The sequence below is a fragment of the Engystomops pustulosus genome, chromosome 11, assembly GCF_040894005.1.
Source record: "Engystomops pustulosus chromosome 11, aEngPut4.maternal, whole genome shotgun sequence".
NCBI classification, from domain to species: Eukaryota; Metazoa; Chordata; class Amphibia; order Anura; family Leptodactylidae; genus Engystomops; species Engystomops pustulosus.
Window position 1 is genome coordinate 58,564,421 of NC_092421.1, and position 72,089 is coordinate 58,636,509.

A 72,089-nucleotide genomic window follows, 5' to 3' on the forward strand; every position below is an offset into this window, starting at 1 on the left:
GTCCATCTTCTGGGTACAGCCCTTGATGTGGGGAAAAGTGCCATAGAATATGCAAAGGGTCTCCTCTTTGTGTAGAGGGACAGAGTCCTTTGAAGGAATCTCTGCTGGGGCAGAGGAAGGGTGCTATCATAGCACATGACAGTGGGCAGTTCAAGGAGAGTCTCTTGACTGAAATAAATAAGGGTGAGAGTCCCAGGAAAGTTTCTGGCTCTTTAGGGATAGGCAGAAATAAATATTTACAATAGGCACAGTACCTGAAGAGGGCTACAGCCCATCAGGGGTTAATCAGATGCATCCTCACTGGGTTCAGCAGGGACAGGATCCAAAGTCAGCAGGGAATCCTGTGCATCCGCAGCGGTGGTAGGAGCCGGCTGGGGACACCCGGTGGCAGTAGCAGGTATTGCAGATTCAGCAGCATCCTCGGAGTTGCCAGCGGAGGGCCTCACCTCGGCCTCGAGGCTGCGGAGGTGCCGGTGCTGAAGTAGGTCTCTCCGGTGTAGGCTCTGGTCTCGCAGGTTGTCGGGCAGGTGCCGGAACTGGAGCAGGAGCAGCCGGAGGGTCAGGAACCACAACAGCAGGTATGGCAGGCTGGTCGGCAAGAGCAGTAGGCCTCGGTGCAGGTTGCAAGGTAGCAGTAGGCCCAGGCGCTGGCTCGACAGTAGTTGGGGCCTCCCTATGTGGCGCCTCCACGTGGGCCCGCGGTACCAGCATGGTAGCCGGGAGAGGCACTAGGAACCGCCCGGGTGGTACTTGGCACTCCGTCACCGTCTGGAGGTACGTCCTGGTGACGAAGGCTCGGGTCAGTCCACGATGCAGCCGGTGCCCAGCGAAGGACCTCCGGACCGGGTGAGCGGAGACCACAATCATGGTCTCCAGAACTTCCAAGAACTCCGGTTGTTCCACGGAAGGGAATGGCCGAGGACCCCACATGGTGTTGACCTCACTGTCCAAGATCCACACTCGTTCTGGCGTTTCGTTGAGGCGGGGCAGGAAGTCCGCTTCGTGCCAGAGGGAGGAGTCCAAGTCCTTCCCGCCAAGAGCTGTGGCGGGCTCTATTTTTTCCTGCGCCACAGGAGGCGGGGTTCGCGCCATTCGCGCGTGGGTGGAGCTTGATGTGTCATCTGGGTTTCCCGCCAGTGAAGGTTTTGGCGGGCTGGAATTACTTGCTGCGCCACAGTTTCGTGAGGTAAAATGCTTCAGGCGCGGCAGCGCCGGATGTAGCAGAGCTGACAACGTTCTTTGCAGGGGTTAACCTCTTGAGTGCTGGAGCGGTGCTCGACAGCACGTGGCAGCAGTAATACAGTTCAATGCAGAAACACACAATCACTTGGGGCCTAAACCCGAATGGCAGCAGGGTTAGGCAGCACAGTCTTTTCAATAGAAGATAGTCTTTAGTGCCAGAATAAGGCACAGAAGTATAAATCCTGTTCGTGACGCCACTTGCAACATCCCCCACCGGGGCCTAGCCTTTTCTCGGGGCCTGGAGTCAGCCGGGGCCCGCAGTACCTGAGTGGCTGGCGGTTGCGGCCTAGGCACGCTAGTGTCACGGTGCTTGGTATGGCGAACCGGAGGGCTGTCCTACAGCCTGGCAGGTCTCCAGCAGGGTGGTGTTGACAAGAAATGATGAGGGAGAGGCTGCTATAGCGGTTCTCCCTGGGCCAACCCTTTGGTGTCTAGAGTATGAGTCTCTGTGTAGTGGACAGGGTGCCTGTGATGATGGCAGCTGTAGTAGCAGGGACCAGACGGAGGCAGAGGTTGAACAAAAACAACTTACAGTTCTTTATTGGAACCGACAGGAACCGCAGCAACGTGCCTTTAACAGAATAGTGGAGTGCTGGAGATGTAGTTGGAGGGAGCCACAAGAGGTAGAGCGCCAGCCTGGATGCAGAGGGCAGGCTGGGAGGTAGCTGTGTCCTAATAGGATGCTTCAGCTTGTCCTGGAGTGCTTCAGGTATCACCCTTAAAGGTAGGATGAAACCCCTTTCCTCACTAACTCTTAGCTATTAGCTCCACTCTTCAGGCAGGGGCTAGGCTCTTCCTGCTCTGGTCTGGTATGCTAGCTGTATAGAGTTTAGACTGGAGTTACTCCAGTCTGCTTCTGCAGACTCCTAGGTCTGGCTAGAACTGGTCTCTAGAACATTCCTGGCCAGGGGTTTTGTTACTCCCACTGGTCAGGTGCTGGCTACTCTTCCAATTACATCTCAGCTTACAGAAGACAGAGTGTAATACATGTGATTGGATGACACATCTTACATCACACAAAACACTTAACTCCTGCCTTACCAGGCAGGATCAACCACGGCAATGTTCCCCTGTGTCCTATAAGGACTATGTAGTGTGATGTAGTGACATGCTGTGGGGCTGACTAGACCCTACACAGGCTGCAAGCTACATGGTGGGATGTATTCACAACCACTCTTCTGCCTTGCATCGGCGAGGGTGTTGCAGATGTAATGCTGTTTTTGAGGTTACGTTACTGGCAAAATTTATGTGAACCGTGGGGAATCTACTTCACCCTCTGAATTTAGAAGATAAGTAGCTTTCATAGTGACTTGAGTGGACCGTACCATCAACCAAGAATTAGCAGTGAGAGATTTGGGTCTTAATTTTTACCATCTGTTGTAACCCTGTTCAATAAGCTACAAGGCACTAGATAATGGTATGATGTGTATTGTTTAAGTAACTTTTTATATATGTTTGTATTCCGGTATGTATTTCATGTACAAAGTTACTCCTGTGGCAAAACCAATGTATCCTCCTTACATTGCCAGCCACGGCAATGTGATTGATTTTTTTTGGGGGGGGGGGGGATGTTGGTAAAGATTTCATTAAATAAGAAAGAACTGTCAAGATCATCACCAAAAAATTTACGATGTATTAACCTATTATATAAACACACATGACACAACAGATACATTACAGGTGAGATTTTGGGGGCTTTTAATGGTCCATTACTAAGATAGTGGTCATTGCATAGTTTAGTTAGAGAATACAAGACGTTGCAGATTTTACGTTTTTTAACAATATATATTTCTCCATTCATCTTCAAAGTCTGATGGCTTTCTTTTGACAGATCCAACTGTTTGGACTACAGCACTTCTCTGAGTAATAAATGGATGATCTCAGTACACAATGATCTGCTTCAGAAGTTTTTTTGAAACTGAACCTTTTAAAGAGAATATAAACATTTGTGTCAGCATCAAAGCCTTGAAAACAACGAAAATAAATGTTTCTTTGCATTTGTCCCACAGATTTTTTTTTCCAGAAAGCAGCACTCCAAGCATATATGTTTAGTTTATGTGTGGACAAGGAGATGGCTTATTTCATAGGGAATTTACCACATCCCCCAAGTGTTACACTATGCTAGCAGCTTGCAGTAAAGAAAGAAAATGAGATTTTTATTTATAATTTTATTTTTATAATTTTCACAATATTCCCAATGTAAACCATATGCTAATGAGGGAGTTGGTGCACCTGATATTCCTGCCTGGACCACTGCCCTCCTCTTCCAGTGTTGCCCAGTGCTTACCACAAGACATATCTCCTGCTTATCTGATAGAGAGAGTAGTTGCCCTAGGCAGGAGTAGCAGTGCTCCGTGGGCTGAGAACGTGACCTGGGTGCACTATCCGCCTTATTGGCTTACAGAACAAATTAGTAAACTCTAAGAATGGACAGAAATAATAAAAGGCATGTTGAAAATCATAGTGTATTTCTCCATGCCATGCTGCAAGGAGATTATAAAAAATAACATTTTCTCCATAGTTTCCTCTTCTTCCTCCAAAAAATTGTCAGCCTTCAGTTGAGTACATAGGAGAGTGGTGTTCAGGATGTGGAGTAGGTGTGTTTTCCCAAATCACCTTTCTTTTCAAGATTTGGGATGTGGTGAAAACTATCCCATCCATGTTGAGAACTGTTTAACCAAAAGTTGAGCAACTATTTATGTGACTTTGTGGTATAAATTAGACAGGAAGGGGGAACAGAAGGCAATATAAAACTTAACTTTTAATACATTATAGTTATAAAATTGTTTACAAACCAGGGCCGCAGTATACACCATTGTGTCTCTTTATGGACCACTGTCCTAGGCGTGTAAAGTGTGTTATCTTTCATGGACCCCCCTCCTTGGTGGGTTTGGAAACGCGTTGGGAAGACTTTTGTAGGCAGTCATAGGGTTGTCTCAGTTTATAGGGACTTCATGGTACTGTCCTTGTTAGAATGGGAGGTTTTTTTTATGGGGAACAGGGAAAGAATAGCTACAGGGAGATCTTAGATGCAGTGCTTCCATCTTCTCCTGGTCTGGGACCTCCTGTGGCAGCTACACCCTGTTTACCAGCCTACCATCCGAGCTGCTGCTCCTCTATATGGGTGAGATCATTCCTTTTTTCATTTGTATTACTTTTGATGTGATCCTCCATTTTGTATACTGTACAGTGTGGTCCTGGTTTGTAGTTATATAGCTATTATGTATAAAAAGTTAAGTTTTATATTGCCTTCCATTCACCCTTCCTGTTTAAGTTTTTGGCTGGTAATTGTTTTCATCTTATTTTGATGTGTGTGTTGTGAACTGGTTTTGGTCTTCTGTTTGGCATTCAAGATCGATTTCTTGTGTTGACTTTGTGGTATAGGTGCAATTGGAAAGTAACCCAATTAAAGATAGCTTCGCTCCCAAATAGAGACATCTTAATCTACACTTTTCAGTAAGCTTGCGGTTGTACATACTTTCCCCATAGACGGCAATGCCCACACGGTACCGCTCCGTAAACGAGAAAAAGATTGGACATGTCTTATGTTTCCCCATATGTACGTCCCATACGCAATGAATTTCTATGTAGAGGGGAGGGGTCACCCCTCCACCTCTCCACGGCACCGGATGTGAGCCCACCCGGCTATAGCCCATCAAGCATACGTTCATGTTAATTTATACGTTCCGAATTGTACCGCATTTTACTGGGGATTTTGGCACACGCAATCGAATTTTGGTGAATCGGCGCTGGCTTTCATGCGTCGGGGCAGGCTGTCGGACGAGCCGACTGATTTCGGACTATGCGCAGGACTTAACACTTAAATTGTGACGCAAGCCAAGCGCTTACATGCACCGGGAAGAAGAAGGTGAACTCCTGATAGGGGAAGCGACAGATGCAGGATATCGGGCGCACGCTAGTAGCGAATTGCAGCAGCTGTGCATCATCATCGGGAAACGCACCATGGGGATCGCCCAGGGACGGGTAAGTAAATGTACCCATTGTCATTTTAACCATGAGTTTATCACTAATTTTATGTCTATTTATTTCATATAGATATTCTCTTATCCTTTGCTTGGTTGGTTCATTTTAACTTTAAACAAATCCCTTAAAGAAATGACTAAGCAGTCTGCACCAGAATTCTGTCATGGACTACACATAAAAACATGTTCAAATTAGTCGCACAAGTATTTCTGAAGCGTTTCCGACAGTATCACAGCTGCAACACAGTACTGTGCACAGTTATGGTGCATATTCGCACTGGCCCCGACTCTTATGTTGGCAAATCCGACAGAAATGGGGTTATGCCTCTTGAACTGAGTGCACCATAAAAAAAATCTGGTGCACACAGTTCCTGCATATCAGGCGCATGCAGCTTTATGTAATAGTAAATCTGGGCCATTGTGAATGGATACTTACTGAAATTCTTTGCAGGATTCACAATTCACCCAAGTCCAGTTTCTAATGTTGTTATCAAAATGAAGTCCAATCCAATGTCTGGAGACTCTATCAATTATTTTATCTAAAAAAATCTTTTAGAAAACAAATAGTACAGCAATTATACATACAAAAAGATGCCATCTTTACTTCTCTGGAGAACATCTTAAAGGACATCTACCAGCAGTGCACCAAGCACACTGACATACTGGTGTGTGCCTCCTCTGGCAGGAGCTGCTATGCTTTTAGTTTCTTATGCTCTTGTTTTTAACCCATTAGCAATCTGTGACGTATCTGTATGTCACATGTTGGCTCCCGCTGTTTGGAGAGAGGGGTCTGAAAAATAAATTTAAAAAAGTTTTTAAAAAGTAAATAGAAAAAACTTAAATTCTAATCACCCCCCCTCTTTCCCTAGAACTGATGTAAATACAAACAGTACAAACACGGTATGGAATATTAAATACCATCACTATGAAGTGCAATTTGTGACGCAGACAAACACGTCCTCCCACAGGATTTTGCTTGGAAAAATAAAAAAGTTATAGATTTTTGAAGCTGGGGAAAGTGAAAATGGAAATGCAAAAACAAAAAAAGGGCTTGGTCATTAACTCCTTAACGCTCTGCGCCGTAGCTCTACGGCGCAGAGGTATAAGGGTTGTATGAAGAGGGCTCACGGGCTGAGTCCTCTTCATACAAAGGTGGGGGTTTTTGCATATTGCAGAAAACCCCCACCGCTAATAACCCCTCCGTTGCCGCCGGCAAAGTCGTCGGCGGCATTTAAAAGACGGCGCACGGGCGGTCAGTTGCCATGGTAGCCTCGGGTCTTCGTTTGACCCGAGGATACATGGCTTCTGCATATCCATTACAATGAGCCTGTGGCTCATTGTAATGTATAGTGTGCAAAAATGCCATATACTGCGATACAGAAGTATTGCAGTATATGGTAAGAGCGATCTGACCATCTAGGGTTAATGTACCCTAGATGGTCTAAAAAATAGTGAAAAAAAAAATAAAAAAAAAGTTTAAAAAATAAAAAAAAATAATAAAATATTAAAAGTTCAAATCACCCCCCTTTCCCTAGAACGGATATAAAACATAATAAACAGTAAAAATCACAAACATATTAGGTATCGTTGCGTCCCAAAATGCCCGATCTATCAAAATATAAAAACGGTTACAGGCGGCGGTGACCTCCGAGGCGGGAAATGGCGCCCAAATGTCCGAAATGCGACTTTTACACCTTTTTACATAACATAAAAAATAAAATAAAAAATGATCAAAATGTTTCACAGACTTCAAAATGAAAACAATGAAAACTTCGCCTCATTTTGCAAAAAATGACCCCTCACACATCTCCGTGCGCCAAAGTATGAAAAAGTTATTAGCGTCAGAAGATGGCAAAAACATTTTTTTCTTTTTTGTACACATTCGTTTAATTTTTGAAAATGTATTAAAACACAATAAAACCTGTATAAATTTGGTATCACTGCGATCGCACCGAACCAAAGAATAAAGTAGGTGTGTTATTTGGAGCGAATAGTGAAAGTCGTAAAAACTGAGCCCACAAGAACGTGACGTTTTTTTTTTTCAATTTTTCCACATTTGGAATTTTTTTCAGCTTCGCAGTACACGGCATGTTAAAATAAATAACATTATGGGAAAGTAAAATTTGTTACGCACAAAATAAGCCCTCACACAGGTCTGTACACATAAAAATGAAAAAGTTATGGATTTTTGAAGTTGGAGAGCGAGAAATGAGCCGAAAAACCCTGCGTCCTTAAGGGGTTAAGGGGTTTCGACATTATGAAAACGCCTGAGGGGTTCCAGGCTCCATTACCACCTATCATTTTTTTAATCATTTTAAAGGATTAAAAAAAAAAAAAAGGCCATAAGACGTTAAAAGAAGAGCAGATCCTGCTAGAAGGAACACTCACCAGTATGTCAGTGTGGTCGGTCCTTAAAGTCTGGATTTGTGCTGGTCAGATGTATCTTAGAGGTTAATACATTTTCATTTGAGCCCCAAGGAAAAGACCCTTTAAGAGGACTTCATGTCTATTACTTTCCAAACAATTACTTATCTATTGTTTGTTACTTTTTTTTGGCATCTAGGTAGCTTGTTTTTTTCCTTTGGTGAGTTTATAGAAACCCTGATGAACACTGAACTGTTTCAAAATAAATAAAAACTTGACTCATCGTATTATGGACAAATATTGAAAACAAAACTTATTTTTATCTGAACAAAAACAGATAGCATTCAGTGGGTCAGATTTCCCAAAAAAGCCTTTTGTGGCTTTTATAGCTCTGACTCTAGTGTCTCATGGGAATCTTTATTTAAAGGGCATCTACCATCAGGATCAATGATGTAAACCAAGTACACTGACATACTGGTGAGTGCCCCCTCTGGCAGGATCCACTCTTCTTTTAGCTTTATGGCCTGTTTTTTACATAAAAAAGCTTGTATACTTATGCTAATGAGCCTTAGGGGCTCCCGCCTCTATAGATGTTAACGGAGCCTGGAGCCCCTCAGGCTCATTTGCATAATTTGTAAAGCCTTTTTGTTCTTCTTGAAAACAAAGTTATAGGAAGTTTAAAGAAGAGCAGAAACAGCCAGAGGGAGCACACACCTGTGTACTTGGTTTACAATCTTTGATCCTGGTGGTAGTGGTAGTAATGATAACTAAGCCCAAGTATCAACAGTATCTTAGAGCCATAATGTAAAATCTGCACAGGGCCAGGAAAGATACGCCATATAGGGCCCTAAGGTTCCTGTGCCCAAGTGGTTCTGCACCCTCTCTATTTACGCCCCTACCAAGTATTATGTATGACAGGGCTTTATTAAACATTGCGCCAATGTCACATTTGTCTTACTCTGTGTTTATTATGAACATACATACCATCTGCTCCTGATTCTCTATTACCAGAAGATGAGATTTCATCCCTTCACAAAAGGCTTGGCTCTCATTCCAACTTTTATGCTGGTTATTACTAGGAATGTAGTAGCAGTTTTCCTGGAAGAGCTTCCAGTCAACAGGACAAATCCTACATTCTGCAAGGAGATGACAGGATCATGAAAGCGCAGGAAAAACATACTTGTCAGGCCATTGTGTGGGCTCCAGTTGTCCATACAAACATTGCAAATCTTTTAGATTTTGTTTTACACAATACATATGGTCACATGTTACACAAATGTCAACCGAATGTTATATGTATTGTTTTTTGATTAAACAGATGTTTCTTGAGGTCAGAAAATAAAAGTAATTTTGGGATCCACCATTACAGGTCTTGTAGAAACCAGATCAGAGCAGAGTTGATGGAAACTCTGGAATGGACTTCAGAAACTCCATTAATACAGGCAAGAAATCCAAGACTGGAGTAAGGCTTGGGAGAAAAATGGTCGACTGGTCAGCACTGCTTCCAGCACTGCAAAACAACTGCCAAGGCAGAGATGACCAGAAGGGCATTGCCCATCTGGACACAAGATTTGTAGCTGGAGCAGTGAGTAGGGGACCAATGGCACTCCCGCCATTACAGCTGCGCATGTACAAAACATACATGTGTACTTCTTTGTTAAGGTGCAGTGACATATGCCCAGAACAGATCCCCTTTGGTTTCAAACACCATAAGTAGTATGACTACCGTAGTCATAAAAATCATTACAAACATTTTTTTTATAAAAATAAAATCTTCCCTTTTCCCTAGAATGCTTTTACTAATAAACAAATGTCAACTTTTTTCATTCATGAAAATTTTGAAAAATAGTGATCGAAAGGTCATCTGCAAAAAAAAAAAACACCTTACAAAGCTATTATAGGGATTAAGACATAACAAAACTATATATATTATGTATCTCTGTGATTGTACTGACCAAAAGAATTAAGAGGATGTGTCATCTGGACTACAAGGTGAAAGGCAGCTAGAAGATAGTGTAACTACAACTGTTAAAGGGGTATTCCGGAAATATGAATGTCTGACACAAAAACCCATGATGATATAAATAAATGAATACAACGATGCTCAATGTCATTAGTCACAAAACGGAGCTTAAATAATTAGATTTTATGATTTACAAAATGTATGGCCTCTCTAAAGTAGGTGGAGTTATCACTAAGATGGCCGCCACTGGAAACTACAAGTTCCATGATCCTTTAGTTCTCAGTAACTCCTCCTACCACTTATGCTCTGCTCCCGGTGATGATCTAACAGGTTTTCTTTCTCTGTTACCATAGTAATGATGTGTAACTGCCATCACCACAACACTGGCCATACTGGATGCACTGCAACCAACCGACTACAGCCAAATGTAGTGCTGATCACATGACCCTGCCCAGGCAGGTACAGGACATGTGATGTAGACATGTGACCAGCGGCCATCTTCTGTCCTGCAACGGACCGCGCGGAGGAAATTAACGGACTGATTAAAGGGCCAGTAGCATTTTAGTTCTCCATTACAGTCTATGTCATCAGCATTTTCTGCTAACGGGAGCAAAATTTTAAATAACAACTAATTACACATTAGCTTATATTTTGAGTGCCCACTTGCATATGAATTATGCTGATTTCTGGAATACCCCTTTAAGCATTTTCACTGCACTTGAATGTTAAATGGTGCCACTAAATATTGACTCGTAGAAGCACATCTAACACCCCGCCACTCTTATATATCATTTGTCACTGAACGGCGTTCACACCGTCAATCAGTCACACAATTCGCCTATCCTCCCTGCCTGACGCATTTCTACATGGACTTATTTCTTTTTATTTTAGCCCATGCATCATCAGAGGCTCTAAGAGTACATTTTAAGCTTAAGAGTTAGTTCAAACACAGGCTGTTGGCTTCTAACATTGGTCTGCCAAACTGGCCGTGTCTGATATGCCGGCACTGTAGCGGCCGTAAACGCCGCGCATGCAGTGCCGGGTATTTAGAGATAAACTCCCTCCCTGCCAGGGCGGTGCTACAGCGCTCGCCTCCAATCCCGCTTAGGAACCCACGCATGACTTGCATTGGAGGCTCGCTTCTCGCAGTCAATAGAAACAGACGCCTATTGGTCAGAGTTTGAAGTAAGGATGCATCGCATCATCGGTACGTTGCTAGGGGATCTGATCGCGGTTCACCAAAACCGGGTAAGTATACAGAAGAGCCTATATCAGAGAAGCTAGAAATAGTCTCACGAGTAAAGAACAAAAGAACCATTTCACAGGTACAGATAAATGAACATATTCGCACAAGTAGAAACTAATAAAAATAAAGCAGAGGTCCTTCACTTTGCATATATAGAAACAAGCAGGATACAATAAGCTATAGGAAACAGGCAAAGTTTACAGAATCATTCAGACCATTAGGCTTTTCAGTATCCATCACATAAATCCATCTAGCCTCCCGCTGTGTGATGATTTTGTCAATGTCGCCACCTCTACAGGGGGGTTTAACCAACTCGATACCTTGGAAGTTGATGGACATATGGTCTCCTTGATGTACCTCCCATACATGGCGGGATATGGGAGTGTCATTGCCATTTTTTACGTCCCTGACATGTTTCCAAATTCTAACACAGAATTCTCTAATCGTTTTTCCAACATATTGGAGTCCACACTTACAAGTCAACAGATATACCAAACCAGTATATATATAGTATATTTACTATATATTCACCCTATCTAGTATTGTGTAAACCTGGCTATATGGGATCGTTTTGAGTTTTTATTACTTACACGTTTTGGTCAGGTTACACAATAAGCCTGATTTTTGAATTTTCTGGGTATTATGGGCCCCTGACTTTTTAAAAATGAATTAATAAAATGACTTTTTAAACGTTCTTTTCTTCAGGCAGTATGTTATAATTTTAGAACGTAACTAGAGATGAGCGAACATGCTCGTCCGAGCTTGATGCTCGGTCGAGCATTAGGGTACTCGAAACTGCTCGTTACTCGGACGAATACTTCGCCCGCTCGAGAAAATGGCAGCTCCCGCCGTTTTGCTTTTTGGCGGCCAGAAACAGAGCCAATCACAAGCCAGGAGACTCTGCACTCCACCCAGCATGACGTGGTACCCTTACACGTCGATAGCAGTGGTTGGCTGGCCAGATCAGGTGACCCTGGGATAGACTAGCCGCTGGCCGCGCTGCTCGGATCATTCTGTCTCTGGATGCCGCTAGGGAGAGAGCTGCTGCTGGTCAGGGAAAGCGTTAGGGTGTTCTATTAGCTTACTGTTAGGCAGGAGTGATTCTCAAAGAACCCAACAGCCCTTCTTAGGGCTACAATAACGTTCTACTTTTTTTATTTTAATTTGCATCTTTTACCATTTTGTGAGGAATTAGCAGGGGGACTTGCTACCGTTGTGTTTAGCTCTTAGTGGCACACATATCCATAGCAAAGACCGAAGTGGGAAAATTCAGTAGGGGTTGGATTTCTATTAGGCAATAACTCAGTGTCATCTCATCTGGCATAGTAGTGTGCTTCCTTTGATACTTGGCTAGAAAATAGCCATAGGAGAATACAAACAGCTTCTTGAAGCCTACAGTAGCGTTCTATATATTTGATTTCTGGTTGATCTGCTGGTGGCTGTAGTTTCTGCAGTGCATGTACTTGCCAATTCTGAGCAATTTGTAGTGAGACTTGCGACCGCTGTGTTCTGCGCTTAGTGGCGCACATATCCATAGCAAAGGCCGAAGTGGCAAAATTCAGTAGGGGTTGGATTTCTATTAGGCAATAACTCAGTGTCATCTCATCTGGCATAGTAGTGTGCTTCCTTTGATACTTGGCTAGAAAATAGCCATAGGAGAATACAAACAGCTTCTTGAAGCCTACAGTAGCGTTCTATATATTTGATTTCTGGTTGATCTGCTGGTGGCTGTAGTTTCTGCAGTGCATGTACTTGCCAATTCTGAGCAATTTGTAGTGAGACTTGCGACCGCTGTGTTCTGCGCTTAGTGGCGCACATATCCATAGCAAAGGCCGAAGTGGCAAAATTCAGTAGGGGTTGGATTTCTATTAGGCAATAACTCAGTGTCATCTCATCTGGCATAGTAGTGTGCTTCCTTTGATACTTGGCTAGAAAATAGCCAGAGGAGAATACAAACAGCTTCTTGAAGCCTACAGTAGCGTTCTATATATTTGATTTCTGGTTGATCTGCTGGTGGCTGTAGTTTCTGCAGTGCATGTACTTGCCAATTCTGAGCAATTTGTAGTGAGACTTGCGACCGCTGTGTTCTGCGCTTAGTGGCGCACATATCCATAGCAAAGGCCGAAGTGGCAAAATTCAGTAGGGGTTGGATTTCTATTAGGCAATAACTCAGTGTCATCTCATCTGGCATAGTAGTGTGCTTCCTTTGATACTTGGCTAGAAAATAGCCAGAGGAGAATACAAACAGCTTCTTGAAGCCTACAGTAGCGTTCTATATATTTGATTTCTGGTTGATCTGCTGGTGGCTGTAGTTTCTGCAGTGCATGTACTTGCCAATTCTGAGCAATTTGTAGTGAGACTTGCGACCGCTGTGTTCTGCGCTTAGTGGCGCACATATCCATAGCAAAGGCCGAAGTGGCAAAATTCAGTAGGGGTTGAATTTCTATTAGGCAATAACTCAGTGTCATCTCATCTGGCATAGTAGTGTGCTTCCTTTGATACTTGGCTAGAAAATAGCCAGAGGAGAATACAAACAGCTTCTTGAAGCCTACAGTAGCGTTCTATATATTTGATTTCTGGTTGATCTGCTGGTGGCTGTAGTTTCTGCAGTGCATGTACTTGCCAATTCTGAGCAATTTGTAGTGAGACTTGCGACCGCTGTGTTCTGCGCTTAGTGGCGCATATATCCAGAGCAAAGGCCGAAGTGGCAAAATTCAGTAGGGGTTGGATTTCTATTAGGCAATAACTCAGTGTCATCTCATCTGGCATAGTAGTGTGCTTCCTTTGATACTTGGCTAGAAAATAGCCATAGCAATAGGATAGGATTGTTTGGTTTTAAAAACTCAAAAAAAAACAAAAAACACAAAAAAAAAAAAAAAACACAAAAAAACACCAAAAAAAACAAAAAGAAGTAAAAAAAAAAAAAAAGTTATAACTCTCATTTTAAAAATGTTTAACCCGAGGGCTAGGGGTAGAGGACGAGGGCGGGGACGTGGGCGTCCAACTACTGCAGGGGTCAGAGGCCGTGGTCCTGGGCGGGGTGAGACACCACCTGCTGATGAGGGAGCAGGGGAACGCCGCAGAGCTACACTCCCTAGGTTCATGTCTGAAGTTACTGGGACTCGTGGTAGAGCACTGTTGAGGCCAGAACAGTGCGAACAGGTGATGTCGTGGATTGCCGACAATGCTTCGAGCAATTTGTCCACCAGTCAGTCTTCCACGCAGTCCACCCATGTCACCGAAATCGGCACTCCTCCAGCTCCTGCACCTCAGCCTCCTCCCCCCCAGTCTGCCCCCTCCCAGCAAAATTTGCCATTTGAACCGGCATACTCTGAGGAACTGTTTTCTGGACCCTTCCCACAGTCACAAACCACTTGTCCGGTTGCTGATGAGCAATTTTCCGATGCCCAGGTTTTCCACCAGTCACAGTCTGTGGGTGATGATGACCTTCTTGACGTAGTGGAAGTGTGTAAAGAGGTGTCCGACGATGAGGAGACACGGTTGTCAGACAGTGGGGAAGTTGTTGTCAGGGCAGGAAGTCCGAGGGGGGAGCAGACTGAGGGATCGGAGGATGATGAGGTGACAGACCCAAGCTGGGTTGAGAGGCCGGGTGAACACAGTGCTTCTGAGACGGAGGAGAGTCCTCGACCTGAACAGGTTGGAAGAGGCAGTGGTGGGGCCAGACGGAGAGGCAGGGCCAGAGCTGGTGCATCAGCGCCACTGTCAACTAGTGAAGCTCCCGTGGTGAGGGCTCTTGCGGCGAGGGCTAGATCTTCAGAAGTGTGGAGGTTCTTTAAGGAAACACCGGATGACCGACGGACTGTGGTGTGCAACATTTGCCAAACCAGGCTCAGCAGGGGTTCCACCACTACTAGCTTAACTACCACCAGTATGCACAGGCATATGAATGCTAAGCACCCCACTCAGTGGCAACAAGCCCGTTCACCTCCGGCCGTGCACACCACTGCTCCTTCCCCTGTGTCAGCTGCTAGTCAGCCCCCTGCCCAGGACCCTGGCACAAAAACCCCATCGTCGCCTCCACGATCCTCCACAGCATCCACCAGCGTTCAGCTCTCCATACCCCAGACGCTGGAGCGGAAACGCAAATATAGTGCAACCCACCCGCACGCCCAAGCCCTTAATGTGCACATCTCCAGATTGCTTAGCCTGGAGATGCTGCCCTATAGGCTAGTAGAGACCGAGGCCTTTCGCAACCTCATGGCGGCGGCCGCCCCTCGGTATTCGGTCCCCAGCCGCCACTACTTTTCCCGATGTGCCGTCCCAGCCCTGCACCAGCACGTATCAGACAACATCATCTGTGCCCTGACCAACGCCGTTTCTGACAAGGTCCACCTGACCACGGACACGTGGACGAGTGCTGCCGGGCAGGGCCACTATATATCGCTGACGGCACATTGGGTTAACTTGGTGGAGGCTGGGACCGAGTCTGACCCTGGGGCTGCTCATATACTGCCGACGCCGAGGATTGCGGGGCCTACCTCGGTCCAGGTGTTTCAGGCCTACTATGCCTCCTCCTCCTCCCACCCCTCCTCCACCTCCTCCTCCGAACTACCATCCGTGGGCACGGCGCCATCAGTCGGTAGCTCTAGGCACAGCAGCAGTGCCGTCGCTAAGCGACAGCAGGCGGTGCTCAAACTGCTGAGCCTAGGCGACAAAAGGCACACCGCCCAAGAGCTATTACAGGGCATCACGGCGCAGACTGATCTGTGGCTGGCACCGCTGAACCTCAAGCCGGGAATGGTTGTGTGTGACAACGGCCGTAACCTGGTGGCGGCTCTGCAACTCGGCAGACTGACACATGTGCCATGCCTGGCCCATGTGTTAAATCTGATAGTGCAGCGTTTCCTCAAGACATACCCCAATCTGTCTGATTTGCTCACGAAGGTGCGCCGCATCTGTGCGCATTTCAGGAAGTCCAGCCCAGATGCTGCCACTCTCAGGGCAGCGCAGCGCCGCCTCCAACTGCCCGCTCACCGACTGTTGTGCGACGTGCCCACGAGGTGGAATTCAACACTGACCATGTTATCCAGAGTTTACCAGCAGCGCAGAGCGATTGTAGACTGCCAGATGTCAACTTCCACCAGAACTGGTAGTCAGGTCAGTCAGCTTCCTCAAGTCTACAATGAGGAGTGGACGTGGATGTCTGATATCTGTCAGGTGCTGAGTAACTTTGAGGAGTCAACACAGATGGTCAGTGGCGATGCCGCCATCATCAGCCTCACCATCCCGCTGCTTGGCCTGTTGAAAAACTCTCTGGTCAGCATGAAGTCGGAAGCTTTGCGCTCGTCACAAGAGACGGGGGAAGAATATTCCCTTGTTGATAGCCAAAGCACCCTGAGGTCTGTTTCTCAGCGCATATCGGAGGAGGTGGAGGTGGAGGAGGATGAGGAGGAAGAGGAGGAGAATGTTGGCGAGACACAAGAGGGGACCATTGTTGAGTCCTTCACTGTTCAGCGTGTATGGGCAGGAGAAGAGGAGTTGGAGGAGTTGGAGGAGGAGGAAATGGACAGTCAGGCCAGTGAGGGGAGTGAATTCTTACGCGTTGGTACTCTGGCGCATATGGCAGATTTCATGCTAGGCTGCCTATCCCGTGACCCTCGCGTTCAAAGAATTTATTCCAGCACCGATTACTGGGTGTTCACTCTCCTGGACCCACGGTACAAGCAAAATCTTCCCACTCTCATCCCTGGAGAGGAAAGGAGTGTGAGAATGCATGAATACCAGCAGGCCCTGGTGCACAAGCTGAAACAGTATTTCCCTTCTGACAGCGCTAGCGGCAGAGTGCGTAGTTCTGCGGGACAAGTAGCGAGGGAGAGTAGGCGAGCAGGCAGCTTGTCCAGCACTGGCAAGGGTACGCTTTACAAGGCTTTTGCCAGCTTTATGTCACCCCAGCAAGACACTGTCACCTGTCCCCAGTCTCGGCAGAGTAGGGCTGATCTTTACAGAAAGATGGTGAGGGAGTACGTAGCTGACCATACCATCGTCCTAAATGATCACACAGCTCCCTACAACTACTGGGTTTCAAAGCTGGACATGTGGCACGAACTGGCGCTGTACGCCTTGGAGGTTCTTGCCTGCCCTGCCGCTAGCGTCTTGTCCGAGCGGGTTTTCAGTGCAGCTGGTGGCATCATCACCGATAAGCGTACACGCCTGTCGACTGACAGCGCTGACAGGCTGACGCTTATTAAAATGAATAAAGGCTGGATTTCTCAGAATTTCCAATCTCCACCAGGTGAAGGAAGCTCAACCTGAATAATTGATCCACTCCTCCTCCTCCTCCTCATTTTCCTCCTTCTCCTCCTCTTTGTACAGTAAAGCAGAGGAAAATGGCTATTTTTTGACAGGGCCCACTGGCTCTTGCTATAGTACTTCATGCATTTAATTTTTCTGGAGGGCCACCTACCCGGTCCTCTGTTTGAAACAATTTTTGTGAGTGCCACATACAGGCACTCAATCTATTCCATTTTTCTGGAGGGCCACCTACCCGGTCCTCTGTTTTAAAAAATTTTTGGGACTGCCACATACAGGCACTCAATCTATTCCATTTTACTGCAGGGCCACCTACCTGCTCCTCTGGTTTGAACAATTTTTGGGACTGCCACATACAGGCACTCAATCTATTCCATTTTACTGGAGGGCCACCTACCTGCTCCTCTGGTTTGAAACATTTTTGGGACTGCCACATACAGGCACTCAATCTATTCCATTTTACTGCAGGGCCACCTACCTGCTCCTCTGGTTTGAACAATTTTTGGGACTGCCACATACAGGCACTCAATCTATTCCATTTTACTGCAGGGCCACCTACCTGCTCCTCTGGTTTGAACAATTTTTGGGACTGCCACATACAGGCACTCAATCTATCCCATTTTACTGGAGGGCCACCTACCTGCTCCTCTGGTTTGAAAAATGTTTGGGACTGCCACATACAGGCACTATCCAAATTAAATTGTCTCCATAGCAGCCTCCACACGTTGTCTCCATTGCTACCTCCAAAAGTCGTCCATATAGCTGCCTCCATACATCGTCCCTTTATCAAACGAGGTGTGTCAGGCAGAAATTTGGGTTGTTTTCATGGATTCCACATCAAAGTTGTTAACTTTGTCGCCACCCTGCTGTGTTATCCACAAAATATACTGGCAAACTTTTACCATTTAGGGATATTATTTCAGCGCTTCTTGCGCATCTGTTTACATTCCCCTCACCCGGCATATCCTAAACTTATAAGAACGCTACTACACTTGATCTTATACAAAAGGTTCTTAGAAGTGCTGTTTGGGGAGTAGCCTAGAGACAGGGGCTTGGATTGGCGAAAGCTCGCCTGGCAGCGGAACGCCAGCTCCATGCGCATCATGCGCTTCTTGCGCATCTGTTTACATTCCCCTCACCCGCCATATCCCAAACTTATAAGAACGCTACTACACTTAACTTGGTGCAGGCTGGGACCGAGTCTGACCCTGGGGCTGGTCATATACTGCCGACGCAGAGAATTGCGGGGCCTACCTCGGTCCAGGTCTCAAAGGCCTACTATACCTCCTCCCACCCCTCCTCCACCTCCTCCTCCTCCGAATTACCATCCGTGGGCATGGCGCCATCAGTCGGTAGCTCTAGGCACAGCAGCAGTGCCGTCGCTAAGCGACAGCAGGCGGTGCTGAAACTGCTGAGCCTAGGCGATAAAAGGCACACCGCCCAAGAGCTATTACAGGGCATTCCACATCAAAGTTGTTAACTTTGTCGCCACCCTGCTGTGTAATCCCCAAAATATACTTGCAAACTTTTACCATTTAGGGATATTATTTCAGCGCTTCTTGCGCATCTGTTTACATTCCCCTCACCCGCCATATCCTAAACTTATAAGAACGCTACTACACTTGATCTTATACAAAAGGTTCTTAGAAGTGCTGTTTGGGGAGTAGCCTATAGACAGGGGCTTGGATTGGCGAAAGCTCGCCTGGCAGCGGAGCGCCAGCTCCATGCCAAGATCCAACTAACATAGTTTTAACTGCAGCACCTTTAATCTACTACTAGTTCACTGCCTCCATACATGGTCCCCTTATCAAACGAGCTGTGTCAGGCAGAATTTTGGGTTGTTTTCATGGCTTCCATGTTAACTTTGTCGCCACCCTGCTGTGTAATCCACAAAATATACTGGCAAACTTTTATCATGTACCGATATTATTTGAGCGCTTCTTGCTCACCTCCTTTGGTTCCTCTCTGCCACCCATTGGTTTGAAGCCTGAGTCCATTTAGGGTATGTCGCCATGACACTCTCTAGCCTGCTGCCGCTGCCTCTGCATGCCGTCCCCTATAGTGTCAGGGTCAATTATTGGATGTTTTAGATGCTATCTAGCTTCATTCTGTCACTCTGTCATGGCCATGCTGTTGCCCATAATTTTGGCATAATGGTGCGATTATGCAGCCTCAGAGGCATCCATGCATGCTGCCCCTGCTGTTTCCTGTCCATTTCCGTGGTGTTTCCATCCTTTTCTGAGGTTCCCAGGTGTTTGGCCAAGCTTCCCTGTGCAGAGCCTTGGTCCCCTTGAAAAATGCTCGAGTCTCCCATTGACTTCAATGGGGTTCGTTATTCGAGACGAGCACTCGAGCATCGGGAAAAGTTCGTCTCGAATAACGAGTACCCGAGCATTTTAGTGTTCGCTCATCTCTAAACGTAACCCTTTTATTGAGATTAACCCTTTGGATTTAAATGGTGCCACTAAGAAGTGCATTTTTACTGCAGATAATAAGCCCTCTAATGCTCTGTACATAAAAAAATAAAAAGTTATGGCTTTTGGAATTCAAAAAATTTAAAAATGAAGATACATAAAAGAGCATTGTCTTGAAAGAGTTAACTTTCTCTTCCAATCAGTTGTGTCACCATCTCTGTTATTGTTAAGTATAAGGGTTCCATGTGGTGCAATACCACACATAGCCATTGGATGACAGGGATACTACTTCTAAGAAATAATAATCTAGGGAAGTACAAAAAATGTGCTGAAAAACCTCGCCTCGGCTTATACACGAGTCAGTGATAAAAATAAATACATTAATACTCACCCTCCGGTGTCCCCGATGTTGCTCGCGGCTCCCGGCGGCTCCCGATCCCTGTCGCGGCTCCCGGCGGCTTCTTCACTCTTCACTGGCCGGGAGATCGCGCTGGCCGTCGGACACTGTGATGACGTCATCAGCGGCGACAGCGCGGCATCACAGTGTGCGACGGCCAGCGCGATCTCCCGGCCAGGGAAGAGTGAAGAAGCCGTCGGGAGCCGAGATGGGGATCGGGAGCCGCGACGAACATCGGGACAACGGAGGGTGAGTATTAAGTTTATTTCTTTATCTGTATAGGGGCTGCTGTATACTACTGTGGGCTGTGCTGTATACTACTGGGGGCTGGGCTGTATACTACTGGGGGCTGTGCTGTATACTGCTGGGGGCTGTGCTGTATACTACTGGGGGCTGTGCTGTATACTGCTGGGGGCTGTGCTGTATACTGCTGGGGGCTGGGCTGTATACTGCTGGGGGCTGTGCTGTATACTACTGGGGGCTGTGCTGTATACTACTGGGGCAGGCTGTATACTGCTGGGGGCTGTGCTGTATACTACTGGGGGCTGTGCTGTATACTACTGGGGGCAGGCTGTATACTACTGGGGCAGGCTGTATACTACTGGGGGCAAGCTGTATACTACTGGGGGCAAGCTGTATACTACTGGGGGCTGGCTGTATACTACATGGGGGCTGGGTGGCTGTATACTACATGGGGGCTGGCTGTATACTACACCCTCAGCTTATACTCGAGTCAATAGGTTTTCCCAGTTTTCGGTGGTAAAATTAGGGGCCTCGGCTTATACTCGGGTCGGCTTATACTCGAGTATATACGGTAGTTGTTATTCAATAATGGACAGTATAAATATATTCCTAAAACATCTACAGAAAGCCTTTGATCTATTACCTGTTCAAACTGAGATAAATGATAAATACATTTGTATCATAAAATGAATACATTTTACTTATCATATATAGTAGAGTATAAGCTGTCCTGTTTGTAAACCCAGGCATCTACAGCAGCCCCCTCAATAATGAAATGTCCACAGCAGAGCCCCCCAAGAATGAAATGTCCAGCAGAGCCCCCTCATTAATGAACTGTCCACAGCAGCCCCCTCATTAATGAAACATCCACAGCAGAGACAATTTATCATGAAATGTCCAACAGAGCCCCCTTATTAATGAAATGTTTACAGCAGCCCCTCATTAATGAAATGTACACAGCAGAGCCCCCTCATTAGTGAAATATCTACAGAAGTCCCCTAATTAACGAAATGTCTGGAAGAACTCCCTTAAATATAATAAACTCTGTACTCACCTTTGACGTCCACTTCTCTTTGAGGCCTCTACTTCCTCTTCTCCCCATGGCATCCCAGCGTGTGCAGAGGCACGTCCATGCACTTTTCCCATGCACACACTATGATGTCATCAGGCAGCAACATGGCAGCATCATAGCGTATAGACGGGCCACTGCCTGCACTGCCGGGAAACCACAAGGAGACGAGAAGCTGTGGGGAGCACTGGAGGTGAGTACTCATTTTTTTAAATTCTCGAATATAATTTGTGCGGGGCTTTTTCAGTACTAAAATTGAGCTGAAAATCTTGCCTTATAATTGAGTATATTCCATATTCTGTGTCAATATTGACTGAAAGATTAAGGATATGTCATGGTCTACATTCAGTTCATATAAAATAAAATCTCTACTTCTTTTCAATGGACAAAAACATTAGTTATTAAATGACATTAAATGCATTTATTTTTTGTACTAAAGCATGATTAAGCCATTAACCCTTAAGACACAACGATGCAAGTGAGACTGTATCTCATTGGTTGCTATGAACAAAGAGAAATATGCATACTATTACTAATTTACATTTTGATCACCTAAAAAATCTGAAACTCCATTTACCATTTTCCTGATCATTTGCTGAATTTGGATTATTAATGCACAACTCATCTCGTAGAGCAAGCCATGTATGATTTTCTTTGAGTTCTGTGTCAAGTGTCCATTTGCATCCATTTTTCTCATTTCTGAAATGCATTTGATAATCTGAAACATAAATTATATTTATGTTTATGCAATAAAAGTCAAAATCTAATAATGCGCCAGACTTAATAAGACTCCTCTCCCCCAGACCACATAATCTTTACAAATATACAGGATCTGGAGAGACATGAAGAGTATCACATAATACTTGGTCTACCAGACCTCAAGTCACTCATTACATTGGCTTTACAGTAGTTCAAAAATGTACATTTATTGAGCGGGAGACCTCTACCCGAACAGCCAGTCCAACAAATTGACAGCCCCAACAACAATCCATGGATATGAATGGGGGGGCCTTCCATTTGCTGGAATGGCTGTTCTGCCAACAACCGGCCATATCTTCTGGTCAGGGGTCTGAACATCCGGTCTGCTCTTCTCTATGCAAAAATAAAGATCATCTTACCGATTACTCGAACTGTAGTATAAAGAATAATTGTGAAGGTTAACAGGAAAACTATGATTGTGCCATTCCGAATGTTACACGTCTTTTGCTTAATGTTTTCCATTAGAAAATCTGTCACAAAATAACAAAGCAAATTAGAATCATACATATTGTCACTCATATAACGTTTCTCAACATAACAATTCCCTGTATGTTGACTGAAATACCATAGATGGAACATACATTGTTGCATCTCAGGTCACATCCTTTTCCAAGCCACACCCTACACCTCCATACCTAAGGCAAATCCTTTATAAATGTGATACTTTTTCAGTTTTTAGACAGAATTTAGACATGTTTTCACAGTGTGAACAGACAACCCGCTTTTAACCTTCTGTATATCAAAGTCATAATAACACACAATGCAAAACCTGGTTAGATGTCAAAGGTTCATATCCTTGTGGAGGAACCAGATGTAATATATGTTCGTACATTTTACCTACCAAAACTTTTTCCTCTACTGTCTCAAACAATACATTTGACATCTAATCTATGATTAATTGCAACACCCGTTATGTAATATACTTGGCTAATTGCACTACATGCAAAATCCAATACATGGGTACGACCCCTAAAGACCAGATTATCCGAACATATCCGAGATGCTACAAAAAATTACCAATTTTCGTGGTATGTCCTGTCTCTCCAGACACTTCCATAATATACATCAAGGTAATATTACTACTTTACGAGTAACAGCAATAGCAATCTCAAACCGGCTTTTCTACCCTAGACAAAGTTTATGATGTTGACCCCTGCTCTTCCACAGAGCACAAGGTTTTATTAGGCACAGTGGCATCCATAATCCTTAAATGGAAGAACTTTGGGTTGACCACAACTCTTCTTTGACCGGGCCGTCCAGCCAAGCAATCGGGGAAAAGAACCTTGGTGAGAGAGGTAAAGAAAAACCCCAGAGATGTAGTAGCGAGATGGGAGGAAGTTTCACAAAGTCAACTATCACTGCAGCCTCCACCAGTCGGGGCTTTATGGCAGAGTCTGCCATCGGAAGCCTTTCCTCAGTGTGAGACACATGAAAGCCACATACAGTTTGCAACAAAACACACGAAAGACTCCCAGACTATAGGAAATCAGATTCTCCGTAGAACTTTTTTGTGTTAATTGTAAGCTACATGTGTGGAGAAAAAGAGGCTCTGCTCATCACCTGCCAAATACAATCCTGGCAGTAAAACATGGAGGTGGCAACATTCATGTTATGGTTGGGGGTTTCAGCTGCAGGGATAGGATGACTGGTTGCAATTGAAGGAAAGATGAATGCAGTCCAGTACAGAGATATCCTCTTCTTCCAGAGAGACTGGAGCTCGGACTGGACCGAAGGTTCACCTTCCAACAAGACAAGGACCCCAAGCACACAACTAAAATAACAAAGCAGAGGCTTCAGAACAACTCTGTGACCATTCCTGACTAGCCCAGTTACCAAAACCAGTTACAGAGATTTTAATTGAAAGATTTGTGATTCTCCACTTCTACCATAAAAATGAAATAAAATTGAAGGGAACTGGCTCTTAAAAGGTTAAATTCCATTTTGTCCCATTGCTTAGACTTACCCTTGTAAATTCAAAAATGATGATCTTGTTGTGCATTGAAAGGTGTCACTGCAATGAATGTGAGAAAAATGATGATCTTTCAGCTTTTTTTTTTTTGAGATGTGGTCACCGAAAGCCCTTAGCTACTCAAAGTCTGAGGTCAGTATTTGTCCAAACATAAAGCATACTGTTGTCATAAAATCTGAGACAACAGAGGGTAATAATTTGTATTATGTGTAAAGCATGTTTGATGTCACAATTTATAGGTTCATGAGGCCAAAGTAGAAAATTGCATTTGATGTTTCCTAATTTGGAGTCAGCAGGCATTCTTGCCCTCTTGCCCTTCATGTCAACGAGCCCACAGCTGTGTGCAGGAAGAATGAAAAAATATTGAATGGTGACAGCCATGGGTCCCCCCCCCCTGAGGGTCCGGTTACACCTGTGTATGCCATAGTTTAATTGCTGTTGGTGGCCAGTTAATCAGTTAACTCCCATAATTGATGCCAGCACCGATTGCAGGTTTTAGTGGCTGGTCACAAACCTGGACCTGAACATGATTTTAAAATTTAGAATTTTACTGGGTCCACTCATGTCTAGTCAGGAGTTCTACAGCACAAATCCCTTTAAGTCAATGGCACCTTCAATGGAGTTCAAATGTTATGGGTAAGGAGTATGCAAGTATGCCTCAGTGCTACCTTATACAAGGCAGTTCCCCATACATTTTATGACTTTCATGAAGACGAGGGACATGACATGGGACCAAATCCAAACCAGTACTTCTTTTCCAAAAACTTTAGATGCCCAACTGCCGGTGCACAAGCCGTTATTGTACATAGAATAATCAGAGCCAAGTGATAATAATTGCTTCTGCATCGGCAAGTCCATCACAAGACCAATTACAGATTTCTATCCTCTGCAAATTAACAATGAAGATTCCCATCAAAGGACAGCAAACAGAGATAGTGATACAGAAAGTAAATTGGAAAACTGTGTAACTTTTCATTACACAAACAATATCAATTATTTGCAGAAAGTGGACAGCCCCTTTAAGGGATAAAAAAGATTTGCCAGATTCGCAAAAAAAACTGTGGCCAGTCAATGGTGAAACAGGTTGGACACCCCCTTTGCACTTGGACTCTGGTTTGCAAATTAAGAAAAAGATTATGTCTTTAACCCCATAGCGCAATAAGACGTACCCTTACGTCTTACTGCGCATGGGGGAGTATGAAGAGGGCTCACGGGCTGAGCCCTCTTCATACTCACCGGGCATTTGCTTCATAATGAAGCAAACGCCCGTCGCTAACACCCGCAATCTGTGCTTGCACCGATCGCGGGTGTTAACCCTTTGATCGCCGCCGGCAAAGCTGCCGGCGGCATTAAAGAGCCGGCGGCGCGTGGGCGCCGCCATCTTGGCTCCGATCGTCACTCCCCGTGACGTCACCGGGGAGCGGTGCCATGACAGCCTGGGATCACACAAAGATCTGAGGCTGTCATGATCGAGGCTATCTATTACAATGTGCGATCTGCACATTGTAATAGATGGTGTGCAAAATCCCCATATACTGCCATACTGTAGTATGGCAGTATATGGTAGGATCAATCAGACAACCTAGGGTTAAAGTACCCTAGGGAGTCTGAAAAATAGTAAAAAAAATAAATAAAAAAAATTAAAAAAAAAAAATTATATTAAAAAAACATAAAAATTCAAATCACCCCCCTTTCCCTAGAACTGATATAAATATAAATAAACCGTAAAAATCATAAACACATTAGGTATCGCCGCATCCGAAAATGCCCGATCTATCAAAATATAATAACCGTTTTTCACTGCGTTTAACCCCCTAGCAGAAAATAGCGCCCAAAGTCTCAAATGGCATTTTTTTACGATTTTGAAAAATAGAAAAAATTCTATAAAAAGTGAGCAAAAGGTCGCACAGTCCTAAAAATAGAGGCATTGAAAATGCCATCAGAAGTCGCAAAAAATGACACCACTCACAGCTCCATACACCAAAGTATGAAAAAGTTATTAGCGCAAGAACAAGGCAAAATGAAGAATTTTTTTTCTGTACAGGAGGTTTTAGTTTTTGTAAATGTATGAAAACATTATAAAACCTATCCAAATTTGGTATCCCCGTGATCGTATTGACCCAATGAATGAAATAGACCTGTCATTTGGGGCGCACAGTGAAAGCTGTAAAAACCAAGCCCACAAGAAATGGCGCAAATGTGTTTTTTCATCATTTTCACTGCATTTCGAATTTTTTCCCCGCTTCCCAGTACACGGCATGGAATATTTAATACCATCACTATGAAGTGCAATTTGTTACGCAGAAAATAAGCCATCACATAGCTCTGTACACGGAAAAATAAAAAAGTTATAGATTTTTGAAGGTGGGGAGTGAAAAATAAAAACGCAAAAACGAAAAAGGGCCTGGTCCTTAAGGGGTTAAATAAGATCATATAATGCTACAGATAGAAGTGTTTAGTAACTTGTTTCTATTGTGTTCCTAAGCTAAGAATTAAGAAATATACGTGACTAGAGATGCTGCTAGTTACCACTTCCTTACCCCTGGCTTTGATGCGGCTAACACATAAGAGTGAACAGAACAGAACTTCATTTTCCTCCGTTAGCCGGTGGTTGATTTTTTTATTTCAAGAAAATGGTCATAAACAGGAAATATATCTTTGTAAATTAAGGTCAAATGTTTGCTAATTTTTACATTTTCTATACAACACCGCAGAACTGTCTTTTACATTTTATCTTTTTTCTTCATTAGAAATTAATTGTAGTTATTTGTAGAATTTCCAATTTTATTTTATATGCATTATATATTATCTTGTAAAAATTCTACTAATTTCATTTGCGTTAAGGTAGCAATAGGTTAGAAGCTGTAATTTATCTTATCTCAGTTTGTTTTGGCTAGTTTTTGCCTGTCTGTTATCCATCTGCTTCTTTTGTATCATGTATCAATCTCACTTTTTCCATGTGTAAAATGAGGTTTTTTTTTCAGATCTTTTTTTTTTTTTTTTAAAGAAATATTTTATTGGAACTAAAAAAAGGAAGTATACATGCAATTGTATATAATAAACATTTTACATGTCTATCCCGATACATCAGTAGTTATGCTAGTTAGCAATTATGCTGGTTAGTTAGGTTAGAACATGTGTAGTAGTGCTTCTTCATTTAACCAAAACTCGGACTTTACTTAGGCCGGTCAGTACCACTGGAGTCCGGTTCCTTAAGTTGTCCATCAACTTCAATTGGAAAAGAAAACAAACATTCTTTGTAATTTCTTGTGGTGGTGGTCTTGCCTCATGGTGCTATGGTGGAGAATGGCTAAGTCACTCAGTGTAGCATTTTTGAGACACTTGTTACAAATGTCTCAAAAATGTCGCACAAATGTCTCAAGTCACTTCTTTACTTTTTCTAAGTTTTCCTGAAGCATGGATTCGTCTGGAGTTTTTTGTGCCAAAAAATGTTGCAACCTTGAAACAATTTGAAATGGTAGATGTTATTTGGGACATTTAGCACACCTGGAATAGAAGATAAATGTTTCTTACTTTTGCAAGTCACGCACGTGAAAAACGTACCATACAAGTCTATGGAGACGCATCAAAAACGCATTGCACTCTGAGACACTTGCAAGGGCAATGCCTTTTTCATGCATCAATTACCATAAAAAAGATAGAGCTCAGTCCTTTTCACGCGCATTATCTTGACTTGGCTACAGACAGAATAATTGAGAAATAGCAGATGGACATTTTTCATAGCTCATACAATCTGTAGCTCTCTAGTAAAATATAGAATAGTTCTGTAATTGCTTGCAAATCACTCAGTCAAAAGTAAGGGCGATAATTCAGGCCTTCATGCCAATGAACAGTGGAGCAGAGAGTGATAAAACCCTAAGTCCCTAAGCATGCGCGGATTTGTTGGAGAGCGGAGAGCGATAGTACTCTAAGTTCCTATACATGCGCGGGTTGCAGCCCCGGGATTTACGATCCTTCATGATCATTCAGTTACTATAATTCGCGCAGGTGCACTCATAAACTCAGAGTGTCCAGCGGACTCCAATGTTTAGCCGCAAGTGTGATGTCTTTGATTGGATAAACTGTGACCAATAGGAGAAGCAGGATATATAGTATGCTATTGGTCAACTTTAAACAAAGACTACTATTGGGAAAGCAAAACGGCAACGTCATAGTGACATCACAAATAGAAGTATTATAACCTTGAGCTGAGAGAACATGAGCACACCCTAGCCACGGCACCCGTTAGGATGGAAGTGGCGAAACATGTTGGGGGGGTAGGGGGCGTTAGTGTGATATAGGAATTTTAGTCAGTAGGCAAAGTGTGTGTGTGGATATACAAATGAGTGTATGATAGCAAAGCCCAGTGACAAATACGAGCGTAGCTCATTAGGGATAAGCACAATAAGAGGCATCCGAGGCTAAAGTGACAATACAGTTTGAAAAAAGCATCAGTACACACTGATATTTGACAGTGAATAGAACTGTCATTAAAGTGATAATAAATCACTAATCAGTTTGATGTACAGGGATATTACAAACTCAAGATAGGGACATAATGCAATACCTTAATGAATGATGTGTAAATGCTAGTACCTAAAGTGTTGACCCCTAACAGCAAAGTGATACTGAATTGCACGTAGACTCGATACAAGTCAGCCAACCCGGTACTTAGTCTATTTACAATTACAACAGTGATACAATTTAGCATTTTCCCTTGGGTGTTGATGAAGAAGACTGACATCTACTGACGAAAGACTGATACTACCATTACTGTATGTGTGATCAATCAGTATCTCTGGCTACCTCGGGACTGTTGTGCAGAATAGGGTAGCTGTACAAAACACGCTACACCATACAGAAAAGTTTCCACGTGTCTTTTAATAAAGCATAAGAAAAAATGTCCACACAATATTAGGGATGAAATACATTGTTTTTCAATAAAATTTAACAATAAAAGTGATGTTTTACGTTGACCAATGGGTTTCAGTGAGGTCAATTAGACCGTTTTTGCAAATAATCTGTGCATGAAAAACACATTGAAATAGCGCATGAAAAACTGAGACACTGAACAAACTCTGAATGAAACTGATTGAACTCTGATGGAAAATGTCAGTTTTTCACTGATCAAACCCTGATCGCAGCCTGATCAGACTCTGTTGTGATCTGCAACGCAAGTGTGAAAGGGGCCTAAAGCATAGTATCCACTTGGGTGTAGCCTGTCATTAGGTTTAAACTCTTTCACTTTAATTACCAAGGTATTTCTCAGTTTTATTTTCGAGCTATGACGCTATAGATGTATGCCTTTTTGTTTTTTGTGTGACAAATTGTAGTTTTTTTTAGTGTTTCTTTTATTTTTTGAAACCTAGATGACATAAAACCTTTTCCCCCTCAGGATCGATATGAAATAATGTTTAAACGGGGGGGATGATAAAGAAAGCAAAACCACTGCCTTGACCATAAGTAAGGACGTGAAGCAATGTCTAAAATGCGTAGGTCGTTAATGGGAGAATATGCAATATCTATCTTTTAACATTTTTGGAATAATAGATGCAATTTTAATATTGGAATATTCAAGATTCATTTGCATAATAGAAAGCCATTCCTTTTTTTTGTCGATTTAAGATGTGAGGTCTTTTGTCCGATGCATGAATAAAAAAATGTCAATTTCTTTATTTTATATTTTTTTAAGTTTGAGGTTGCATTCACATGACCATCTGATTTCTCCAGGTCCGTATTTACGGGCCGTATGAGCCCGTATATACGTGACGTTTTTCATCGGTATGCAGCACGCAGGGTCGGACTGGGGGCCAAGGGCCCACCAGTGAAGTTGATTCTGGGGGCCCACCTTCTGCTACATGGACGTGTGAATTATAGGGTATCTTACAAATACAACTGTCTTGGCCTCCATAGTATTGCAAAGTGAGCTTTTCTATTATTTAGCACCAAACATGGCATTTGGTGGATAAAGGGGTTGTCCGTGGGCTGGAAAATATATCTACTTTCTTCTGAAAACAGTGACAAACCTGACCATAGTTTGTACTTGGTATTGCAATCAAGCTCCATTAATTTCTTTGTACTGATTGTAATGATCAAATATGGTGCTATTTTTGACTAAGCTCTTGTGTCACCTCCTCATCCTCATAGACTGTTAGCTCTTCTGTCACCCCCTCATCCTCATAGACTGTACGCTCTTGTGTCACCTCCTCATCCTCATAGACTGTTAGCTCTTCTGTCACCCCCTCATCCTCATAGACTGTACGCTCTTGTATCACCCCTCATCCTCATAGATTGTAAGTTCTTGTGTCACCACCTCATCCTCATAGACTGTAAGCTCTTGTGTCACCCCATCATCCTCATAGACTGTAAGCTCTTGTGTCACCTCCTCATCCTCATAGACTGTTAGCTCTTCTGTCACCCCCTCATCCTCATAGACTGTACGCTCTTGTATCACCCCTCATCCTCATAGATTGTAAGTTCTTGTGTCACCACCTCATCCTCATAGACTGTAAGCTCTTGTGTCACCCCATCATCCTCATAGACTGTAAGCTCTTGTGTCACCTCCTCATCCTCATAGACTGTTAGCTCTTCTGTCACCCCCTCATCCTCATAGACTGTACGCTCTTGTATCACCCCTCATCCTCATAGATTGTAAGTTCTTGTGTCACCACCTCATCCTCATAGACTGTAAGCTCTTGTGTCACCCCATCATCCTCATAGACTGTAAGCTCTTGTGTCACCCCATCATCCTCATAGACTGTAAGCTCTTGTGTCCCACTCATCCTCATAGACTGTAAGCTCTTGTGTCCCCCTCATCCTCATAGACTGTAAGTTCTTCTGTCACCCCCTCCTCCTCATAGACTGTAAGCTCTTGTGTCACCCCCCATCCTCATAGACTGTAAGCTCTTGTGTCACCCCCTCATCCTCATAGACTGTGAACTCTTGTGTCACCTCCTCTTCCTCATAGACTGTAAGCTCTTGTGTCCCCCCTCATCCTCATAGACTGTAAGCTCTTGTGTCACCCCCTCATCCTCATAGACTGTAACCTCTTGTGTCACCCCCTCATAGATTGTAAGCTCTTGTGTCATTCCCTCATAGTAATTCCTTTATTTATATAGCGCACACAGATCCCGCAGCGCTGCACAGAGTTTGTCAAATCGGTCCCTGTCCCCATAAGGCTCACAATCTAATCAACCTATCAGTATATTTTTGGAGTGTGGGAGGAAACCGGAGGACCCGATGGAAACCCACCCAAACACGGAGAGAACATACAAACTCTTTGCAGATGTTGACCCTGGGACATATGTCCCGTATGATTTCTAAAAAGCTACGGAATAGGATGGCGCTATATATATATTGTAGGGATCTTCCCGGGGGATGGTGTGTTAGGACACAGTTCACAGCAGACGTAGATGTATAAAAGATCAACTTGGCGTTTATTTTTAGCATAAACAGTCCAGCAAACATAAATACAGCAACACCGTGCTTTTAAAAGTTCAAACAAAAGACCTACCCGTCTGGGCGCTTACTAACAGGTTGTCTCACCTATCTAACACTCGTAAACACAGCGGCCGCATAGACAGGAAGATGCAGGGCTCCTCCAAACCCACATAGGCTGTTTCCTGGCTGAGAGCCCAGACCTGCAAGCTTTGGAAAGCTTTTACCTTCACAGGCTGATTAGGAGCAGAGCTCACCTGATCCAAAACCCGAACTGGATCGAGGGGAGGGAGTGGCAAGTCCCACTACCAAACCTACCTGCCACTCCATGTAAATCCAGGCCCGGCAAGATTAAACAACAACTCAGCAGCATAATACTGCTGAGCAACAGATCAATCCTGGACTTACCATCTCACACTACGTAGCAACCTAGGTGAGATGTACACCCCCTCGAGCACTTCTCCAGTGAGATGTCTACATATCCCCCCCCTCTTTTTCAGACCGGAGGGCTGAGCATTTTGTCCCCACAGACAATGTACCCTTGACAGTGCATCAGCATTCGCCTGTAATTTCCCTGGTCTGTGTTCCACAGTGAAATTGAAATTTTGTAGGGACAGAAACCATCTAGTCACCCTTGCATTTTTCTCCTTGTTTAGTTTCATCCATGTTAGGGGGGCATGGTCTGTCACTAACTTGAATTTCCTGCCTAGCAAGTAATACTTCAGGGATTCTAGGGCCCACTTCACTGCCAGACATTCACGCTCCACAATAGCATAATTCTTCTCGGCCGGGGTTAACTTCCTACTCAAGTACATCACCGGATGCTCCTCACCATTCACCACCTGTGAGAGAACTGCACCTAACCCTGTGTTAGAGGCATCTGTCTGGACCAGAAATTCTCGCCTGAAATCGGGGGTAACTAGCACAGGTTGTTGGCACAGAGAAGACTTAAGGCTTTGGAAAGCCTTCTCGGCCTCTGGAGTCCACGTCACCATTGCTGACTTTCCGCCCTTTGTCAAGTCAGTTAGCGGGGCTGCAATTGAGGCAAAGTTCGGCACAAACCTACGGTAATAGCCCGTAATACCCAGGAAAGCTCTGACCTGTTTCTTTGACAGGGGTCTAGGCCAATTCTGTATTGCCTCAATTTTATTTAACTGTGGCTTAATCAAACCCCTCCCAATAATGTAACCCAGGTACTTGGCCTCTTCTAGGGCTAGTGCACATTTCTCGGCATTTATGGTCAACCCTGCATCACTTATGGCATTCAACACAACCTGTACCTTACAGAGGTGACTTTCCCAATCGGGACTAAAAATGACCACATCATCGAGGTAGGCAGCTGAATAATCACGATGTGGTCGCAGAATCAAGTCCATCAACCTCTGAAAAGTCGCAGGTGCTCCATGTAACCCGAATGGCATCACTACATACTGGAACAACCCCTCAGGGGTGGAGAATGCAGTTTTCTCTTTAGCCTCATCAGTAAGAGGAATCTGCCAGTAGCCCTTTGTGAGATCGAGGGTGGTTATGTACCTGGCATTACCCATCTTTTCAATCAGCTCATCTACCCTGGGCATAGGATAAGCATCGAACTTGGAGATCTCATTCAACCTTCTGAAATCGTTACAGAACCTCCAAGTTCCATTGGGCTTTGGGATTAGCACAATCGGACTGGACCATTCACTCTGTGAAACTTCAATCACTCCTAGGTCAAGCATACGTTTCACCTCAGCAGACACTGCCTCTCTGCGTGCTTCTGGTATCCTATAGGGCTTGAGGTTTACTCTGCTTCTAGGCCCAGTTTCAATGTGATGACGGATGAGGTGTGTACGCCCTGGAAGGTCAGAAAACTTGTCTTTGTTTTTCTGCAAAAACTCCTTAGCCTCCTGTTTCTGTGACCCTGATAGGGTATCACCAACCTTGACCGAAGGGATTGGTTGTGACAAATTATTACCAGGATTTGTTGCCACCAAGGATTCCCTGTCTTTCCAGGATTTGATCAAGTTTATGTGATAAACTTGGAAAGGCTTCCTTCTACCTGGTTGGTGCACCTTATAGTTTACCTCACTGACCTTTTCAACAATTTCATAGGGACCTTGCCACTTCGCTAGGAATTTACTCTCTATAGTGGGAACTAGTATGAGAACCCTGTCACCTGGGTTAAATGTCCTGATTCTCGCAGAACGGTTGTAAATTCTACTTTGGCTCTCTTGCGCCCTCTGGAGGTGTTCCCTTACTAGGGGCATTACAGTGGCTATACGGTCCTGCATTTGTGCTACATGCTCGATAACACTTTTGTATGGGGTGGACTCACTCTCCCATGTCTCCTTTGCAATATCTAATAGACCCCTAGGGTGACGACCATAGACCAACTCAAAGGGAGAGAACCCTGTGGACGCTTGGGGAACTTCCCTCACAGCAAACATCAGGTAAGGTAACAAGTGATCCCAATCACGACCATCTTTTTCTACCACTTTCTTCAACATATGTTTGAGGGTTTTATTAAACCTCTCCACCAATCCGTCTGTCTGGGGGTGATATACAGAGGTGCGTATAGGTGTGATTTTAAATAGCTTACATAGCTCCTTCATCACCTTAGACATAAAGGGCGTACCTTGGTCAGTCAGGATTTCTTTGGGGATCCCAGTCCTAGAGAACATATAAAACAGCTCCCGGGCAATTGTTTTAGATGCAGTGTTTCTTAAGGGCACAGCCTCAGGATAGCGGGTCGCATAGTCTAAGACAACCAAAATGTACTGGTGTCCTCTAGCCGATTTTACAATGGGACCCACTAAATCCATGGCAATACGCTCAAAAGGCACCTCTATAATGGGGAGCGACACCAAAGGACTACGAAAATGTGACACTGGGGCGCTAAGCTGACATGTGGGGCATGACTCGCAGTATTTTTTAATGTCATCATAAATTGCAGGCCAATAAAACCTCTGGAGGACTCTCTCCCGCGTTTTTTCAGTCCCCAAGTGTCCCCCAAGAACATGGTTATGTGCCATGTCAAGCACCTGACGCCGGTACGGCTTAGGGACCAGAAGCTGTTCCACAATTTCATCATTAATTTTAGTGACTCTATAGAAGAAATCATTAGTCACGGAAAAATGTGGAAATTTATTCTCAGCATCTGGTTCCTGAGGTACCCCATTCAAAACAGTAACCTGCTCTCTCGCATTTTTAAGAGTGGGGTCCAACAACTGTGCAGTCCCAAAATTAACCCTAGACACCTCTAAGTCTGGTATATTTTGCTCAGTGGGAGGAGCTTCCTCCTCCTCTCCAGCCAGGGCCTGTAAAGGAAAAGCATCACTTTCATCCTGCACAGTTTTATCATTTACAGTGGGTAATGCAACAACCTTAGGGGTATTCTCACTCCTTTCGGGGGTTTTTCTTTTTCCCCATAAAGCCCAGAACAACGGAAAATCTCGTCCCAATATTACATTATGCATGAGGTTTTTAACCACACCCACTTCATACTGTACGGAGCCTAGTTCAGTCCCGACTTTAGCCAGCACTATAGGGTAAACTTTTGTATCACCATGTATGCAAACCACACTCATGTGTTTTTTTGACCCAAAGTCCCCAGCCACCAGGCTGGCATGCACCAAGGTTACAAGGCTTCCTGAGTCCAGCAACGCCTTAACAGGGAAGTCATTAATGGTAATGTTGCAGACTTGCGGTTCAGTCTCTAGTCCAGGAACTGCAACACAAGATGGTTCCGCAAATAGCGACTGACGCCGGCTAGCGTCACACTCCATTGGCTCAGAGGTAAGGGGGCAATGGGCAGACACGTGTCCCACCTCATGGCATCTCCAGCACTTGATAGGGCCTGGTCTCCCTGGCAGGGAGTCCTTTTTAGGGCCACTTGGCCACCCGGGACCATCGCCAGTCTTTTGCCCCTGAGATACCTCTTGAGCCCTTTTCCCTCGATCAGCACCCCTCCACACTCCCCCAATCGATGGAAGTCTCTTACCAGGTGACGGCACAGACCTGGCACTCCGGGGAGGTGAAGAAGCTGCAGGAACATCACGGAGGTAGTCCTCAGTCGCTTGGAACCTCTCCACAAGGTTGACAAGTTCGTCTGCATTCTTAGGATCACCTTGTCCCACCCAGCGTTGCAGGTCAGCAGGCAGTGCTCGGAGGTAGCGATCCATCACGACCCTCTCTAGGATCTGTGCAGGAGTAGAGGTGTCTGGCTCCAACCACTTTCTTGCCAAATGGATCAGGTCATACATCTGGGACCTCGCAGATTTGTCCAGACTGTAGTTCCAGTTGCGTACCCTCCGGGCACGGACAGCAGCGGTAACTCCTAGTCGGGCAAGTATCTCTGCTTTTAGCCGAGTATAGTCCTTGACCTCCTGCTCACTGAGGTCATAGTAGGCCTTTTGAGGTTCACCTGTTAAATAGGGCGCAATGACCTCTGCCCACTCAGCAGCTGGTAGCTTCTCTCGCTCAGCCACACGCTCAAAGACAGTTAGGTAGGCCTCAACATCGTCCTCAGCAGTCATCTTTTGCAGCGCTCGCTGCACAGCCCGTCTCACATAAAAAGTCTCTGGAGCGGCTGCCACCGCTGGCTGTGGATTAGCCTCTGCAGACGCCTCTTGCTTAGCTATCAGGAGCTCGATGAGTTTTTGTTGTTGAGCCATTGCTTGTTCATGGCGCAGGTTAGCCGCTGTCTGAGCCTGCTGCTGTTGCAAATTCACTTGCATAAACTGCTTCCACATCTCCTCCATGGCGCTTGTCTGTTTTTGGAGTGAAGTAGCAGTCTTCACCCAGGACATAAGCAGCTGTAGCCAAGTTGATACACACCGTTGCCCCTAGCAACCGTTTTTGCCCGCTCCGCAGCACCAATTGTAGGGATCTTCCCGGGGGATGGTGTGTTAGGACACAGTTCACAGCAGACGTAGATGTATAAAAGATCAACTTGGCGTTTATTTTTAGCATAAACAGTCCAGCAAACATAAATACAGCAACACCGTGCTTTTAAAAGTTCAAACAAAAGACCTACCCGTCTGGGCGCTTACTAACAGGTTGTCTCACCTATCTAACACTCGTAAACACAGCGGCCGCATAGACAGGAAGATGCAGGGCTCCTCCAAACCCACATAGGCTGTTTCCTGGCTGAGAGCCCAGACCTGCAAGCTTTGGAAAGCTTTTACCTTCACAGGCTGATTAGGAGCAGAGCTCACCTGATCCAAAACCCGAACTGGATCGAGGGGAGGGAGTGGCAAGTCCCACTACCAAACCTACCTGCCACTCCATGTAAATCCAGGCCCGGCAAGATTAAACAACAACTCAGCAGCATAATACTGCTGAGCAACAGATCAATCCTGGACTTACCATCTCACACTACGTAGCAACCTAGGTGAGATGTACACCCCCTCGAGCACTTCTCCAGTGAGATGTCTACAATATATATATATGATTATAAAATCCATCATGATACATCCATCAGGAACATTTCTCATAGATCCAGGCACAGTGACTATGGTAATCTTCTTAAATTTCTTACCCATGGCCGCCTCCTTTCTAAAATCCACTTTTAAAATTGCTAATGACCCTCAGGAGTCCTTCTGGTTGTCACCAGAGCCTCTCTGTGCTGCAGATTCAAAGGCTGTTACATTGGGAAGGAGCACTTTCCCTCCTATTGTGTCCTGAAAGTGAGATGCAGTAAGATTACATCAGGCAGAGGGAGAAGAAAGTGCTTGAGCAGAGAGGGAGGATGGGACAGTGTAACTGGCTGTGAAGCTGCAGCAACAAGGGCTTCGGTAACACCTCAGGAGAACTTCTGGAACATTAGCATAATTTTAAACTTTGATTTTAGAAGGAACAAGGCCACAAATAACAAATAAAAGAAGATTACCACTTCGTCTCAGTGCCTGGATCAATTATTAAGGCTACATTCACACGAACATATACGTCCCTCGTAGTCATCTATGGTGCCTGAGCTTTGAGCCATAGTGCCAAAAAAGAAAGAACATGCTCTAACTTTGGCTGTAAGAATGGCCATGCGGCGCTATTCTCTATGGAGAAGGGAGAAGTGAGCAGCACTCATCCCTTCTTCTCACTAGCTGCTGACGTGTGACTGCCCGGCCGTAGCCATGCGGGAATCCTTTACATTGACACTTGCTTTCCCATAGAAGTCTGTGGCAATATAAAAACTATGAATGCTACACTGGTGTCATTTATCATCATCGTAAAAAATGAAACACAGCAGCGCCATTTTTAATTCTTCATAAGACACTTCCCCTTTCTTTTATCGGTCAGTACGAACAGGGTGATATAAACATTTTACTTCTAAACAATAAAAAAGTATTTTATATCACCATTTTCTAACACCTGCTTTTTATACTTTAGTGAGTTAAGATAATTTTGGTGGGACAAAGTAACGTTTGTATTTATAACATTTTGTGTAATGTACATCATTTTATTTGCTTTTTATTCAAGTATTTGCTGAAATGATGGAAAATACTCCTTTAAGGCTACATTTACACGACCGTTGGTGGACATATGTATGGCCGCAAGCTTATGACCATATATATACGTCCCCCATAGGCTGGTAATCAGCGCATAGAGAGGTACGGTGCAGCACATGTGCAGTATAACTTTGTACCCTGGCAAAAGATAGGACATGTCCTATCTTTCCCCATATTAAGGCGCCATGCGCCATGTTTCTCTATGCAGAGGGGCGAGCAGTGTTCACCCCTTCCTCTTCTCCCGTGCGCTGTGCGTCTGGTGAGAGTGGAGGACCCCTGAGAGACAACACTGCACCTACTCCTACCTCGGAGGCATCAACCTCCACAACAAACGGTAGAGAGAGGTCAGGTTGAATCAAAACTGGGGCTGACGAGAATGCCGCTTTTAAAGTTTGAAACACAGAGCAAGCGGTAGGGGACCAATTGTTTGGATCAGCACCCTTACGGGTTAGATCCGTGAGAGGTTTGGCGATCACGGAAAAGTTCTTTATAAAGTTTCGATAATAGTTAGCGAAACCTAAAAAACGTTGTAGGGCCTTAAGATTGGTAGGCCGAACCCAGTCCGTGAGCGCCTGAACCTTACTCGGATCCATCTGTACATCAGAGGGAGTCACAACATAACCTAAGAAGGAAACCTTCTGGACGCAAAAAACACACTTTTCCAGCTTAAATACTTGGCGGAGATGTTGCTGGTGAGAAACCATATCAGGAGAGAAAATCAAGATATCGTCTAGATACACCACCATAAACACACCGATGTAATCATGAAAGATGGAGTTCATAAACCCTTGAAAAACCGCTGGGGCATTACTCAAACCAAAGGGCATAACTAGGTATTCAAAGTGTCCCAAAGGTGTATTAAATGCGGTTTTCCACTCATCCCCTTCTCGGATCCGAATCAGGTTATAAGCCCCTCTCAGATCTAATTTAGAGAAAACTTGGGCCCCAGAAACCTGATTTAAGAGATCCGGGATCAAGGGGAGAGGACCTGAGTTTTTTACCGTTATCTTATTTAATTCTCGATAATCAATACACGGCCGTAAACCACCATCTTTTTTCTCAACAAAAAAGAACCGGCCCCAGTGGGCGACTCAGAGGGACGGATATGTCCGATTGTCAAACTCTCATCAATATAACTCTTCAGTGCCTCCCGTTCTGGTACGGACAGGTTATATATACGACCCTTAGGTAATCTAGCATCAGGAAGAAGGTCAATTTTACAATCAAACTCCCTGTGAGGAGGAAGGACTTGGGACAAGGGTTTTGAAAACACATCTGAGTAGTCAGAGAGAAAACCTGGAAGACTCTGATCTTCCGCCACCACTGTACATCTGTACTGATCAGGTGATCCTTACAGTGAGGACCCCAGTGAACCAGCTCCAGAGTTTCCCAATTAATTACCGGATTATGGATCCGGAGCCAGGGTAGACCAAGAATGACGTTTTCAGACAAGTTTTCCATAACTAGGAAAGAACACCATTCTTCATGCATAGCTCCTACCATAAGCTTTATCTGCGGGGTTCAGAATTTAATCAACCCTGCCTGTAGAGGGGTCAAATCCGCACCCGACATCTGGATAGGAGTGGACAATGGAATCAATGACATGCAAAACAGAGAGACAAAATTATAATCAATAAAATTAGATGCAGCACCTGAATCCAAAAAGGCGCGACCAGTGCAGGAAACAGACTGAAACTTAACCGTACAAGGTAAATACATTCTAGACACGATTGGGAGTACCTGAGCTCCTAAGCAGTCCCCCCCGACTACTGCTTAGGAGCGGAAGTTTTCCTGCTGCTGCCTCTTGGAACAGGTGTTGATTTGATGATCAGGACTTCCACAGTAGAAACAAAGATGACGTCTCAGTCGATGTTGCTTCCGCTGTGCAGGAGAGATGCTATCCAGCTCCATGGATTCCAATTATGGACTACCTGGAGACAGACTGGCCGCTGGCTGACAGTCAGGGGACACCCGAGGTGATCGCCTGGATCTTAGGCGACGATCAACTCGGATGACCAGAGTCATAGCATCATATAATGTCTGAGGCTCGGCATAAGCTAAGACTAAGTCCTGTACTCGGTCTGACAGTCCGGACATAAATTGATCTTTTAGGGCGCAGTCATTCCATTGCGAGTCAGTCACATACTGTCTGAACTGGGCACAATAATCTTCTGCTCTCCGTTTTCCCTGACACAGAGATCTAAGGCGGGAAACTGCCAGTGCTCGGCGGTCAGGTTCGTCATAAATCTGGCCTAAAGCAGAAAAAAAAGCGTCTAGAGAAGAACGGGATGGAGAGTCAGGTGGGAGAGAAAAGGCCCAATTTTGCGGATCCCCACGCAAGAGGGAAATTACCACGCCCACCCTTTGAGTCTCTGTGCCCGATGAACGAGGACGTAAAGAAAAATAAAGTTTACAGCCCTCCCGAAATGAAAAAAATTTCTTACGGTCACCAAAAAACAAGTCAGGGAGAGGAACCTTAGGTTCAGGCATTATTAATCATAATCCATGCAAGTGTAGTCTTGACATAGGAAAATGGAAAAGTGTCCAACTTCCAAGCTCTAGCGACAGCAATTTTAGCTGCCAAGAGAATGTAATGCATCAATTTGCGTGGAGCCTTTGAGTGTAGATATTGGATAACTTCTGGGATCCTTGTTAGTCTAGGAAAAGGGTGAGAAGAGTGTTATTTATGTCATCCCTACTGATCTATGGAAGATTAATGAATGACTAAAGGACCTTTGTGACACGTCCTAAACATAAAAAAGATGTTCTGTACAATGTCCTACATTATAACAAAATATATTGATGTTTTTGTGGTCTATTATTTTATTATTTGTCATTTAGTAACCAAAGTGAGAAGACTAAAATAAACAACATAATAAGACATTATTTTAAGGTAACAATATGACTACTATTAACTCTCTGGGGTCCAATCGTGATTTTATAATATACATCACAAGCTAATGAGATTCCTTCCCAGAGGGAAATTATACATTATACTTTGTTTCCATTCATTATGGAAGATTTGCTATATAAACACCTATAATCACCTGCAGATGACATGGATATGAATTATATGATTTAGTACTACATATTGTGTGTAACACTTATCACATGTTTGCGCGACTCTTGGTGACAACTTTTACATGCTATTAAATGACTACATCATACATCTGGATTCCATTACCTGAGTAAAAATAAGACGTTTTTATAATTTTGGGGAGGAAATTCCAGGTACAGTATATTTTATTGTGTTTACAATATCTCACACGAAAAGCTGTAACATGATTAATTCTGAAAAAAAATAAATTCTTCTTAACTACATGTTGGATTAAGATTTCTGCTACAGATTTCTAAATATTTTCAGAATGACATTGAAAGGGACCTAGAGAACCTCCTTAAAGTTTCTTAAATCCAGGTCTCTTTTAGGATACGGTTTATTAAATGGATGACCAGTGCAAAGGATCAGCTTTTGATATCAGATGAGTGCGGGTTCAATGCTTTGGACCTTCACCAATCAGCTGTTTTTTGGGCACCTGTTGCTCCAGAATAAGCACAAAGGGTAAGGGGAACCACTCCATTTTTTCTATAGTGGCGAGACTTGGTAATTGCATCTCAGCTTTCTGAAAGTGAACAGAAGCTGAACTTTAGTAAAAAAAAAGCTTGGACATTTCTCAGCTTGTTCTTGTGCCTCCTTTCTCTGTGTTAATCTGGTGTCAGAAGCAGAGTAAAACAATCATCGGGCCCCCAAGTATCAAATTCTTTTGGATTGGATACTCCTTAAAATATACCCCTTAAAATATACGGGTGAGTTACAATTAGACATATACACAGCATATACACACATACAGCATCAATATACATACAGTATATACACACATACAACATCAATATACATACAGTATATACACACCATATAATAATAATAAACACAAAACCTATACACACATACATACAGTACTATTGATACTCATGCAGCATATACACTGACATACAGAATATAAACGTTACTATATACACAAATACAATATATACAGATACAACAGAATATACACACACTACACACATACATGCACACACATCCAGCATATAAACAACCAATAATAAACAACCCTCTGAAATTGCAAGCCCCATAGTAGCTTCTATGGCTGCTACCGCTGTAGTTATGCCCCTTTATATATGGTTTGTATGTTTATTCTGTTTGTTTGTATATGCTGTATGTATATAAATATTATATATATATATATATATATATATATATATATATATATATATATATTTGTAACGTGTCTGTGTGAGTATAGAAATATAGGTGAACGAGTGCCCCATTCACAAATCTGCTATGGGGCCCTGTCTCTTCTACTTACTTTCCTGAGTACCGTATATATATACACACCGCGCACACACACACATCCATCATATTAATAACCTATAACCTAGATGCTGGGACCCCCTGGCCCCATAGCAGCTCCTATGGCTGCTAGACCTGTATTTACCCCCCTGTTTTTTGCAAAAAAAGGTTCTCACTATTTATACTGATGAGTATGACTGTCTTGGCTATATATGTACCCTATGATTTAAAAAAGCTTTGCAGAAAGCGTTGGTGTTATTTTTTTTCAATAGTAGAGTCTCGTTTCCATATTTCGATTTCATTTCCATGTCCCTTCAACAAAATTTCATTTCTTTTCTTATAGTCATTTGCATCAAAATAATAAAATCCTTTATTATATATATCATAGAAGATCCTAGATCTTAGAATACAGGTAACATCTGCATTCTATGGAAACCTGCAACCAGACCATCAGACGGTTCATACTGCTTGGCTTGTCTCATGATCCCGAGGAACATATCATGGTGGGCGCTTTCATTCTTACGCTATATCTTACCTGTCAATCTGGAAACATGCTGATAATATCCCTAATTTATAGGGATTTACGCTTGCACACCCCAATGTATTTTTTTCTAAGTAACCTCTCCTTTCTCGATATCTGTTATACTTCTGTAACTTTACCAAAGTTACTAGCAATGGTAATTAACGGGAGAGGAATATCCTTCGAAGAATGCCTCGCTCAGTGTCATTTCGTGCTCAGCTTTCAGAGCACTGAGTATCTGCTCTTGACTGTCATGGCTTATGACCGTTTTGTGGCTATTTGTAGACCCCTACACTACTTGCTAGTCATGAATAATAATATATGTGTGGCATTGTCTCTTTTTTCATGGATAATAATCCACTTTTTCACCGTGCCCATTACTGTCCTGATATCTACACTAAAATTCTGTTCATCTTGTGAAATTGACCATTTCTATTGTGATGTGATGCCTTTGTTGCAACTCTCATGTTCCGATATTACAAGAATTCAGGTTGTTATATTTACAGCAGCTGTATTGTTGGGGATACCATGTTTTTTTCTCACACTGACTTCTTATATTTTCATTATCAGAAACATTATCAACATTCGTTCTTCAAAGGGGAGGTCCAAGGCCTTTTCCACGTGTTCTTCCCATCTCACTATTTTAAACGCTACTGTATTTGGTTCTGTTTTCTTTGTATTTACGGCCACCATCGGAAACCTTTCTAGATGATGGTAAAGTTATATCACTGTTAAATGTTGCTGTCATTCCAATGTTAAATCCTATCATATACAGCCTCAGAAATAAGGATGTCAAGCAAGCTCTCAAGAAAGTGATGAGATAGAGAAATGTCTACTAATGTATAACTTTTCTCCGACTCTTCTGCTTTCTTTATTTTTATTTAACTTTTCCCCCTCCTTTTATTACTTTTCTATTTTTATTCCCATTCTTCTTTCTTTCCCTCTTCCTTCTTTATTTTTCCATCTTCTTCTTCTCTTTTTCTTCATTTGTTATATAACTTTTTCCTAGCCCTACAATTTTTTATAGCCCTACAATCACTGTATCACAAATACTCCCTTATTGCAAGTACTTGCGATTATTTCCCCTATTCTGCTACCTCCTCACCATAAAGGTGTTGGGGGAGGGGGAAGGGGGGAGCGCAACCAGCCAAGGGCCAGGAAAAAAATTCCAAATGCATTAACATTGGTGAAAAATGCATTTGTGCCGATTTCTTATGGGGTTGGATTTGACGGCTTTCACTTTAAATTACATCTTTGTTTATTTTTAAGGTCTGTACAATCGTAGGGATCCAAAATTTATATAGGTTTTAGAATGTTTTCATAGATTTATAAAAAATTAAAACCGCCTGTACAAAAAAATATTCTTAACCCCTTAAGGGTGTAGGGTTTTTTCGCCCATTTCTCGCTCTCCACATTCAAAAATCCATAACTTTTTCATTTTATGTGTACAGACCTGTGTGATGGCTTATTTTGTGCGTAACAAATTTTGCTTTCCCGTAATGTTTTTTATTTTAACATGCCTTGTACTGCGAAGCTGGAAAAAATTCCAAATGTTGAAAAATTTAAAAAAAAACTGCACGTGTGTTATATTCATGTGGGCTCAGTTTTTACGACTGTGCGCTCCAAATAACACCTCAGCTTTATTCTTTGGTTCGGTGCGATCGCGGTCATACCAAATGTATACAGGTTTTATGGCGTTTTCATACATTTTCAAAAATTAAACGAATGTGTACAAAAAAGAAAAAAAATGTTTGCCATCTTCTGATGCTAATAACTTTTTTATACTTTGGCGCACGGAGCTGTGTGATGTGTCATTTTTTGCAAAATGAGCTGACGTTTTCACTGCTACCATTTTGATGTCTGTGCGACATTTTGATCATTTTTTATTCCATTTTATATGCAATGTAAAAAGGTGTAAAAGTCGCAACGGACATTTGGGCGCCATTTCCCGTTTCGGAGGTCACCGCCGACCTTAACCGTTTTTATATTTTGATGGATCGGGAATTTTGGGACACTGCGATACCTAATGGGGGTCATTTACTAAGGGCCGGACTCGCGTTTTCCCAACGTGTTACCTGAATTTTTCAGTTTTGCACCGATTTTCCATGTATTGCCCCGGGATTTTTTTTTTTTTTTAACTCAATTTTTATTGAACATTTTGTATTTTACAAGTGATATACAAATACAGTTACATTAGCATCATTTAACAATGCTACATAGTTTGTACTGTAATATACACTCAATGACTGTGCCTTTTTTAATCATTTTCTAGTACATGAATGAGTTATGATTAGCTGAGGTATTATCCACTTTGACAACCATAACATCTTTAACATTAACAATAACAATAACTACAGTCTTCACGGAGCATGCATGTTGGTGACATTTAGTGTTATATAATAATATTCACCATAGAGAATCGGTCTGGGCTATTAGAAGATAACATGGTGGTCCTTGATAGTTATTATCCATTTCTTATCTTATTCGGATAAGCCTATTTTACATGGTGAGAGATTTGGGTATAATGATAACCATTTGTCCCAGTTTTCCTGGAATTTGGTTAATGAGTTATTCCGTAGTGCCACTAATCGCTCAAATGTGCAGTGCTCTGCTAATTTGTCTAATAGTTTTGTAATTGTAGGGGGGGTTATGGATTTCCATCCTTTCGCTATCAGGAGTTTAGCAGTTAGAATAATGTGCCCCACCATGCATCTTGCTTTTTTAGGTATTTTAAGTATACCAACTCCCAGTAATGCTAATTGGGGATTTAATGGGATATCGCTTTTAGCTACTTTGGTACACATATGAAATACTTCTTTCCAAAATGGTGACAAAATAGGGCATTTCCAAAATATGTGAGATAGGGATCCCCTTCCTCCACACCATCTCCTGCCCAATGAACCTGGGTAGATCTTAGATATTCTATTTGGGGTTAGGTACCACCTATTTAGAATTTTAAGATGAACCTCAAGCAGATTGGCAGTCTTAGTTGCTTTTTTAGCCCAGTAACATGCACTATTCCAATCTTTCTGTGTGATGTCCGAATTCAATTCAGACTGCCATTTTAAGTGAGATGTAAGTTTAGTAGGTACCATCTCTCCTTGAAATATGTTGTATAGCGACCTAGTCTTTTGTTCCTTTATTTCTGCTGAAGATTAGGTCCAAAAGTGGAATTGGTAGTTGGATTTTATGGAATTTCCCTTTCCCTAAACAGTGGGTGACTTGTGTATATAGATAACAATCTTTGTTGGGTAAATGGAATTCCTGGGCTATTTCCTGAAATGACAATAGCCTATCTTGAATGTATAAATCTTGTATGTATTTAATGCCCTAAGTTGCCCACCTCTCTAATGAGATGCCTGGGATTATAAATTCTAAGACCTGTATGGGAATCTGTATTGTCCTACTAGGGAATGTGTCTGGTAGGGCATTTAATAAAGATTTCCAGCTGCCTAGGGTTGCTTTTATTGTGGGGGACTGTGTCTTAGGGATGGTTATTGGTGTAGAGCATGCATGTGCTATTAATAAGTTATATAAGGATTTAACCTCTAATGAATTGTTTCTATTGTGGGCCAGCTTGAATTATTAGACGGAATGCACCATTTCTTTATTTGTTGGCTAACTATTGCCCTGTGGTAATTTGTTAGATTTGGGACCCCCATTCCTCCTCTTTCCCTAGCTGTTGATAGCAGTTTTGCTGCTATCCTGGGTTTTTTGTGGTTCCAGATGAAGTTTGATACTAATTTTTGCAGCCTGGATAGTATACTGAGTGGTATTGGGATGATAAGGGTACGGAACAAATAAAGTATTTTTGGGAGTACCATCATTTTGAATAGTATCATTCGTCCCACCCACGATGGTTCTTGTTTAGCTAATGTTTCAAGATCTTTATGTAAGTCTGTAATTAGGGGTTCAAAATTAATGCTTGCTAGGGATTTCAGGGGACTACATAGTTTTATCCCTAGATAAGGGACATGATCTTCCATTGGAATTGGAATTCCTTTTTAATGCTGTTCTTTAAGTCCCGGGGACAATTAATGCCTAGTATTTGGGATTTATTCACATTGATTTTATAGTAGGAAATTGATCCAAACTTTTGTAATGTTTTTTGGGTTTCTCTCAATGAGGTTAGCACCGAGGAGAGTGTCAAGATTACGTAGTCGGCGAATAAGCCCAGTTTTTTTTCTCTCATTCCGGCTGATACTCCATAAATGTTTCATAGTTTCATAGTTTCTACGGTTGAAAAAAGACACTTGTCCATCAAGTTCAACCAAGGAAGGGAAGGGATTGGATGAGGAAGGGATTTAGGGGAAACAATTCTAAATAACATAACCATCAATGTTATTTAGGTGTAAAAAGGCATCTAGACCCTTCTTGAAGCTCTCTGCTGTCCCTGCTGTGACCAGCGCCTGAGGCAGGCTATTCCACAGATTGACCGTTCTCATAGTAAAAAAGCCCTGTCGCCTCCGGTGATTAAACCTTGATTTCTCCAAACGGAGACAGTGCCCCCTCGTCTTTTGATTTGATCTAATCTGAAACAACTTACCACCATATTTTTTGTATGGACCATTCATATATTTAAATAAATTAATCATGTCCCCTCGTAGTCGTCTCTTTTCCAGACTAAATAAATCTAGTTGTTTTAATCTTTCCTCATAACTGAGACCCTCCATACCCCTTATCATTTTTGTGGCTCTACGTTGAACCCTCTCCAGCTCCAGGGCATCCTTTTTATGGACCGGTGCCCAGAACTGGACAGCATATTCCAGGTGTGGCCGAACCAGTGCCTTGTATAGTGGTAATATTACATCCCTATCACGAGAGTCCATACCACTTTTGATACATGACAAGATCCTACTGGCTTTAGAGGCAGCTGATTGACATTGCATGCTGTTATTCAATTTATGATCTACTAGTACCCCCAGGTCCTTCTCAACAAGGGACTCTCCCAGATTTACTCCCCCAAGGACATATTTTGCCTTTGGATTATTAGCCCCCAGGTGCATAACCTTACATTTATCCACATTAAACCTCATTTGCCAAGTGGATGACCAAACATTCAGTTTGTCCAAGTCACCCTGCAGCCTATGAACATCCTCCATAGACTGTATTACACTACACAGCTTGGTGTCATCTGCAAAAATAGACACAGTGCTATTAATACCTACCTCTATATCATTAATAAATATATTAAATAGTAATGGGCCAAGCACAGAACCCTGAGGTACACCACTCATAACTGGTGACCATTCCGAGTAGGAATCATTGACCACAACTCTCTGGATACGATCCTTCAGCCAGTTTTCAATCCAATTGCAAATGATTTCTGCCAAACCAATAGTCCTAATTTTACCCATCAGGCGTCTATGAGGGACAGTGTCAAATGCCTTTGCAAAGTCCAAGAACACAATATCCACAGCTGCTCCTCCATCCAGGCATCTGCTCACCTCTTCATAGAAGCAGATAAGGTTAGTTTGACAACTTCTATTCTTAGTAAACCCATGCTGGCTGTCACTTATTATACTATTTGATGTCACATACTCCAGTATGTAGTCTTTTACTAACCCTTCCAATACTTTCCCCACAATGGAAGTTAAGCTTACAGGCCTGTAATTGCCAGGCGAAGTTCTAGAGCCCTTTTTATATATTGGCACCACATTTGCCTTGCGCCAGTCACTTGGCACCACACCAGACATTACGGAATCCCTGAAGATTTTAGCCAGCGGTACAGCAATAACAGAACTGAGTTCTTTAAGAACTCTGGGGTGTAACCCATCTGGTCCAGGAGCTTTGTACACATTGATTTTATTGAGCTTAGATTGGATAATGTCTACATTTAGCCAGCCTAGTATATCACAGGATCCATGACCCGCACTGGCACCACCCAAGTCAGAAGTTCTCTCTTCTATTGTATAAACGGAGCTAAAAAACCTATTAAGTATCTCCGCCTTCTCCTGGTCTCCAGTCACCGATGCCCCATTTTCAGAATAAAGGGGTCCAACCTGTTGTGACCCATTTTTTTTTGCATTGATATACCTAAAAAATTTCTTGGGATTTGTTTTGCTATCTTTAGCTACCTGTCTTTCATTTTGTATTTTGGCTGATTTGATTTCTTTTTTACAGATTTTGGTAAGTTTTTTGTAAGTATTGAAAGCCTCAGGTGACCCGTCAGATTTATATTTTTTAAATGCCCTCTTTTTCTCATTAATTGCCCTTTTAACTGTAGCTGTAAGCCACGCGGGGTGTAATCTAGCCCGTCTATACTTGTTGCCTATTGGAATAAATTTAGAAGTTTAAAAACCCAGGATAGATTTGAATTTCTCCCATTTAACATTAGTATCACCATGTGACAGTATCTGATCCCAGTCTATATCCTGTATTGCAGCCCTGAATTTTTGGAAATTAGCCCTCTTAAAATTCAAAGTTTTCGATTTTCCCACCTGTTTCTGCTTTTTAAAGTTTAAGAGGAAAATAATTATATTATGATCGCTGTTCCCAAGGGGTTCCCTGATACTGACATTTTGGACAATCTCCTCATTGTTAGAAATCACAAGGTCCAACAATGCGTCACCTCTTGTGGGATCTTCTACAAGCTGCAACATAAAATTATCCTGCAGAAAGTTGATAAAATGTCTCCCCTTCATAGATGAAGACGAGCCCTGACCCCAATTTATATTTGGAAAGTTAAAGTCTCCCATTATCACTACGGTCCCCTCCTGTGCAGCCCGCTCCATCTGTTTATATAGGTGACCCTCTATTTCCTCAGAGATGTTAGGGGGTCTATAAATTACACCAAAAATAATTTTCTCAAAGCTCTCTTGGCTTTGAATTTCAACCCACAAAGTTTCAGCCTCCTCACACTCTGAGACCACTGACTCATTCACAATCGCTTTTAAGTCTCTTCTGACATACAGACATACACCACCTCCCCTCCTATTTGCCCTGTCTTTCCGAAAGAGTGTAAAACCTTGAATATTAACAACCCAATCATGCGATGCATCAAGCCATGTCTCTACTACACCAACAACATCTAACTGTTCCTCTAATATCAGAGCCTCAAGCTCGCCCATTTTGCCTGAGATACTTCTGGCATTTGTGAACATACAATTTAATTTTCCACAGTTATTTATCTGATTTAAAGTAATTTTACTGGCACATATATCCTCACCACTGTTCTGCAACTTGTGGATCTCCTTATCCACTGCCTTAGGCCCCCATACACCGCCCACCTCACCACCCACCATCATAACCTGCCCCCTCTCTGACCTGTCTACGCCTTCAGTGTCTTCCTTTTCCTCCTCCCCCGAGGGTTGACTCGGATGGATTCCGCCAGTGGTTCCATAATTAATACAAAAATTAGAGGGGAAAGGGGGCACCCTTGACGGGTTCCATTTGTAATATTAAAAGGTTCTGAGCTGTACCCATTAGCTAGTACTGTCGCCGATGGGCATGAGTATAGAGCTCGTATGGCATTATAAATGGGTCCTTGGAAGCCAAATTTGGTTAACACGGAAAATGCATAACCCCAATGGATCCTGTTGAACGCCTTCTCCGCATCCAAAGGTAAGGAGCAGAGAAGGCGCTCGAGAAGACTACATCACCGAGACCAAATCAATTATGCGTCTTGTTCCATCAGAGGCTTGCCTCCCTTTTGTGAACCACACTTGATCATTATGAATTAGGGTAGGTAAGATATCTAATAGTCTACAGGAAATTATTTTGGCGTAAAGTTTTGTATCACTATTTAATAATGATATTGGCCTGAAATTTGGTGGAGAAGTTGGGTCTTTAACCGGTTTAGGCAATGTTGTTATAGTGGCTTCTAACATTTCCCGCGGCATTGATATACTTTTCATTGCTTTATTAAAAATGGTGATCATGTACGGGATTAGTAGGTGGTAAAACGATAAATAATATTCATTTGAGAAGCCGTCTGGCCCTGGGGCTGTATGCTTTTTTAATTTCTTGATGACGGCACTAATCTCATTAGATGTGAAAGGTCTATTTAAGTTTTCTAGTTGCTCCTGTGAGAGGGTTGGAAGAGATAGTTTGGATAGAAAGTCATTTATGTCTCGTTGGGAGGGTTGTGGGGTCTTAGGGTCTTTTTCTAAGTTATATAGGGCTTCATAGAAGTCTCTGAAAAGGTTTGCTATCTTAAGTGGGTGTGTTTCCTTATTGGGGGGTTTGTATTACTATATAAGAACTGTATTTTGTTCCTGTATTTTGTACTTTTTTGGGTTTTACTTTATTTGCCATAAGTTTGCTAGGCTTATTATACGCTGTATAATATGAGGCTTTAATTGATGACATTGTTTTGTCATATTCTGACAAAAGAGCTGCTCTTAGTTCCTGTCTGGTCACATTCAATTGCGTATGAATATTGTCTGCGTCTGTTTGTTAGGATTCCCTTTCAAGTTGTTTTACCTTGTTAAGTAAATCTGAGACTGCTTTTCTTTTTTCCTATTGTGTTGTATTTCTATTTGAATTAAAGTCCCCCGTAATGCTACCTTATGTGATTGCCATAAATTGAACAAGTCCACTTCTAACTCAATATTGTGGGGGAAGTAATTAGTAATTGCTTGAGAGATTCTTCTCTTATATGAGGGGAGGTTGAATATGAAGGGTTGATTGCGCCATCTGTTCTGGTTATGTATGAGGTGGGAAAAAGACAATGTAGTGAAAGTAGGTGAGTGGTCCGACCACGTCATTGTTCCTATTTCTGATTTGCTAATTTGCGTTAGTGCTTCCCTATCTGCTAAACATAAGTCTATTCTTGTGAATGACTTGTGCCTGTTTGAGTAAAATGTATACTCTTTTGCTGAGGAATTTAAGCACCTAAACGTATCGTAAAGACCTTCTCTGTGTAGCCAGGACATCAGAGATGGGGGTGGCACCCTGCCCCTGCCCGATGATATCAATATTTTGCCCTTTCCTTCTTTTTTAACTTTTTTAAGAATTTTGTTCAAAAATCTTACTTGTCCAGAATTTGCGGCATAGACATTAACTAAGGTATAAGGAATACTTTTTATAGAGCAAACAAGGGCAAGGAACATCCTCGCTCCGTCCCTTAATACCTCTGTGACTGTTAATTCCTCATCCTTTTTGATTGCAATCAGTACTCCTGCTTTTTTAGTTTGTGAATTAGACATGTAAACATGTGGATATTCCTTATTTGCAAAATGTGGGACTTTCCCTTCCATAAAGTGTGTCTCCTGGAGACATGATATTTGCTTTATGTTTTTTGGCATCTTTCCAGATGGAAGCTCTCTTATAGGGTGAGTTGAGCCCTTTTGTGTTGAGGCTCATTATTTTCATTTCCATCTTAGTTTAGACTCAAAAATGCTAGGAGCCCTTCTCTCCTTCCCTATGGCGTGTTGATGACAATTGCTATGTCGTGAAGACTTGACTGTAAAGGGTTTAAAACATAATAAAAGTAACCTAACAAACTAAGCGGTAGAAGCCGGGACTACTTGGTCCTGCTGCCTCCACCAATATAACTGGGTGTCCAATACAGAGATAGCCAGGAGGACTGTGAGAAATAGTGCAGGGAAACAGTTTACCTGCATCAAAATGGGGGAAATTAGTCCACCTGTGAGTCCTTCAAGACCTAAAATGAAATAAAGAAGTTACAAACCAAGCATTTTATGCAACTTGCCAGTCCTTTGTAATCTCTGCAGCTCTTTGCCCTGGATGGTCTGGGGTTATGTTGCTGATGGCAAGACCCCAAGATTTCAGTAGCTGTATTCCTTCTTAGGGTTTCGTCAGAACATGCGTAATTCCTTCTCGTCTAACAATTAACTTCAATGGGAATTGTATTGTATAACATCTCATTCTTGCGCAGAGAAATGTTTTCCTCGCTTGCAGCGCGGCTTGTGAAAGGTCTGTGTAGACTTTTATATTTTCATGAGGTTCTGGTAGTTTCTTTGCTTTTCTACAAAGAAGCATGAGGGCATCTTTAGTGTGCAAATAATGCAGCCTTGCAACAACATCTCTAGGGAGGATTTCAGGGATCGACTTTGGTTTGGGCAACCTGTGTGCCCTGTCTATAAGGCATTCTGCAAGAGGGGCTGAAGGCAGAGTGACATGTAGTAGCTCTGTGAAATAATCTTTTAACGCAACCGGAGTAACAGATTCTGGGACTCCTCCAAACTTAACATTATTGCGTCTCCCACGATCTTCCATGTCTGCTATTTTAAGTTTCATAGCCTCCACTTCCTCTTCCAAAGCATAGTGGGCCTCAATCAACTCATTGTGGGAGTTTGTAACTTCTCCCATCTTATCTTCCAAATGGTCGACCCTTGTCCCCAACTCATCCACTAGTACTTTGGTCTTGTTATGCATGGCTATAAAGTCTTTGTGTATGGACCCTCTAAACGCTAACATCAAATTTGTTTTATAAAAGTCTCAGATGCTGGTTGTTCTGATGACGGGAATTCTTGCAGAGGGTCAGACTCACCCGTCCATGCTGCTGTTTCTGGCTCACCTTCAGATTGCGAATCGGACCAACGTGGTCAGCTTGGAGATGTTGTCTGCCATGCTTGATCGGGCGCCACTTTGTGTCTCCCGCCTCCGGGAGTTTGGAACGGCCCAGGCCTCGGATCGTCCGATTCTTCCTCTGTGGTGTGCGCCGTGTTCGGAGAAGGTAAGCTTCTCTGTCCTGTTGGGGAGTTCATGAAGGATGAAGTGGTTGGGGATGCCACTCTACCTCTTTCCTCCTCGTGTCTGACTCCCGCGGGGCCTTCTTGAGTGGATCCCTGCAGACCGCTCCTTGCAGAGAAGAAGTCGGTAAGACGTTTTGGGCCACTTTTTGCGGTTCTTTTGCGTGTCATCATGTTCCCGGCAGCTTTGAAGGTTCTCTGGAGTCGTTCTTTCTGCTCGGTCTTGCTTTCACTAGTCGCTTTTTAGGCCGCAAAGACGGAGCTCAGAGCTGCACGTCTGCTCTCGAGCTCATCCAGGCCATGCCCCTGTATTTCCCCGGGATTTTGGCGCACCTGATCGGAGTGTGGCACATCAGGGCTGGCATGCACGCGACGGAAATCGGGGGCGTGGCCGAACGAAAACCCGAAAGAGTCGGAAAAACCGCCGCATTGAAAAAAAAAAAATTGGTCACACGGGCCATACTCACATGCACCACGATGAAGACTATGAACTCCGGGGTACCTCGGCGGACTTCGGTGCAGTAGTGACACCTGTTGGACATCGGGCGCAGGACCTTCATGAATCGCCGGAAGACCCGAACGCTCGTCGGAGAAGCCGCCGCTGGAACGCGAATGGACCGGGTAAGTTACTGTTCATTATGTTTTATATCAGTTCTAGGGGAAGGGGGGTGATTAGAATTTTTAATATTTTATAATTTTTTTATTTTTTCAACTTTTTTTTTTTTCACTATTTCTTAGACCATCTAGGGTACATTAACCCTAGATGGTCAGATCGTTCCTACCATATACTGCAATACTTCTGTATTGCAATATATGGCATTTTTGCAGGTCATTCATTACAATGAGCTACTGGCTCATTGTAACGAATCTGCAGAAGCCATGTAGCCTCGGGTCAAACGTAGACCTGAGGCTACCATGGCAACCGATCGCTGCTCCCCCCCCCCCCGATGACATTCGGTGGAGCGCCGCTGTCTTTTAAATGCCGCCGGCGACTCTGCCGGCAGCAACGGAGAGGTTGATAGCTGCGATCGGTGCAAGCACCGACTGCGGTTATTAGCAGTGGGGTTTGCTGCAATATGCAACAACCCCCACCCTTGTATGAAGACGACTCAGCCCGTGAGCCCTCTTCATACATTCCCCACACCTCTGCGCCGTAGCTACGGCGCAGAGCGTTAAGGGGTTAATTTTGCCATCTTCTTGATCTAGTAAACTTTTGCATACTTAGGTGTACGGAGCTGTGTGTGAAGTAATTTTTTAAATAACATTTTCAATGCTACCATTTTAAGGACGGTATGGCCTTTTGATCACGATTTGTAGAATTTTCTTACATTTTCATAATGGCATTTTTGACATTGGGGGCTACGGGGTGAAGCGGTTGGAATCCTAAGCAAAGGGGGGGTGATTCAAATTTTTTTTTTTAATGTAATGTTTTTACTTTTATTTATTTATTCTTTTACTATTTCGGACCCCTGGGGTACTTTGACCTTCTTGTCTTATTGATCCTACTATATACTGCCATACTACAGTATGGCATTACAGACGGTCCCCTACTTAAGAACACTCGACTTACATACGACCCATAGTTACAAACGGACTTCTGGATATTGGTAATTTATTGTACTTTAGTCCTAGGATACAATGATCAGCTGAAACAGTTACCAAATGTGTCTGCAATGAAGCTTTAGTGTTAATATTGATTCCTATGACAACCCAACATTTTTAAAATGCAATTGTCACAGAGACCAAAAAAGTTCTGGCTGGGATTACAATGATAAAATATACAGTTCCGACTTACATACAAACTCAACTTAAGAACAAACCTACAGACCCTATCTTGTATGTAACCCGGGGACTGCCTGTATATGGGATACATTATCTACTACAATGAGCAAATTGCACATTGTAATAAATGAGTTCAAATTGTCAGGATCTGTGGTAGTGGATCCCCTGTACCACTACAACGTACCACATGTGACGTACAGATACGTCACACATTGGTAAGGGGTTAAAATCCAAATTACAAAATTTTCTACTTGCTTTGACATGACTGGTAGTATGTTTTTATACTGTATTGTCTAGTTCGGTCCTTAGCATGCTGAATATAGGAGTACTACCTTCTCCAAATCTCATCTTCTGCAAGAATGCAAATTTGCAAATATTATTTGAAAATATGAACCCCTTCACACAAAGGTCATATATTTGACCATATGCGGGTATATGGCTCTAGGCTCAATGCCTGAGCGCTGTGTATACAATGCAAAAAAATTTTGAATAAAAAAAGTTTCAAAATTTTTTGCTGTAATGTGATCCTTGATTATCAATAAAGCTTCATCACAGACTCCTTACAGCTAATCATTGCAGTCTGGGACTATAGTAAAGCATCTAAAGAGCTTCACCAGAGGTCACAGTGGTCAGAGGGGTTTGTCTTTAACTAGGGGTCGTCTCTAAGTCGGATGTCCTTAAGTAGGGGACCACCTGTATTAAAATAATTTCCCCATACCCGGGACACCATAATGGGAAAGTATTTAATATTTAAAAATATTCCCAAAATGGTGTCCATGAAAATGTCCAACTCAGATTTCTGCTCAGCAGAATATGGCAAAGCAAGACCACTTTTGTTACAGTTTTTCATTTAATTTACTCTAATACTGGATTTTTTTACTTTCACTTCCAACCACGATTCACCAGGAACTTCATATCTGTGAAGAATCAAACTTTTCTTTTTTGAATCTAATCCTAATTCATCAAGTACTATTGTCTATTTTTGGGAGAGCTGGGTAAAAACCAATATGAAAAAAATCAAAAGAGTTGTACTAGTAGAAACTGATATTTAATTCATAATTTATGTAGTATATTTTGTATATAATGTCACAGATTCATTTGTACATGGAATCAATAAATATTACACTGTTTTCAATACACTTGTGCCAATATCCTACATATTATGCCTACAAATTAAGAAACAATAATCAATGCATGAAAATCCCAGAGACCTTTCTTGGAAACACCAAAGCTGGACCCAGTATGCGTGGTGACAACATGTATATTCTACACGTAAAAAGTGAAGAAACTCACATAAATTTTAACAATGGTGGTTTGATAAAGGTTTTTATTAGTAGTGTGACAACGCATTTCGACACCGTAACGGCGTCTTCTTCTTTAGTACAGACTAAAAATACATATAAACTAAAAATACATTAAAAAAAATTTTTATATGTATTTTTAGTCTGTACTAATCATGCCCATATGTCTTATCCTGCTCATATATGTTCTTTACACTAATCCTACTAATTGTACTAATTATGTCATGTTATGTTTTGTTTTTGCTTTTGTCTTTGTCTCTTGCCATACAACTCACATAGTTTTTAGACCTGATGAAGACGCCGTTACGGTGTCGAAACGCTTTGTCACACTAGTAATAAAAACCTTTAACAAACCACCATTACTCTTATTTGGATGTAGCGCTTCTATCCAGTTGACCCCTTTTTTTCCGCTTTGACCTTCTTACTCTATCTGGACCATAGTCCAGCCCTGGGGGCCCGACGCTGCAACTCCACAACATCACCCTCTAAGAAACTCCTCTCCCCTGGTTGTGCACATATTTTTTGGCGTCTGGCTCAAGAAATCCCCCAATTTTTACCTCAAATTTTAACAATGTATGAAAGACTAAGGGTGATACCACACATGGCGTTTTTTTGAAAACGCATGCTTTTTTGACAGGTTTGACCAACTATCTTAATTCAAACTGGTCAAAAACGTATGCGTTTTCAAAAAACGCATGTCTTTTTTTCCGATCTGAAAAGTCTCTGCTAAAAACGGCCCAAAAAACGGAGTGTGATGCGAGTTCAGCGCATCACACTCACAAGTGTGGAAGGGGCCTTAGTCATCATAGAGCACTGAAAAGTTGGTCCTTTAACCTCTTAACGACCTGGCCATTTTTTAATTTTTCACTCAACAGCTTCAAAAATCTATAATTTAGTGATGGTATTTAATATTCCATGCCATGTACTGGGAAGCGGAAAAAAATTCCAAATGCAGTGAAAATGGTGAAAAAACGCATTTGCAACAGTTTCCTGTGGGATTTTACAGCTTTCCCTGTGTGCCACAAATGACATGTCTACTTTATTCTTTGGGTCGGTAAGATTACGGGGATACCAAATTTGTATAGGTTTTATAATGTTTTCATACATTTACAAAAATTAAAACCTCCTGTACAAAAATCTATTTCGATTTTGCCATCTTCTGGCGCCAATAACTTTTTCATACTTTGGTGTACGCAGCTGTGAGCAGTGTCATTTTTTTGCATCTTTTGATGTTGTTTTCATTGCTATAATTTTTGGGACTGTGCGACCTTTTGATCACTTTTTATTGATTTTTTTATATTTTTCAAAATTGCAAAAAAGTGCAATTTTCGACTTTGGGCGCTATTTTCCGTTACGGGGATAAACACAGTGAAAAAATGTTAGTATATTTTGATAGGTCGGGCATTTTTTAATGCGTCACTACCTAATGTGTTTATGCTTTTTACTGTTTATTAATATTTATATCAGTTCTAGGGAAATGGGGGTGATTTGAATTTTATTATAATTTTTTTTAAAAACTTACTATTTTTCAGACTTCCTAGGGTACTTTAACCCTAGGTTGTCTGATCAATCCTATCATATACTGCCATACTACTATTACTATATACTGCAATTAGCAAATTGCCAGCGGGTGTTACCGTTAAGCCTTTGCTGCAATCGGCCTGTGAGCCCTCTCCATGCACCGGGACACGGCGCACGTCGGAAAGGGGTTAATGTATCTGAAGAATAATACAGTACATCCCAACCAATGCTATAACTACTGAAATTCAGAAATAGCAAAAGATATTGTTGAAATTAGGAGACATTCATGAATAAACACAATTTGGTTAATTAACCCCTTAGTGACACGGCCTTCCGAGCATTGTTAGCAAGCGGCAGTTTAAGGGCCATAACTTTTTTTTTAACTGCGGGAGCAGTAAAAAACGAGAGTGGGAGCGACATCTAAAGACTCCGGACCTGCACCCGCTGACGTCTAAAGCCAGTGGGCGGTCCAAGAGGAGTTAATCTATGTGCTTGCCTGACTGTAGCCTGGACGTGCTGGGTTCACCACTAGTATCAATGCAGGGGCCCATTTGTGCATGCACCATCAGCGGCAGCATTTCCGTCAGGTTTTCTGGCGTTTTCGGGGATTGCGCCTCTAGGACAGATATTTAGTAGGCGATTGTGTCACACGCAATCGGATTTAATCGCAATCGCGCCAGCTTACATGCAACACAAATTGGGGGGGCGGGTCGTCGGGGGATCCGACAGATTCGGACAAACCGCAGGATTTAACTTGAAAATTGTGTTGCAAGCCATGCAATTTCATGCACCGGGATGAAATGGGAAACTCCGGTGGATAAGAAACACATTGTGGGTTATTTATCATACGCCGGCGCTCATGCCTCTTCTGCCTCTTGATGTATCGGGCAGGGTGCTGCGCCAGGCAGGGCCTGGCATACAAATAAACGTGGCGGCAACTTTTCATATGTGAAAAGTTGCTGGAAGAAGTGAGTGTGACAGCGCGGGGACAGCAACGCCCCACGCCAGCCCACTCCCGGCCACCCGCAGCCTCAGCTTATCCCTTCCCCCAGTCATGCCCCTTTACACCCCACTGGCGTGAAGGTGGCGGATTAGGGCAAATAATCGCAAGTGTTAGCAAGAAACTGGCACAGGCGCAGAGGCCCTGAAAAATATGCCCCATTAGGTGTAAAAATTTGTTCTAGATGAATGATAGTTAGTTGGCATCTTAAAGATAGCTAGACAGCAGATCAGTCAGATCTGTTCAAGTGAGACATCTGCTAAATGGTGTAGTCTAACCCATTCTTCCATCAAAATATGGGTGGCTAATTCTGTCCTACCTCTATATCATGTACTAGCCTCCCCATCAGTAGCCTACAATTCTGTGATTTTAGTACACGAGGCAGACCTAGGAGCATGTCTAGTATTGGGGGCAGCCAGTGAAACACTTAGTGGATGGTAATCTTTGTTTTAATGGAGACTTAATAAAGGTGACATTTTAATAGTTTTTCTCTGACCTCTACTTGATGGTATTTAGTGAATACAAATTGTGTGATTTACATAAGTCTGCATTCTGCTTCATACACATTGAAACCTGAGCCTCTGTTAACTCTGTCACCTGTTCCTGAATCCAGAGAACTATAGCACTTGAAATTGTACCTTGAGACCGGTTAACATATCCTTCAAGTGTATCTGGAGGCATCACTCATAATCATTAGTATCACCCTTCCAAGGCTCCTCTACAGGACATCTATGACCAGGTAATTGTCCCCAAGGTTGTTGTGGTTGTGCTAAAGAGTCTTCCTCATATATCCAATGCAGTCTAAAACCTTTACTCTCCATCCTAAACTCAAGTCCTCTGCTTTACTGTACACCTGAAGTCCTACAACTTTTATCTTGTATGTTCTTCTCATGATTCCTAGTAAGTTTCATTCCATAACCCCTTGATGATCTGCCTATGAAGCTGGGTCAGACCAGAGCAATCTTGGTTTGGTAGACCCATAATGATGATCAGGATTTTGTTTGTCCAGCTGATGTTCTGGTGGAAATCCAGTCTAACGTGAACTATCCTGCTTGTAAAATTCTTGATGATTAATTCATAATTGGTAATTGAAATACCATCTTTAAAGCTTTTTTGAGTTCCCTATTCCTCAGACTATAGACAACCGGATTAATCAGAGGAATAATCATGACATAAACGAGAGTGATCATCTTGTTGACTTCCAATGAAAAAGTGGACGTAGGACGCATGTACATACTCAATGTTGTCCCGTAAAATATCACCACGATAAGGAGGTGAGAAGAACAAGTAGAAAAGGCCTTTGCCCGTCCTTCTGTAGACTGAATCTTTAAGATGGTATTAATAATAAAAGCATAGGAGGTCACGGTGAGTACAAATGGACCAAAGCCTAAAAATGCTCCTTCAACATATGTAATTCTTTCTATATCGTGAGTTTCTGAACAGGACATTTTGAGGAGAGCGGTCAAATCACAGAAGAAATGGTTAAGTTTATTGGAGCCACAGTAGCATGCCCTCAAAGTATACCAGGCATGTGGAAATGTATCCGCAAAGCCTAAAAACCAACAACCGGCAGCAAAACCGGTACAAAATCTCTTATTCATAATGAGCAAGTAATGTAGTGGGTCACAGATGGCGATGTAACGGTCATAGGCCATCGCTGAGAGCAGGAGGAACTCCGAGCTTGTAAAAGCCATGAAGCCATACATTTGTAGGGAACAAGCTGTTATAGATATAACCTGGTTGTCTAATAGGATTGAATTGATGATCCACGGCATTGTAACTGAGCTGAAGCAAATGTCAGCCACAGACATGTTTATAAGGAAGAAAAACATGGGCTTCTGCAGCTGGGGACAAGAGCACCCAAGACTTACTATCAGCATATTAGCAGTAATGACCTGCAGGTAGGCCGCAGAAAACAGAATAGCGAGGATGAGCTCATGTCCACAGTAATAATCGAATCCCAGAATAAATAATACTTCTGCACAACTTCCATTTCCATCCTTTTCATTGGAGAGTGGAATCTCAGCAGCCTCTAATGTATACAGAAAATGGTGACATTCAACACCAAAGAAGATAATTTCAATTTTACTATATAATCTAATGTTTAAAATATGACTTTTGTCTGTTTTTCAGAGGGAACTAGAGATGAGCGAGTATACTCGTCCGAGCTTGATGCTCGTTCGAGTATTAAGGCACTCGAAACGGCTCATTGCTCGGACGAGTATTTCCCCTGCTCGAGATCGAGCATTTAATTTAAAAAACACAGTGAAGAACAATGAAGAATAGAATAAAAACAGTGAACACAGTGTGGGGATTTGGCCCAGTAGAGACCGTGGGAGCGGGGTGCTAGGATGCAGTTTCAAGACAGGGACACCAGGATACAGTCCAAACAGGTCTTGCCTGCGTTTATTGCAGCAAAATAAAGCCAGCCTTTACATACAGGTATTTAAATAAACAAAAGAAAACCTACCCGTCAGGGTGCTAACTATACAATGAGTCCACTAACTCACGCTAAACAAAAATCACGTGGCTGCTCCAGACACACAGGTCAGAGCTGTGTCCTCTCAGCCTCCTTCCACAGAGAGACAACCCACTCAGCTCTGCTGAGTCCTTTTAACCAGGCTAATTAGGCTGCTCCCATCACCTGTGTCCAAGGTGCTGGACAAACCCACCTCAGCACTAAGGCCTTGCATAGAAGCAAAACCTAGGGGAAACATACCGCCCATCCACAGTTAACCCCCTCAGTGTCTCACATACCCTCCCCCTCTGTTTGACCCTGTGGGGACGAACACTTTTGGCCATCAGACAGTGGGTACGGGATAGGGCATCGGCATTCCCATGCAATTTTCCTGCTCGATGTTCCACCGTGAATTTAAAATTCTGCAGCATTAGGAACCACCTTGTGACCCTGGCGTTCCTCTCCTTGGCCTGACTCATCCAGGTTAGGGGAGAGTGATCGGTCACCAGTGTAAACTGCCGCCCTACCAAATAATACCTCAGGGATTCCAGAGCCCATTTGATCGCCAAGCACTCCCTCTCAACTATACTATAGTTCTTTTCAGGAGGTGTGAGCTTGCGGCTCAGGAACGTTACAGGATGCTCCTCACCCTCCACTACTTGGGACAGGACAGCCCCCAAGCCCACGTCAGAAGCGCCAGTCTGCACAATAAAGGTCTTGGTGAAGTTAGGGGTGATCAGTACCGGTCCCTCGCACAAAACCGTCTTAAGTCGCTGAAACGCCCCCTCAGCCTCTTCACTCCACTTTACCATCACCGCCCTGCTACCCTTAGTCAGGTCAGTCAGAGGTGCCGCTATTGTCGCAAAGTCGGGGATAAATCGGCGATAATAGCCCACTATGCCCAAAAAAGCCCTCACTTGCTTCTTGGTCAAAGGTCGTGGCCACTGCTGGATCGCCTCTACTTTGTTTACTTGGGGTTTGATGACCCCTCGCCCAATACGGTACCCCAGGTAACGGGCCTCTTCCAGTCCCAGTGCACACTTTTGGGGGTTCGCTGTCAGCCCTGCCGCCCTCAGGGAGTCTACCACTGTTTGTACTTTGGCCAGATGACTCTCCCAGTCGTTACTATAGACTATAATGTCATCCAAGTAGGCCGAGGCATAACTCCGGTGAGGTTTCAGCACGAGATCCATTAACCTCTGGAATGTGGCGGGAGCCCCATGTAGCCCAAAGGGGAGTACCACGTACTGAAAAAGCCCATCAGGGGTAACAAAAGCGGTCTTCTCTTTAGCCCTGTCGGTCAGGGGTACCTGCCAATACCCTTTCGTCAGGTCAAGGGTGGAGAAGAACCTAGCCTGTCCAAGTCGTTCTATCAACTCGTCAACCCTGGGCATGGGATAGGAATCAAACTTGGACACCTCGTTCAACTTCCTAAAATCATTGCAGAACCGTAGGGAACCATCCGGTTTAGGAATCAACACAATAGGACTCGACCAGTCACTTTTAGACTCCTCGATAACCCCCAGGTCTAACATCTGCCTGACTTCTTCGGCTATGGCAAGCCGGCGCGCTTCAGGGACCCGATAAGGTTTTTGGTGTACCCGGATGTGGGGTTCGGTTATGATGTCATGCTTGATGACTGAAGTACGTCCCGGTAACTTAGAGAACACATCCATATTTCGGAGCACAAACTCCTTCGCTTCCTGAATCTGGGCCCTGGAGAGGGACTCCGAGATCCGTACTTCAGGCACCTTGGCAACGGGTACACCTACCTCCGGTGTCCCCTTCTTGGAGACAGACGCCTTCTCTACTCCCATGGCCATCAGGGACTCTCTTTCCCTCCATGGCTTTAGGAGGTTCACGTGGTATATCTGTTCGGGTTTCCTCCTCCCCGGCTGAGATACCCTGTAGGTTACCTTCCCCACTCTCTCCATGACCTCATATGGCCCTTGCCATTTGGCCAAGAATTTGCTCTCCACGGTGGGCACTAGAACTAGCACTCTGTCACCTGGGTTAAAGGTCCTGAGTCTGGCTGTCCTATTGTAGACCCTAGACTGGGCCTCTTGTGCCCTTGTCATGTGTTCCCTTACAAGGGGCATTACCGCCGCTATGCGGTCCTGCATAAGGGAGACGTGTTCTATCACACTACGGTGGGGGGTCCTCTCCTGTTCCCAGGTCTCCTTGGCTACATCCAAAAGCCCACGTGGGGAACGGCCATATAACAGCTCAAAGGGTGAGAAACCCGTGGAGGACTGGGGAACTTCACGTATGGCAAACATCAAATAGGGCAACAAACAGTCCCAGTCCTTCCCATCTTTGCTGACCACCCTCTTAAGCATCCCCTTCAAGGTCTTATTAAACCTCTCGACCAGACCATCTGTCTGAGGATGATACACAGAGGTGCGGAGCTGTTTTACCCGTAGTAACTTGCACATCTCCTTCATTACCCTAGACATGAATGGGGTACCTTGGTCAGTCAAGATTTCCTTGGGGAGGCCTGTGCGTGAGAACACCTGGAACAGCTCCCTAGCAATAGTTTTGGAGGAGGTGTTCCTTAGTGGAATCGCCTCGGGATACCGCGTAGCGTAGTCCAGGATAACTAGGATGTATTGGTGCCCCCTGGAGGACTTGACTATGGGGCCAACCAGATCCATTGCAATCCGTTCAAAGGGCACTTCTATGATCGGAAGCGGAACCAAAGGACTCCTGAAGTGGGAGACCGGGGCAGTAAGTTGACACTCAGGGCAGGAGCTACAATACCGGGTTACCTCCTCCCAAACCCCGGGCCAGAAAAACCGCTGCAGGACCCTCTCTCGGGTCTTCTCAGCACCTAAGTGCCCTCCCAGCACATGTTTGTGTGCCAACTCTAGCACCAACCTACGGTGAGATTGGGGTACTACAAGTTGCTCAACCTCCTCACCCCGTATCTGGTCGACCCTATACAACAGTTCCCCAATAATCACCATTCGGGGGTATATTTTATCAGCCCCTGGTATTTGGAGTACCCCATTTATCACCTTGACATTCTCTCGTGCTTTAACCAAGGTAGGGTCCTGTAGCTGTGCAGCCCCAAAATTGTCCCGGGAAATCTCAAGGTCCAGCATGTCGGCCACCTCCTCGTGGCCCTCGACCTCACCAGCAAGGACCTCTAGGGGAGAAAATTCATCACATGGGGTCACCCCTACTGCTGGTGTGTGTACATCGGCCTCAAAGGGTTCGGGGCCCAAGGCCGGACACACCTGATGTCCATTGTCTGCAACAGTTCCTGAGGTGGGTCTTCGGCCCCAGAGGTCCCAAAACACGGGTAAGTCTCTGCCGATAATAGCCTCATGGAAAAGGGTCCCCACCACCCCCACTTCATGGGTAACAGAACCACAAGGGGTATGTAGGTTGATGACGGCAGTGGGATATTCGCGAGTGTCCCCATGTATACATAACACTCCCACTTTCCGCCCGCTGTACAGTCCAGGGTCAACCCAAGTTCCCCGCACCAGGGTGACCAGACTCCCGGAGTCTAGCAAGGCTTCCACTGTGTGACCACCGATTGTGACCATGCATACTTGGGGTTCTGCATCCGTGACTGACTCCGCCGACAGAACCGGTCGGGCAAACAGCGACACTCGCCGGGCCTGGCTGCAGTCCATTGGCTCCACTGACAGTGGACAGTTGGCAGCAATATGGCCCATTTCATGACACCGCCAGCACTGGATACGGCCATGACCTCTGTCACGAGCCTCACTGGGTTTCTGGGTATCCACGCCCCCCAATGAACCCCCTCCCAACCTGACATGTCTCCCCTTTTCCGCAGTAGCAGTCTTACCGGCTGGTTTGGTGACCCTGTCACTGGCACTGCTTCGTGAGGGAGAGGTAAGTAGAAGGTCCTCCGTAGCCCGATACCTCTCTACAAGGGACACAAGATCCTCAGCTTTTGTGGGGCCGGCCTGCCCAACCCACCGCTGGAGCCGAGAGGGCAGAGAACGGGTGAATTTGTCGAGGACCACTCTCTCTACCATCTGTGCGGGGGTGCAGTCCTCTGGTTGCAGCCACTTCCGGACCAGATGGATCAGGTCATGCATTTGGGAGCGTGGGGGTAACTTTTCTGAGTAAGCCCACTGGTGGACCCGGCTGGAGCGGACTTGAACGGTGACCCCAAGACGAGCCAGAATCTCCGCCTTTAGCTGGGGGTACTTACGGGCCTCCGTCTCACTTAGGTCGTAGTAAGCCTTCTGCGACTCGCCGGTCAGGAACGGTGCCAGGACATCTGCCCACTGCTCAGCCGGTAACTCCTCTCGCTCAGCTATTCGTTCGAACACCGTGAGATAAGCCTCCACGTCGTCGGTCGTCGCCATTTTTTGCAACGCCTTCTGTACCGCAGCCCGTGCGGAATGCTGGACCACCGGGTACCCCTGCAGACCAGTACGGGACCCCTCAGCAGTCGTCGCCTGCGGTGCTGCCATCATGCCAGAAAACTTCTCCATCAACAGCTGGAACATGGCTCGGGATTCTTCCTGCTGCTGGCGGGACCTCTCCTCCTGCAGCTGAAACATGGCTTGCTGCTGGCGGTGCCTCTCCTCCTGCTGCTGGATCATGGCTTGCTGCAGCTGCCGATTAGCCAGGGACTCTTCCTGCTGCTGGCGGGATCTCTCCTCCTGTTGCAGGAGCATGGCTTTAATAAAGTCCTCCATCTTGGCTTTATCCTGCACTTTGCCTGCTGCTTTCACCCAGGCCATGCAATGTTGCAGGATGTAGCGAGCCTGTCGGGTGTATGTCTTTTGAACTGCCCGCAATCCGAAGCACCACATGTGGGGATTTGGCCCAGTAGAGACCGTGGGAGCGGGGTGCTAGGATGCAGTTTCAAGACAGGGACACCAGGATACAGTCCAAACAGGTCTTGCCTGCGTTTATTGCAGCAAAATAAAGCCAGCCTTTACATACAGGTATTTAAATAAACAAAAGAAAACCTACCCGTCAGGGTGCTAACTATACAATGAGTCCACTAACTCACGCTAAACAAAAATCACGTGGCTGCTCCAGACACACAGGTCAGAGCTGTGTCCTCTCAGCCTCCTTCCACAGAGAGACAACCCACTCAGCTCTGCTGAGTCCTTTTAACCAGGCTAATTAGGCTGCTCCCATCACCTGTGTCCAAGGTGCTGGACAAACCCACCTCAGCACTAAGGCCTTGCATAGAAGCAAAACCTAGGGGAAACATACCGCCCATCCACAGTTAACCCCCTCAGTGTCTCACAACAGGATCATTTAAGTGAAAAACACAGTGAAAAACACAGTGAAGAATAGATTACAGATGTTCGGCACATCTGCTTACTTGTCGGGAGATACGCGCGGAACGGTGCGAACAAAATAGCATGTGAAGAACACATTGAAGAACACGGTGAGCAGGACAGAGACACCAGGGAGCAGCACAGAGACACCGGGGAGCAGCACAGAGACACCGGGGAGCAGCACAGAGACACCTGGGCAGCGGCAGGCACGGAGACTTCGGGCAGCGGCAGGCACGGAGACATCGGGCAGCGGCAGGCACGGAGACACTGGGGCAGCGGCAGGCACGGAGACATCGGGCAGCGGCAGGCATGGAGACATCGGGCAGCGGCAGGCACGGAGACATCGGGCAGCGTCAGGCATGGAGACATTGGGCAGCGGCAGGCACGGAGACATCGGGCAGCGGCAGGCACGGAGACATCGGGCAGCGGCAGGCACAGAGACATCGGGCAGCGGCAGGCACAGAGACACTGGGACAGCGGCACGCACGGAGGCACCGGGGCAGCGGCACGCACGGAGGTACTGGGGCAGCGGCACGCACGGAGGCACCGGGGTAGCGGCACGCACGGAGGCACCGGGGCAGCGGCACGCAATGAGGCACCGGGGCAGCGGCACGCACGGAGACATTGGGGTAGCGGCACAGAGACATCGGGAAGGGCAGAGAGACAGAGAGATCGGGGAGACTTCAGTGGAAGAAGAGGAGCGGATCCCGGGACAGCGTATCTCCCGACAAGTAAGCAGATGTGCCGAACATCTGCAATCTATTCTTCACTGTGTTTTTCACTGCGTTTTTCACTTAAATGATCCTGTGTTCACTGTGTTCACTGTTTTTATTCTATTCTTCACTGTTCTTCACATCTGCTAACTTGTCGGGAGATAATATACACGCGGAACAGTGAAGAATAGATTGCAGATGTTTGCATACATCTGCTAACTTATCAGAAGACATTCTTTTTCAGTTAATTAACACATTTTATTCCCGAACCATGGTCCCTTTGAAAAATGCTCAAGTCTCCCATTGACTTCAATGGGGCTCGTTATTCGAGACGAGCACTCGAGCATCGGGAAAAGTTTGTCTCGAATAACGAGCACCCGAGCATTTTAGTGCTCGCTCATCTCTAGAGGGAACCTGTCACATGACGTCCTACTTGCAGGTGACATTTTATAGGACACAGGAGCTAATGAAACTAAGGTTTGTGAGGAAAGAATTAGTGTAACTTAATAATTGGAATTCATGTAAACTGATGTGAATAAATGACAAGTTATATAGATTTTTTTCCACTAAAATTATGGGGTTATTTATCAGTAGGTGGCGCCTTGGGGCAGTTAAATGGGGGATATATATCAGGGCCTAGCGCCACGCTAGTTTATTGCTAGCACTTGCGATTATTTTCCCCAATCCCCCACCTTCATGGGAGCGTGAAGGGGGCATGGCCAGACGTGCAAAGGCTTTCATACGATCATATGATAAACATCCCCCTATGTCTATTTTTATATTTTTGCTTCCCATCCGATTCATGAAAGTGGTTTTTGCCCATAAGAACTAAATGTTCTTATGGTCTACTTTCTGTCTGGGATTTTTTTTTCAAAAAGTCCTGAAAAAGTTTCTCCTGTCTGCAGACACTACATACAATCTGCTCAGCTCCTCAGAAGAAAAAGAAAACTTGTGCACTCACCACAAACTGTGAATATCTTTTTATTCAAGCCATACAGGGAGCAAAATTATGCCATTATACCAGTGAACAACGGACCGTTTCGCGCTGCCTGCGCACAAGTTTTCTTTTTCTTCTGAAGAGATTTATATACATGAACTCCCTGGGGCATATTTATCATACGCTGGCGCATGAGCCAGCTTCCGCCTCTTGATGTATTGGGGCAGCCGGCCGCTCAGCGCTCAGGCAGGGCATGGCGTAGAAAAAAACACAGCCGGCGGCTTTTCACATATGAAAAGTCACCGACTGCAGCGAGTGCACAGGCACGGGGACAGTAACGCCCCGCTCAGGCCCACTTCTGGCCGGCCGTGCCCTCCACTGGCGTGAAGGTGGCGGATCGGAGCAAATAATCGCAAAAGCTAGCAATAAGCTACTGGCGTGGCGCAGAGGTTCTGATAAATATACCCCCCTGTCTTGTTTGCACCACCGTTTGACTGAGCTTATCGTTTCCTGGGACTTGTGGTGTTCCAGAAGTAAAAGTCTGTTTTTTCCTCTCCAGTGATGGCAGTGCCAGTTTGCCATTTCTTGTTTTGTTGGAATCTGCTCTGCTCCTTTTGCTTTATAACATGCTGCCTGCAGATATGGCACTATCTACAATCTATTAAGCTCCTCTTTTTCTATAACATGCTTCCTGCAGATAAGACAATATATACAATCTTTTAAGCTCCTCCTGCTCTATAACATGCTGCCTGCTGATAGGACACTATATGCAATCTGCTCAGCTCCTCTTGCTCTATAACATGCTGATGCAGTTAGGACACTATGTACAATCTACCCAGTTCCTTCTGCTCTATAACATGCTGCCTTCAGATAGGACACTATGTACAATATGTTAAGGTCCTCCTGCTCTATAACATGCTGCCTGCAGATAGGACACTATGAACAATCAGCTCAGCTCCTCCTATAACATACTGCCTGCAGATAGGACACAATTGTCAATATTCAGTTGAGTCCAGGTTTGACCTGGCAAAGATTTCAGCTATAGTCTCCTTCGGTTTTCTGGTGGAGACTACAATAAATGGTCCCTTTCCCCTGGCAATGTGTGAGAACCCTATGTAAACCTCTGCCCTGACCCCATAGAGCTGTGAGTACAACAACTGCAATCAAATCCAGGCACGTGTTTTACAACAAGACTGTGTAACATAATAAGACTGTACATATAACAGAGCATAGTCCAAAAAAACTGCTGCACGATATATAAATATCAGAAATATAATAAGATTGATCTAAAATGGAATAAATGAGAAAACATCACAGAAACCTCATCTACCTGTTGGGAGATTGGGCCCTTTCCTCCATGGTTTTAGACATGAGTTGATTATTGCCATAATAATTGAAATGTAATTCAATAGTAAGTACATATATTTTATTTCTTTTTCTTTCTTCTTTTTTAACTTGATTTATTTATTGGAGGTACTATGCTTTGCATTTTTTTAAGTTTTTTTGTACTATAAGGGTATAAAGATTGAATTGACATGCAATAGTTGTGTATTTGTACTGGGTATTGAGAAAACATAAATCCTCTTTTGCTATATATTTAAGCTTATACATTTTTTGGAAACCAAAAATAAAATATAACTCACATGAAAGAAATTAACAACCCACAAATAACCAACATGTCTGATAATATGACAGAGAAAAGATAAAATATGCTGTATATAGTGAATAAGATTAAAATCTATAAAGGCAAAAAAACAAAGATTCCTGGTTACAAGAATCCTTACATAACAGTCTGGTTGACTATTATAGTGGTATGATACCTACTAATCACATTACCTTCACACATACCTGTAGCATCTGGCTGCGTCGTTCAGAAGACGTTATAATATATAGACAGGTACAGGAAGTCCCCTTGGAATATAAAATTTCACTGTAATAAGGTCTCTATGGAAAACTACACAAGTTCAAGTTAGGAAACTTTACGCTGTCTTAAAAAGTAAGAAGGCAAACTTTATTTCTTGAAAGTATTTTCATATTTTAAAATAAAATATATTAAATTATACTTACTCTGTAAATCTATCTATTAAAAGAGACCAGAATAAAGCTTAAGAACAGGGGGGGTAACATGGAGAGCCTGGGATCAGTAGCAAACTTCAGCCCCCTTTCCCCTTATAAAAATATACATATTAATACAATCACACACATTTATAAATCTATAAAGACATTCAGATATTTATAAACACACATGCAGTTCTACACTCATGAACACACTTTTTTGCACTCACACATACAAACATTTAAACACTTAAGTGCACAGGTTTACGCACACCATGGGGCACATTTACTAAGGGTCCGTGGACCGCTTTTCCCCAAAAACAGGGGTTTTGGTGCATATGATCGGATTTTAGAATTGCGACTTTCATGCGTCACAAATCAGGGGCGTAGCCGTCGGACAACCCGACTGATTCGGACTGAGCGCGGGATTTAAAATCCAAATTTGTCGCAAGATCAGCAGTCACATACACCAGGAAGACAAAGGTGAACTCTGGCGGACCTCAGGATATCGGGCGCATGATCTTGGTGAATCGTACCGGACTCCATCCTCGTCGGACAGTCCGGATCGGGGATCGCGACAGGATCGGGTAAGTAAATGTGCCCCAATATATTTATCTACTTACAGTATATACACAACTTATACACACAAAGTATTTGCACATCTTATACACACATACAGTATATACACATGTTATATATGTATACAGTATATGCATATAAAATACACACATATACAGACATATACCAAATGCACATACAGTATATACACACATATAGAGCATATACACCTCACACATACACACATATAGATATACTCATGCACACATATGTATACTCACATTGTTATTGTTATGGCACCTCTAGTCCATGAGTCTCCCATAACAATGCCTTTTCTTATGAACTCGCTAACACTCAGACTACTTCTTCTGATACCTTGATGAGAAATTGAGAGACATGCTGTTCGCAGGTACCTCAAAATGAGGTCTTTCATTATTATTCAGGCACAAGGGGTGGACAACACATTTCGGGAACACACCGTTCCCTTCATCAGGTCAAAGTAACAGCTAAAATATTGACATAAAAAAATGTATAATAATGGCAGACTGTCAGCACCAGGCTTGGCGGAAGCTGTCAGACTAGGTAAGTGGTGGCAAGCTCACCCTGCGATGTCCCTGCAGGCTAAGGCCCTGCCTAAAGCAGATAAACCGCCCTGACAACGGTGAACCCACTATCAGGAACCTAACTGACGGTCCCTGAGTGACCCTACAAGATGACAGGAAGACTTGCTTCATCTGGCAGCTGATGGATGGTGGAGCGGACAGGTAACAGAAATACAGGTATAGACCAGTGTTCACATTGGTACACAAAAACTGACACAAGACTGAAACAGGAAAGTGGGGTAACACTAGGAGATAAACAATACTGAGGGACAAACAACAGATACAGACAGACAAGCGGAGTCAAAACCAAGATGGCGGCAAAGGTACAGAATCAGCAATAGAATGGTCAGTAGGCAAAGCAGAAGTCAATACACAGAATAGCAAGAAACGCAATGGCAAGAGCACTAGATACACAGATAGACTGCAATAACCAGCACCAAATGAAGGGGCTGAGCAGAATATAAAGCAGTAATGGACACTGCCTCCAGCACTGACTGGCTCAGCCGTCCATCATTC

General features: G+C 43.8%; 2 protein-coding genes across 2 annotated transcripts; both read right to left on the minus strand.

Moving 5' to 3' along the window:
* Positions 1–2,928: 2,928 nt before the first annotated feature.
* LOC140106367 (natural killer cells antigen CD94-like) lies at positions 2,929–23,962 on the minus strand. Its single transcript, XM_072130778.1, has 6 exons — positions 23,914–23,962; positions 22,310–22,420; positions 21,769–21,909; positions 8,574–8,725; positions 5,662–5,774; positions 2,929–3,166 (listed from the first exon to the last, which is right to left on the minus strand). Exons 2-6 carry the CDS (start codon positions 22,410–22,412, stop codon positions 3,046–3,048), a joined length of 630 nt encoding a protein of 209 aa, XP_071986879.1. The 5' UTR covers positions 22,413–22,420; positions 23,914–23,962; the 3' UTR covers positions 2,929–3,045.
* Positions 23,963–60,038: 36,076 nt separating this feature from the next.
* LOC140105467 (olfactory receptor 5V1-like) lies at positions 60,039–60,779 on the minus strand. Its single transcript, XM_072129420.1, has one exon. The coding sequence runs from the start codon at positions 60,777–60,779 to the stop codon at positions 60,039–60,041; it is 741 nt and encodes a 246-aa protein (XP_071985521.1).
* Between the last annotated feature and the right edge of the window lie 11,310 nt (positions 60,780–72,089).

Bases quoted from the DNA above. Each gene is read 5' to 3' on its own strand.
- LOC140106367 (XM_072130778.1), bottom strand. From the start codon at position 22,412: ATGGAAAACATTAAGCAAAAGACGTGTAACATTCGGAATGGCACAATC. The intron at 21,910-22,309 runs GTAAGATGATCT...TTTATGTTTCAG, and splicing joins TACTACAGTTCGAGTAATCG to ATTATCAAATGCATTTCAGA. The intron at 8,726-21,768 runs GTAAATGGAGTT...ATCTCCTTGCAG, and splicing joins AGCAAATGATCAGGAAAATG to AATGTAGGATTTGTCCTGTT.
- LOC140105467 (XM_072129420.1), bottom strand. From the start codon at position 60,779: ATGTCTGTGGCTGACATTTGCTTCAGCTCAGTTACAATGCCGTGGATC.